Source organism: Helianthus annuus, chromosome 8, assembly GCF_002127325.2.
Source record: "Helianthus annuus cultivar XRQ/B chromosome 8, HanXRQr2.0-SUNRISE, whole genome shotgun sequence".
Taxonomy (NCBI): domain Eukaryota; kingdom Viridiplantae; phylum Streptophyta; class Magnoliopsida; order Asterales; family Asteraceae; genus Helianthus; species Helianthus annuus.
Window position 1 is genome coordinate 93,012,583 of NC_035440.2, and position 72,089 is coordinate 93,084,671.

The 72,089-nt window shown below is 40.9% G+C and overlaps 1 protein-coding gene and 1 long non-coding RNA gene across 4 annotated transcripts; both read right to left on the bottom strand.

The window, feature by feature from the left end:
• Positions 1–37,118: 37,118 nt before the first annotated feature.
• On the bottom strand, positions 37,119–49,429 carry LOC110873449 (ribonuclease 2). Of its 3 annotated transcripts, none has more exons than XM_022122384.2 (9): positions 48,870–49,429; positions 47,728–47,756; positions 47,561–47,634; positions 47,064–47,165; positions 46,921–46,924; positions 46,619–46,710; positions 37,807–37,968; positions 37,646–37,712; positions 37,119–37,348 (listed from the first exon to the last, which is right to left on the bottom strand). In XM_022122384.2, the coding sequence occupies exons 1-9, from the start codon at positions 49,079–49,081 to the stop codon at positions 37,299–37,301; spliced, it is 792 nt and encodes a 263-aa protein (XP_021978076.1). In that variant the 5' UTR covers positions 49,082–49,429; the 3' UTR covers positions 37,119–37,298. The 3 variants fall into 3 exon arrangements, with proteins under 3 accessions (XP_021978076.1, XP_021978075.1, XP_021978074.1); XM_022122383.2 differs by lacking the exon at positions 37,807–37,968 and adding an exon at positions 46,235–46,396; XM_022122382.2 differs by lacking the exons at positions 37,119–37,348; positions 37,646–37,712; positions 37,807–37,968 and adding exons at positions 45,551–45,798; positions 46,095–46,161; positions 46,235–46,396.
• A 20,304-nt stretch (positions 49,430–69,733) lies between these two features.
• Positions 69,734–71,151, bottom strand: LOC118480898. The gene is made up of 3 exons (XR_004864174.1): positions 71,035–71,151; positions 70,092–70,200; positions 69,734–69,970 (listed from the first exon to the last, which is right to left on the bottom strand). It is a non-coding gene; the product is annotated as an uncharacterized LOC118480898 (long non-coding RNA).
• Positions 71,152–72,089: the final 938 nt, after the last annotated feature.

Below are 72,089 nucleotides of genomic sequence, written 5' to 3' on the forward strand. Positions count from 1 at the left end.
CGTTCAGTCTCAAGCACAGCAGCAACGCAGGAATAATGATTACCAGAGCCCGGGTCAGCAAACTTCTGGTGGTCAGGGGCAGGGTGGATATCGGGGAATTCACCCACTGTGTAACAGGTGCAACAGACACCACAGTGGTCAGTGCCGCAAGGGCCGCTGTCAGAGATGTCTCAAGATAGGGCACGAAGCTAAAGATTGCAGGAGCTCACGACCTGCGAATCAGAACCAACAACAACCACCAGCTCCTCAAAACCAGCAGCAGCAGCAACAGCGAGGCAATAGGGGATGCCTTCAGTGTGGTGCTGAAGGTCACTTCAAGCGGGATTACCCCCAGTTGAATCAGAATCGCAACAACAATAACAATCAGGGCAATGGCAACAACAACAACGGTGGAAACAACAACGGCAATGAAGCTAGGTGCCACAACCCAGCCGATGGCGGAAACATCGGGGCGCGGCACTGAGCGAAACAGATTGTCCAGAAGTTTCCACAACAACTATTATTACAAATTCAGTTAAATGATACATCCCATACCGTATCCCAAATAAATAAACAAGTTATCATAGAAAGCAACTAGGCAAATAAATTCCGTTCCGACAACTCAGATTCAAATATTATTACAGCAATTGTTTATCTGCTTCTAGACCCCTATTCTGTGGACTTTCTGGCTGTAATGCCAGAGGACAAGATCTACAGACAACTATGCCTTAGACGCTTGTTCTTGGCAGACAACTATTTGTTGGGGGCTTCTAGAAACTTATTCAAGCCTCACTTTCCTAGCAGGTAAGCATCCTAATTACCTGTCACATACGTTAAAATAAAGTCAATACATAAAATGTAAAGGTGAGCACACAAGTTTGATAATAGCATATAGAGTTCGAATAGTTTAAGCATAACCAGGCACGTACACAGAGGAAAACGATGCATGTTAATTATCGACATGGGACCATCGATACCAACGACTGCGGGTTGACCGTCCGAGACGGTTCGCAATACATGATTACCACCGTACTCCATGCAAGTAATTGTCCTTAACAACCCCCGTGTGAACGGGTGCTGAGTCCAAACTATAGTACTATGTTGCTAAGGCAGGTAGATAGCACTCCACGTGTAAACATAATAAACAGCAATCATTTAGTAAAGTAGCACATGCAAATGGTCAGCGTTCAAATAGTTGTGTTTGATTGTGACTTGATAGGTAACGTATGTAACACCCAAAAGTGCTAAAAGCAAAAAGGGATCGAGTATACTCACAGTGATTGATTGTGGATTGAAGGGAGCGCTGAGAGTAAGATTAGCCTGAATAGGATGATAGCATAACGATAAGTAACGCAGAAAAGTAAACAAGTATGGATGGATCGAATGGGCTGGTCGATCAAACGGCAGGTTCGATCGAACGGGCTGTTCGGTCGGCTGGTTTGTCCGGTTGGACAGTCCTGTTCGATCGGCCGGCAGGCTCGATCGGCTGGGCCATTCGAGTGGATTGTTTCTTCCTCTGGTGTGTTTGTGTTTGAGGATTTGAACTTTCGAAGTTTTTGTTGCAGTATTTGAGAACACTGAAGTGTTCCTACCTTTCAAGTCGATCGATCGAACGGTTCGTTCGATCGGCTAGCTCACTCGATCGGCTAGCTCACTCGATCGGCTAGAAACTTCAGAATTGGTCCTCAACTGAATGTCACTCGATCGAACAGTCTGTTCGATCGGCTGGCATCCCCTACTACGAACGAGTTGTGAAAACGATTAAGTGTTGAAGCATAGTATCTCATGATCCAAACAGTAATGTTCACCAATCGAGTGCCATATTCGATCGAACACCACTTCGTCAATACTATACATCAAAAGTTTGGAAAAGTGAGATGCCATGTGCTAGCCGATCGGCTGGCCCGGTCGATCGGCTGGTGTGCCCGATCGGCTGGGCTGTTCGGTCAGCCTAGTCGTTCGGCCAGCAAGTCTGACCTGGTTGGCCTTTCGTCTAACACTTGGTCGTCTGATCACTTGTCGTTATATCGAGGTAGTTTGATAATGAGTTGAACTATGATACCTTTGTTCTTACTTGTCTCTCCGGTTCGGACAGGAATCACCCAAATCCGTCCGTTGAGCGGTTCGGAACGTCGGCTTAGAGTTTAACCCGAAATCGATGAACCTTGTTCATAGAACCCGATTCTTGAACCTTTTAACTGTTTGAATGATTAGTTAGCCGGTTCAAGCTCCGTTTCTATTGATTTGAAGGCATTGAGTGTAAAAGAGTTGAAAGAAAGTTGGAATTCCTTCTTTCAGTCCTTCACAACTTGTGGATGTTTAGATCTTTGATAGATCTTAACTTGTTTATGTGGAAATCGGTTAGATCTAAGCTAATCATAGTGGAATGAGGCCAAAACATGATGTTCTTCAAGAACACCATGATGACATCACCCAAGAACACTTAGATCTTGGTGATTTCACGGTTAGAATCCAAGTTTTGAAAGATAGAAAGGTGTAGAATCAAGTAATGATAAAAAACGTACAAGAATTAGAGTGAAAACTTACCGGGATTGAGAGAAACCTGAGAAAAGGTGAAGAAGATAGCTGGTTCGGTCAGAGCTTTCCAAAAATGGAAAGTATGACAATGACAGCCCTATTTATAGGCTCCAAAAGAGGAAAGTGGCAGCCGATTGGCCAGGAGCTCCGATCGAGTGGGCTGCTCGATCGGCTGGCAAGATGCTAGCCGATCGGCTTGCCTGTTCAATCCGGATGCTTCCTGTTCGATCCGCGACCCACTTCGAGTATTTTGCGACGATTTCGACGTTTCGATTTCGATGGACGCTGATACGAATACGATAGGGTTCCTAGTCAAATTACTTTTAATCCCAACTAATATATCTAACATACAATCTTCTATAAGTCATGTTTTGATGTCGGTTCGATTGAGTTCGACTGCCTTTCGAGTTTCGATTCGATTTTCGAGTGATTTGCTTGAATACCACACCAACATAAAGTAAACACGCACAAGTAACACATAAGGTACACACACACGTATAACAGTACCACAATTCGCATGATTCGAGTCTCGAGTTCGGTGATTGTTAGATCGGTTTGATTACTGATTAGTTAACTTTATCACATTGTTACTTCCTATCATTCACAGTCGTAGATCGGTTCGCTTTATAACACATTCGATTACTTCGATTCTTGCTGATTACAACACTTACTCCACATAATACAACTAAAACATAAATACGACTATCTACAGTCAAAGAAAGTCAAAGTTGACTTGGACTTTGACTTTGACATTCGAAAACACGGGGTGTTACAGCCTCCCCTTGTTTAGGGAATTTCGTCCCGAAATTAGGCTTGAAGGCTACACAACGCCGTGATTTACCAATTTGATGCTTCAGATCTATTTATTTAAACAATTGCGGGTACTTGGCCTTCATGTCGCTTTCGAGTTCCCAAGTGAACTCCGCGCCTCGTTTGCCTTCCCATCGGACCTTCACGATCGGGATGCGAGAGCGCCTGAGTTGCTTGGTTTGGCGATCCATGATTTCGACAGGCTTTTCCACGAAGTGTAGTGTTTCGTTGACCTGAAGATCGTCGAGCGGTACGATTAGATCATGATCAGCAAGGCATTTTCGGAGGTTAGAGACGTGGAAAGTCGGGTGGACGTTACTAAGTTCCTCCGGTAGTTCGAGTCTGTAGGCGACTTTTCCGATTCTTTCCAGAATCCTAAAAGGTCTAACATATCGAGGCGCTAGTTTCCCTTTCTTGCCGAATCGAACTACACCCTTCCAAGGTGATACCTTTAGGAGTATGTAGTCACCAACGGCGAATTCCAGGGGCTTGCGTCTTTTATCGGCGTAACTTTTCTGTCTGTTCCGAGCTTTTTCCAAGTTGTCTCTTATCTGGTGGATTTTGTCAGTCGTTTCTTGTAGAATCTCGGGACCGGTTAGTTGCGAGTGACCGATCTCGTGCCACACAATAGGCGATCGACATCTTCTACCATACAAAGCCTCGAAGGGTGCCATTTGGATGCTGGCATGTTAGCTGTTATTGTACGAGAATTCCACCAATGGCAGGTGTTTGTTCCAACTACCACCAAAATCTATAACACACGCTCGGAGCATGTCTTCAAGAGTACGGATCGTTCTTTCAGTTTGTCCGTCGGTCTGAGGATGGAATGCAGTACTCAGATTAAGCGATGTACCAAGGGCCGCTTGAAACGTTTCCCACAATCGCGAAGTGAACCGAGCGTCACGATCTGAAATGATATCACGAGGCGTACCATGATTACGAATGATCTCGTCGGTGTAGATTTGGGCTAGTCGTTCCACCTTGTAGTCTTCTCGTATCGGCAAAAAGTGGGCTGACTTCGTGAGACGATCAACTATGACCCAAATACTGTCGTGACCTGATGGCGTGGGCGGGAGTTTCGTTATGAAATCCATTGCTATACTCTCCCACTTCCATATAGGTATCGGCGGTTGTTCGAGTAAGCCAGAAGGTCTTTGATGTTCAGCCTTGACTCTTGCGCAAGTTAAACAGCTTCCAACGTACAGAGCGATATCCCTTTTCATACCCGGCCACCAGTACTTATAACGAAGATCCTGGTACATCTTGTCTGCGCCGGGATGAATAGAATATCGGGATTTGTGGGCTTCGTTCATGATAATCTTTCGTAAATCGGTCCGCTTAGGGATCCAAATTCGGTCCAGATAATAGAATATCCCATCTGCTTTGCTTACTAACTGAGCTCCATCGTGATAGATCCTCTCTCTCTTCAATGTACGCTCGTTAAAGCAAGCATGTTGAGCTTCGCGAATAAGGGTTTCAAGATTGTGCTGGGCTTGGATGTTTCGAGTACTGAGCACGTAACTCTTTCTGCTGAGCGCGTCAGCAACCACATTCGCCTTGCCTGGGTGATAACGAATCTCACAGTCGTAATCATTGAGAAGTTCTACCCATCGGCGTTGACGCATATTAAGCTCTTTCTGATTAAAGATGTGTTGTAAACTCCTGTGATCAGTGTAGATCTTACACTTCGTGCCATACAGGTAGTGTCGCCAAATCTTCAATGCAAAGACAACTGCGCCTAGCTCGAGGTCATGGGTTTGTATAGTTCTTCTCATGGATGTTGAGCTGACGAGATGCGTAGGCTATAACCTTGTCTCGCTGCATGAGAACACAGCCGAGACCAACGTTAGAAGCATCACAGTAGACAATGAAGTTGTCGCTTCCGTCGGGCAGTGTAAGAATCGGTGCGTTGCACAGCATATGCTTGAGGGTTTGGAAGGCAGTCTCTTGTGCGTTTCCCCACACAAAAGGCTTGTCCTTATGCGTAAGTGCAGTGAGCGGCACAGCGATCTTAGAGAATCCTTCGATGAATCGTCGATAATAGCCCACTAGTCCGAGAAAAGAACGAACTTCTGACGGGTTCTTAGGCGTAATCCAGCTGTTGACAGCTTCAATCTTCGCAGGATCGACATGGATACCTCGACTATTCACTATGTGACCCAGAAATTGAACCTCCTCCAACCAGAATTCGCACTTAGAGAACTTGGCATAGAATTGGTTCCCCTGAAGTAACTCGAGAACCAAACGTAGATGTTGCGCGTGTTCGGCTTTCGATTTGGAATAGATTAAGACATCGTTGATGAACACGATGACGAAACGGTCAAGATAAGGCTTACATACGCGATTCATTAGGTCCATAAAAACCGCAGGTGCGTTGGTTAGACCAAAGGGCATAATAACTAATTCGTAATGGCCATAACTTGTTCGAAAAGCAGTTTTAGGAATGTCTTCCTCTTGAATCCGTAGCTGATGATATCCTGAACGTAGATCGATCTTAGAGAAGCATGCTGCACCTTGTAGCTGATCAAACAAATCGTCAATTCGGGGTAAGGGGTATCGGTTTTTAATGGTTAGCTTATTCAACTCCCGATAGTCGATGCACATCCGGAACGATCCATCCTTCTTTTTGACAAAAAGGACTGGCGCGCCCCAAGGAGAGGTGCTTGGGCGAATAAAGCCTTTTTCAAGTAATTCCTGGAGTTGGTTCGAGAGTTCCCTCATTTCAGATGGAGCGAGTCGATAAGGGGCTTTGGCAACGGGGTTAGCTCCAGGTATGAGGTCGATACGAAAGTCGATATCACGACTAGGTGGTAGTCCAGGAAGATCATCAGGGAACACCTGAGGAAATTCACGAACCACTGGAACATCTTTAACTTCAACTTTCTTTTTCTTTCCCTTCTCCCTACTACAATGTTGGCCAAGAAGGCTCGGTATTCCTTGCGGAGATACTTGCTGGCTTGAATACACGACATAAGCTTGAGACCTTTCGACGTTGTTTCACCGTATACACATAGGAGGTCACCATTTGCGAGCGAGAATCGAATCATCTTTTCAAAGCACACAACTTCAGCATGGTTTTCACGAAGAAAGTCCATGCCTATTATGACATCAAAGCTTCCGAGTTGCATCGGAATAAGGTCAATTGGAAAGATGTGATTGTTGAGTTCGAGGGTACAATCACAGAGCACTGAATTAACGGCAATAGTTCTTCCTGTAGCGACTTCGACTTCGAATGATGAGGACAGATAAGAGCGCTTACGACTAAGGAGCTTCTCGAATTCAAATGACACAAAGCAGTTATCGGCTCCAGTATCAAACAAACATGATGCATAAATACCATTCACAAGGAACGTACCATTAACCATGTTGTTATCCGCCTGAGCCTGACGGGCATTGATGTTGAAGGTTCGGGCATGGGCTGCTTGCTGCTGTTGCTGAGGCTGCTGTTGTTGCTGCTGTTGTTGCTGCTGGGGCTCTTGCTTAACCACCCTGTTCGGGCACCTGTTTGCAAAGTGGTTAGGGTCACCACATGCAAAGCAGACTCGAGCATTGACTGCTGGTGCTTGAGCTGCTTGTTGGCCTTGAGGGGCAGGGAGTAGAGCTTGGTTGACAGTAGCTTGAACTGGGGCTTGACGAGGACCATAGCGACAGTTCGCAGTGAAATGACCGTAAAGATTGCAGTGGGCACAAAAACGACAAGCTAGACCCACTGGATGATGATACGAACATGTCGGGCAGAGTGGGTGAGGGCCTGTGTATGCACGCTTTGCTGGCGGTGCATTGATCACTGGGGCTGAGCGCTGGTGCTGCTGCTGTTGAGCTGGTACAGCTTGTAGAGGAGTAGCAGTGGTTGCGGCAGCACAGCTCTTGTTGCTGGAGCTGTTGTTGTTCTTCTTCTTCCTTCTCGAAGACTTGGAGGATTGAGCAGATAAGTCGGTGGGTGTTGCAATGGCTTGATGTAGAGACTTGGTTGGCTTATCCCAGAAACCAGCCTTTACTCGCTTATCATTGATCTCCGCGGCGAGTAGGTAGGTCTCTTCGATCGTTGCTGGCTTGGCGGCGTGAACAAAGTCGGCTACACAGTCGGGTAGGGCTCGGATGTACTTCTTGATGGCTTGATCTGAGGTCTTGACTTGGTCAGGACATATAATGCTAAGCTGCTTGAAGCGAGCAGTGAGAGCAACGTTGTCTCCATCCTTCTGCTTGATTCCCCAGAACTCGTCCTCCAGCTTTTGGCGTTGATGAGGAGGGCAGAATTCTTCGATCATAATCGCTTTCAACTCCTTCCATGATAGCCCGTAAGCTGCATCATTTCCGCGCTTGTTTCGTTCGGCCGTCCACCAGTCTAGAGCACGGGACTGGAAGACGCCTGTAGCATTGAGAGTGCGGAGATGTTTAGGACATCCGCTCTGGCGCAGAGTGACTTCGACTGAGTCGAACCAGTGAAACATGGCTGTTGGACCATCTTCGCCAGTGAACTCTTTTGGTCCGCATGCTTTGAACTACTTAAAGCTGAAAGCAGTCTTGTTCGATTCCTTAGGGATTTCAGCTCGGGATTCTTCAGACGCTTTGCTAGCGTTTTCATACACCTCACTCACAGCTTTCGCCACGGTTTTGGAGATGATCGCAGCGAGACGTCGGTCTCTCTTTTCTTGGCGAGTCAAACGGTGTCGGGATCCAGACGACGACATGGTCTGCATTAGACATCGTCACGAGACTCAACACAACGAAATTGAATCTCACCTCACACGTCTAGACTACTAAGGCTTAGAATCACGTCGAGTCAAACATTATGTAACACATAGGCACATAATCACCGATACACGTAATCATAGAATACAGAAGTACACAGAGCACAGAATCACAAAAGCAGAGAAGCACGTAAGCACATAGGACACAGAACACAGAACACGTAAATACCTAGGCACTTAATCACTGAGGTAGTCAGAAAATAGAAACCTATCCTTCAAAGTTTGCGTGTCGTTTGAATAGTATGTTGAATAGCATCGTATAGTACAGTTTAACTTAGTCGTATAGCATAACATAGCATGATACCGTCTAGATTTGGGATAGCTGGGTGTCGAATTGAGATAGAATCAGCAAATGCGAGTCGTGTGTGTTGATCGTAGTGGTAGTAAAATCGAATATTACCTCAAAATAAAACAGAGAAAGCAAATATAAACATAAAACAGAGAAAGCACACAAAAACACATAAAACCAACAAGTCATCAGAGTACGCGACTGCGGTTCTCAAAATCGGAACACATAGAAATCGAGAGGTAGATTGTCTGCGACTACTAGACATCGACTACCCAAGGCAACTCGACTATTCACAGTAAACTTGTCATCACTTTCGACTCTAGTGGTCATGTTTCTGCCTCGATTCTTGGGCATTCCACACGCGTTCCGTAGGTCATACTTGTGAGTTCAGGTCGTTGGAGTCCGTCGGAGCCTTGGTGAGATGAACAAAATACAGAACAAACTGCTAAGGTGAGGGTGAAGGGGTATGGTCCCAGATCTCGCGTCAACATCGACCGCGAGTGACCATTACCCTTATCAAAACCCCCACTAGCTAACAACCCACTTGTGCCCATGCGGGAACGCATCGACACAAGGGTTGAATCCAATCTATCTAGTAACAAAGGAAGACTTACATGGAACAGGAGAACGGTAGAGTGATGCGACATAGCATCACATCTGGTGTACGAAAACGGAAGTATTCACAGCGACGCGGCATCGCACCGCGTCCAGTGAACACTTCTATCAATACAGGAAAGCCTTACCTTAGGCATAGAAGGAGATGAACGTAGTGGTACGGCTGACACCGCACCATACGGACATTTTCGTCACGACAAGGGATGCAGGCAAGACGACGATGCGGCTAGCACCGCATCTCGCGTATTCCTTGATCACAAGTAGGAGACGCGGTAACTTCAGATGTTACCGCACGTAGCGATGCGGCTTGCACCGCATCCTATGTACTCAAGCAAGTGGTACTGACACCACAATGCAAGTGGCACCAATGACAGTTACTTGTCAGAGCTACGTAAGCAATGGACTGACGTGGCGTAACCTCCATAACCGACGAGCCTGACACACCTGAAAAGGGGCAGCACGTCGTCAGTCCATCCATCATCATCCTCCTCCACTCCTTGGCTATAAATACCAACCCCAAACCAGGTTTGAGGTATCTTCTCACAACTCTCTCACTACTACTACGATCTTACTTTGCTTCCCAAGCAAACTACTGATTCTCACGCCGGAGAGTGGTAACAAGGAGCACCCCCCACCCCATCCTCCTTGTTACGAGTCACGGCTTGTTTCCTTGTGCAGGAGATCAACCACCGGTGATCCAGCCAGCGATCCTCGAGAGGAAGGGATTAACCCTTCTTGACGAGACCAGTGAGTTAACCCTGCCAGGTTAACCATTGTTTCATCATTGGCGCCCACCGCTACTCTTAGCATCTTCTAATCCATCCCTTTTTTCCTCTCTCACGATCATGACTGATCACCAAAACAATACTGCGGATAACCAAAATCCTCCAATCCCAAACCCGGTAGGGGTCAATGCCTCGACCTCCCAACCCGGACACATTGGCACGTCCACACAAAGGAGCCCCTCCTTTATGTTCGGACATGACTTATCACAGTTCCCATCTGTGATCCCACCAGGCACGACCATTCATGCCTGGTACGAGCAGCAGGCAGCTACGCTGACTGCAGCATACAACCGCGCTTGTACCGAAGCGAATATACGAGCTGGGCTTCCCCCAGCACCGCACACCCCTGTTGAACGTATTTTACAATACGACGGCAGGATCCATTCACGCCCGGCTTCAAGAAGCCGGCGTGAAGAAAGGGGATCGTCTTACTGTTCGGTCCACACCCTCAACGAGGATGATTCCTCATACGGGTCCCACACCAGAGGACCGGTACATACCCGCCTTGGCCCCCATGGCGAGGACAGGAGGCGATCAACTTCCAGACGCGGCCCCGGCATCCAGAGCCGATTGGGCCCACAACCATACACCGAAGGGTACGGTCATACCGACCCTGACGACCATAGCTACCGCGGTGATTCGCATGACACCAGTAGCAGACCGGGAGGACGCAACTATGTTCCTCCCAGTCACCCCCGCAACACATACCTTAGGGCGGCAAAGCGCCCTGCGAACGAACCATACAGGCCAAAGGCAGCGGCCGAAAATTCCAAGTTCGGCACGCGGATTGCCAACGCCCAGGTCACCACGACAAAGTTCCCATTCAACGTTGGGAAATACAATGGTTCGACCGACCCGGACGACCACATGAACGTCTTCATAGGCGCGGGCATCAACGGCCAGTGGGACGAACCCACTTGGTGTAATTTTTTCCCCCAGACCCTTACGGGCCTGGCCAGGGCATGGTTCGATTCTTTGCCAGTGGGATCACTGGATTCATTCGAGGACTTGCGCAGCAAGTTCCTCGCACATTTTTGCCAGCAGCGACGCCACGAACGAGACTCGTGTGACGTCATGAACATCTGGCGAAGGAACGACGAATCGCTCGAAGCATTCTTCGTCCGTTATAACAAAGAGTGCCTGGAGATAGGTGACGTGGCAGACCAGATGGCACGAAACCACTTCATCCGGGCCGTCAAAGACAGAGAGATGATCATGACCATCTCTGGCAAGGAGGGCTTGCCCAAAAAATGGGAAGATGTCATGACTGCGGTCAAGAAATACGCCCAGACACAGCGGTCACTCGAACCGCATGTGGCAAAGGCAAAACCCCAAGCCGAAACATCCCAACAAGGGTCCAAGCGTAACAATAAACGCAACCGGGACGTTGGAAATCGCGATATTTCCAAACCATACTTCCCGCAAACCAACACTTCGACCCAAAGAACTACAACCCCGCCCGAGACAATCGGGCGTCCAAGAAAGAATCTCGGGACCGCAACTGGACCGAGATCACCATGTCGCCAAGTGAGGTCCTCCTTACGGACCCACAGTTCTTGCGACCGGCCCAACCAATGAAGTCCAAGAAAAATCAGGACCTCACACTCTACTGTGAGTACCACAAGGACTCGGGCCACACCACCAACAGCTGCATCAGTCTCCGACTGGAGATTGAACGCGCCTTAAAAGAGGGGAAACTGCAACATCTTTTGCCAGGTGGGCAAAAACCCACCAAGCGCATTACCCCTCACGGCGAAGGTACCTCCTCCGGGAAGCGAACCATGTACGTGGCTTCCACCCACATGATCCACGGAGGCAAGGGCAGGCCGCGGAAAGCGGCAAGAAGGCCGGAATGTGACTGGAAGGACGAACAAGTCGTCTTTCCAAAAGTCCGAGGCGGACCGCGCGATAGGCGCGCCGTCGTCATTTCAGGCCAACTGGCACACTACTGCACCGAGCGTCTATTCATCGACCCGGGCAGTACATCTGATATAATCTACGAACAATGCTTCAACCAGTTCGACCAGGAGGACAAAGATCGGTTGCAAGCAGTAGATTACCCGTTAACCGGGTTCGCAGGGGAAACTGTCTTTCCCCTGGGCCAGATTACTTTTCCTGTGCGTCTTTCCAGCGGAAACCGCACAAGGACAGAAGAGGTAAACTTCATGGTTTTACCTCACACCTCCAAATATGACGTACTCCTCGGGAGAGAATCCCAAGGGGATTTCAATATGATTACGTCGGTCCCCACTCTGCGGTTGGTTTCCCAACCGAATCGGGGGTCGCGATAATCTATGCCCGCAGGGACGTCATGATGTCGGACGAAGTACGTCCGACCAAGGTCGCAAGGCCCACCCCAAATGACCAGCCAGAAAAATGGGTTCTCAACGCGAGATACCCAGAACAAAAGGTCACATTGGGTCACGCCTTGTCCCCGACCACCAAAGCGCAACTGAAGCAGCTCCTCTTCAGGAACCAAGACATCTTCGCGTGGACACCCGCAGACATGACCGGGGTCCCACGTGATATTGCGCAGCATCACTTGAATACCATGCCAGGTATCAAGCCAGTGATCCAAGGCCAACGCCACCTTGGGTCAGCTAAAAATCAGGCGATGCAAGAGCAGATCGAAGAACTGCTCTCCGCAGGCATCCTGCGGGAAGTTAAATACCAGACTTGGTTGTCCAACCCAGTCATGGTAGAAAAACCGTCCGGGGGCTGGCGCATGTGCGTCGATTACAAAGACCTTAACAAAGCCTGCCCCAAGGATTGTTACGCGCTTCCAGAAATCGACGAAAAGGTCGATAATCTCGCGCCATTCAGATGGAAGTGTTTCCTCGATTGCTACAAAGGATACCATCAAGTGCAAATGGCAATCGAGGATGAAGACAAAACGGCATTCCGGACTCCCACCGGAAATTACTGCTATACAAAAATGCCGTTTGGGTTGCGCAACGCAGGCTCAACCTACCAAAAGTTGATGAACGACACTTTCCGCGGCCAAATAAGCAAAAGTGTCGAAATCTACATGGACGACCTGGTCGTCATGAGCATGGAAGAAGATACCATGCTCACAGATATCGAAAGAACATTCCAAACCCTGCGAAGCGTTAACATAAAGCTCAATCCAGGGAAATGCTCGTTTGGAATGGAAGAAGGCAAGTTCCTTGGGTTCATCGTGACTAAAGATGGATTCAAGGTAAACCCGGAGAAGGTCCAGGCGATCGAGCGCATGCCATCGCCTTCATCGATGAAGGATATGCAACGGCTAGCCGGCAGGCTAGCGGCACTCAACAGATTCTTAGCCAACCACGCGGCTAAGTCTTATCCGTTCATCAAGACACTGCGGAGCTGTTCAAAGAAAGAACAATTCCAGTGGACCGCAGAGGCTGAACAAGCCTTCCGGGAAATGAAGGAGTGTTTGATACAACTCCCAACTTTAACCGCACCACGCAAAGATGAGCCACTCATACTATACCTATCCGCCGCGGACAACGCGGTGGGTGCGGTACTGATTGTGGAGCGGAAGGGGGTTCAAACACCCATCTATTACATCAGCAAGATGCTTAACGACCCAGAGACAAGGTACTCAATAATGGAGAAATTGGTGCTAGCACTAGTGCACGCTTCAAGACGGTTGCGACGCTACTTCGTAAACCACGTCATCACAGTGCTAACCAATTACAGGATCGGCCCGATCCTCTCCAAACCCGACATCTCTGGGCGATTAGCGAAATGGGCCATCGAGCTGGGCGCGCACACGATACATTATAAACCGCGCCCCGCGATTAAAGGCCAGATCTTAGCTGATTTCGCCGCCGAAGTACCGGTGAATCGCATCCAAGAATGCGAAGAAGCACAAACTCCTGCACCAACGCCACCCTCCTCAGAGACATGGGCACTCTTCACAGATGGTGCCTCCAACGATGAAGGAGCGGGTGCAGGTTTGCGACTCGTCAGCCCCGACGGCCAAGAACTCACATATGCAATCCGCCTCGAATTCAAAAGCACAAACAACGAGGCAGAATATGAGGCTCTGTTAGCAGGGCTACGTTTAGCAGTCAAAATCGGCGTGCAACATCTGGAAGCCCACGTCGACTCTTTGTTAGTTGCAGGTCAGGTACGCGGCGACTATGCCGCAAAGGGGGATATCATGATCCTCTACCTCGAGCAAGTACTGCAACTAAAATCCAAATTCGCTTCATTCAATATTCGCCATATTAATCGAAGCGAAAACAAGTCCGCAGATGCATTATCAAAACTTGCATCTACCAGCTTCCAACACTTGGCAAAGGAGATACGCATCGAAATCCTGCAAAATCCTTCGGTACCCCTGCGCCAAGTCAACGTCATTCAATACGGTTCAACATCATGGATGACACCTATTATCGCATATCTACAATCCGGTGTGACTCCCGAAAGCAAATCAGAAGCACGCAAACTACAATACAAAGCGTGCCATTATCAGATGGGAGACGGTATCTTATACCGCAAGTCATACCTCGGACCACTACTACGATGCGTCAACCCCCAGGACGCCACATACCTCATTCGAGAGATACACGAGGGCATATGTGGCATACACGCGGGACCACGCATGGTAGTGGCCAAAATCATGAATGCCGGGTATTACTGGCCCGGCATGCACCTGGACGCCGTCAAAGAGTTGCGCAAGTGCATCGACTGTCAACGTCATGCTCCAAAAACCTTGCGGCCAAAAAACAACTTAGTCCCCGTCACAACCGCATGGCCCTTTCAGAAATGGGCAATTGACGTTGTGGGACCTTTCCCTGACGCTCCAGGTGCGGTCAAATTTATCATAGTGGCGGTTGATTACTTCACCAAATGGGTAGAAGCAAAACCACTCGCCTCAACCACTGCTATGATAACAAGAAAGTTCATTTGGGAACACATCATCTGCCGTTTCGGATTACCAATGTGCATTGTCACCGATAACGGCACCAATTTCGCTGCCGACGAATTTCAAAAATGGCTAGAGGAACTACACATTGAGCACATATTCTCCTCGGTCGCACACCCGCAAGGGAACGGCCAAGTCGAGAGTATCAATAAAAGCCTAGTCGAAGGGATCAAGGCACGGTTGGGAACGGCCAGGCGTGGCTGGGTCGATGAACTCCCAAATATCTTATGGGCTCACCGCACAAGCCCAAAAACAAGCAATGGGGAAACACCCTTCAGCCTAGTCTACGGTTCAGAAGCGGTGATCCCCGCAGAAGTAGGTCTCCCCTCTCCTAGAATGTTGGCTATTGAAAAACTAGACAACAACATGGAACGCAGGATCGATTTGGACCTCTTGGAAGAAAGGCGCGAAAACGCTGCCATCAACGAGGCCAAATATAAATCCAAACTTGAAAAATACTACAACGCGCGCGTCCGCGTTTGTACTTTCAACCCGGGAGACTACGTCCTACGCGACAATGAGGCATCTAATGCCGAGCGCCCAGGCAAACTCGCCCCCAAGTGGGAAGGACCCTACCTCATCAAAGAGGTCTTAGGGAAAGGCGCGTACAGATTGCAAACACTAGAAGGCGAACCTATCGCACGCACATGGAATGCACAACAGCTTCGACGCTGTTATATGTAAGCCATGTTCTTACATTTCTCTATGTAACCTATTGGGCCATAGGCCATTTGCAAATAAATAAATAAGCAATTTTCTACATTATTATTTGTTATTACTATTACAAATGCGTGTTCCACTTTGCGGTATCCCAAAAACAGATTGGCAAAATCTTCATTCGTGATACCCATACAAAGTGGTAACCACACACAAATATTGTAATAGGCCAGCACAAGGCAAACAGACTTGCATGTTTTATCCGGCCGGATACACAAGTTTTTGTTAAACACAACACAATTCCTGAGCCCAAAAAGGCAAGCAATGGAATTGACGCGGACTCATACGACAAAGGTATGGAGTACACTCGACCCCATTCACAAATGGGTAGAGTTCCGGTAATATAAGCTTTTACAAAGTTTAAGCAATTCTAAAAACCCTCACACGGTAAATAACAGAATTGATGCATACCCATACAACAAAAGTATGGAGTATACTTGACCCCGTTCATAAATGGGTAAAGATTACGCATACACACGTTCAGACATGCAAGAATTAAAAACACTTGTACAAACTGAACAAAGAAACTTTATATTCAAAAAATTCAAGTATCCACATGATGCTTACGGAATTTACATAAAGTTCCTGTTCTATACAAGAGGAATACAAAAAAGGAGGCACACTCGCCAACCTAAACCCTATTTTGTACCGCTGGTCCCCGCGTCTCCTCCGGCACCACCAGCGGGTTCTTCCTCTTCCACATCAGGGTAAAGCATCCGCAAGCGGTCAACGTAATCCGCAACCTCCAAACACTCGTCCAGCTCCCCTACACAGGCCAGGGGCGTGTCATAGAAGGAGGCTACGGCCGCTTTCAGACGACCCTCGGTATCCACATCACGGAACCCGGATGCCTGATCGGTATAACCGCCTGCGGATAATACATTGATGTGCCCAATGCAGCGGTTAAAACCAGCCTTGAAGCCAGCCTCGCGCGCACGTTCCTTGACCAGGTCCAATCCAGATAAGGTCTCAGGGGCATTCATTATAGCCTCGACAATCTGCAGTAAAAAGATCATAAGTCTTGAGTGCTAATCCAAGCAAGTGTAAAGGCAAAGGATACTTACACGCGCGATGCCGTGAGTCCGCAACCACTCACGGTCAGCTTCCAGTTGGTTAAAAGAGGACACCAAGGCATCCTTGGCCTCAGCAGCAGCGTCAGCCCGCTTCTCCGCAGCGGACACGCGGGTAGTAAGGTCCGTAACTGCGACCTCTCGCGCCTGCACCTCAGCCTGTTACAAGAACAGCAAACAGTTTACTCGGTAAATATTTTCAAAACAATAAAGGAAATATACAACAGAGGTAAAGAAACGTACCTGCAGGCTTTCAACAACTTTGCCTAAACGAATGCGCTCCGCATTCGCCTCTTCAAGAGCTTTAGAAGCACGGCTCTCCTTCTCCGCGGCCTCTTCAAGGGCCTTTGAGGCACGAGCCCCGGCTTCTTTGGCCTCTGCAAGCGCCTTCAGGGCGTCGGCCTTCGCCTGCAGCGCTTTCACAGAAACGGCCTCAGCCGCAGCCTTCTCCTGGCTCAAGGTAGCATTCGCTGCCTTAGCATTGGTCAGCTCCTGCCGAGCATGAAACAGAATGTCATTCTGCTTAGCCCACGATGCATTCCACTTCTTGCGCTCATTGGACATTTTTTCATTCCAACTTTTGCGCTCATCAGCAAGAAGTTTAGCAAGGGTACGCACCTGTTTTAGCTGGGCAGCGGCAGCCCATTCCGAAGTCTGTTTCTGCTTCTCAAAAGCAGCTTTATCCTTCTCGAGCTGCTCCGCACCCGCACGAGCAGCCTCGACCAACTTCTCGGCTTCCGCCCGCATACGAGCAGCCTCCTCCTCGCGGCGGCCCAGCACCTTATAATCTTCCAAAATGGCATTAGCCACGATGGAAGTACCTACCAGCATTGACGAGAGCTGGTTTACACGCAGCTCTCGGGGTGCGGCACGGGCACGCTCAACTTCAAAAGGGGTGCCCAGACCACCCAGAATCTCCTTACAGGCCGCAGGGTCATTTGAGATATCATCCCCCTGTATAACAGTCCAAGGAGGTCGGTGATACACCATACTACGACCCAGGGAGTATGTGCGGTAGTAATACTCCAATTCAGACTCCCCAGGCTGAATTGGAGGCCCGTCGTGACCCGCATCACCAGCAGACGAGCCGCTACCTTTCTCCCCAGCAGGAGACTTCTGCGGCTCAGCATCCTGCTGCCGCACCTCAGCATCAGACTTCTGCTTACCGGCATCTGAAAACCTCAAGTTCAATCCATCACCCTCATCAGGAGAGATTAGATTGTCAGAGGAGTCCACAGTATCAAAAATCCGGTCAACAGTCGTCTCCACCGTCTTCTCCAAAGGGGGATCACGAACTGGCCCAACAAAAGGGGCCACAGGCTCCTTGGGCGCGACCGTCTCTTTCGTTACACCCGCACCCGCGGCAGCGGTGTGCAGAGGAGACGCAGGAATATCGAAAAAAGAATACCCCGCATCTTGGGATTCTGCAATACAAAGAGTATTCAATGAGTATTTCCCACCCATGGTACATACAAAACAAAGAAAGGGATATACTTACCAGCAGCAACTGCAGGTTTCTTCTGCACCGGAGCAACTCTCCTGGTCTGCAGTCTCCGCCTCTTCGGTTCACCACCACCAGCAGCTTTCTGCTCTGGCCCCCTTTTCTCTCCAACAACGGGGGGAACCACAGCAGTTCCACCCGCGGCCGCACCACTACCTATAACACCCAAACCCTCAAGGGTGTCAGATACTACGACGTAATCGGTATATCCCCGAGAACAAGATTGATAGGTACCTGCGGCTTCGAAAACGGAAGCAGGGGCAGCTGAGCCTTCAACACTCCCCTTGCCACGACCCCGCACGGTCTTTTTTACCGTTTTCTTCTCCACAGTCTTTTTGGGGACGCGTTTCTCAAACTTCTCCAAATCCGCAAGGACACCTGGATTCACACAATCAACAGAACCAGTCAAAAAGATGAACTGAAAAAAGTAATGCCACGTAAGACGTACCTCTTGCGTCTCCCGGAACCGGGGCTTCCAGCACCGCTTTTGATGGTACGCGGAAGTTCTTCAGAATTTCAAGGTTGAAACCTTTCTTCAGCTCAACCGCGATCAGTTCAACCTGGCCCTTAAAATCAGGCTCAAACATCCTCCACAAGCCAACCGCATCCGCTGATACATGCATGCAGGTTATTACAAAGGCTTAGGAAATAAGGAAAATAACAAAGGGTAACGAGCTTACCACCACCCTGTTCCCGCAACACGGGCCTTTCCTTCCTATCCGGTCTAGAGAGCATCATCCGCAATATCCACAGTTGGTCATTATCCAACTTCTTGAGTTCAATAGGCCGCAGCCTAGAGAACCAGTCCGCGGTCTTCGCGGAAGCAACAGGAATATCTTCATCGGAAACTCCAACATCGACATTCCTGAAAGACATGTTAGCATAGACCGCACAGGCTTTCACGTAGAAGAACCTCTTCTTCCAGCCTGTCACACCCTTAGGGGGTGTCATCAACTTCAGACTCCCATGCCTTTGAGTGAACGAGAAAAAACCGGTGTTCACCGTCAACTGGTAGAAACGCCGGAAATTCTCCACTGAAATGGGCAGGCCATGGGCACGGAATGTGTACTCAAAATTCCGAATTCGGAACATTCCGAAAGGACTAAGCTGGGAGATATGGAGGTGATAATACTCCAATACCTCCGCCACAAACACCGTCACCGGCAACCTAAGGTTGCCGTGGGTGAAAAAATCCGCCCACAAGGTTATATAACCGGCCGGAGCATCGGCACCGGTGTCCCCCATTCGTGGGTAAGTAGCATTCCAGTCTTTGGCCATCTGAACAGTGGCCATCAGAGTTTTAAAACTACCTCTTGTCCACTTCAACACCGGTAACCCACCACCGGCAACATCAACATCATCATCCTCGTCTTCTTCCTCAGCCACTATCGGCTGTTCAGGGTTTTCACCCTCCACATTGTGTGGATTCGATGGTTCACCCATCAAAAATATCAAAGAAAGAGAAGATGGTGAACAGAAAAACTAAAAAACCTCACCGGAATTTCAGAAGAAATAGTCGGAGAAGACAGATAGCAGTTTCTCTCTCAAACGGCAAATTTTTTGAAATTTTCGAACAAGTGAGGGGAAACCACGAACGGTTTCCCCTTATATACCCATCGCAATTAATGCGGAGGGAGAAAACAAATGATCACGTTCAAAAAGAGCGAATTATAGGACACCACGTGTCGAGCGCCGTTTCCGCTGACGGTTATCACGCGCGCGTGGCCGCCCACGCGCCTGACACAAGAGACGTTTACACCCTTCGCTACAGTGCATTTAATGCCTCGGGCAGTGCAAACGTCCTTTCATTTCAGCACATGCCAGGAAGATCTCACCAACTTCCACCAACTCACACGTGCGTCCAGCCACGTATGCAACAAAAAGCGACTACATTATCCAATTATAAGCGGCATGCGGTTTCTCTGGTATACCGCACCATAACCCATACCGCATGTCGTTTTTTAACATACCCCTAAAAATAGGTAAAAACATATATCTCTACACTATAAGGGGGTATAATACCTATCCGCACGACCCACGAGCACACGTGGAATATGCGGACATGACACACACGAGCCCGTTCAGGTGTGTCAGACGCTCAGAACCAGCGTTGGCCGTTGGACTGAACCGCATCTCAGACACAGGGGAACTGCATTGCCTTCATTCTCTTCAAGCTTCAAATCCCTCCTGCCCGGTTCACAACCGCAGAGGGTATATGAACACCTTCTTTAACAAAAGGAAGGAAGGGTATGCACGCGAACGCACATCAGCAACCCTGTCTCCTGAACCTTCAAGAGCTACATCCGACCCACACCCACTTCGAGCAAATGTGGTAATACAAAACCGCAGACACTCACGAGGAGCTACGGACATAACCATAGCTTCCGCAGAGTGGTTGCTACGGAAGAGCCAAGCTCACTCCACATCACCGAACAAATGCTACTGCATGGCAAACTCGGTATTGGAGCGGGAAGGTAAGTGGCTCCAAAACGAACGCAGAACAACGCTCTAAATAAACTCTCGTCGAACAACAAGCGTCCGAACAGCGGTAACAAGTCTGCTTATGACTTTGTTAACCCGATTATGGGCCGCATAGAATAAACAATGGTGGGCATATCCTTGCCTATGACCATGTTTATTTACCCATAGTATGAATATACATTGTTCGACCAAACATGACCAACAATGACGCAACAAGGTAACCGCAAAGAACATGCGGTTACTAGAGAGCTATGACGATAAACACGAAAACCCCACAAAAAGGGATTGTCGTCTCATAACTCGATGCTGAACATAGAGCTCGAGCAAAGCACTTGCAAGCATCAACAACTTTTGATCCCAGTCTCAAAGATTGGTCCAAAAGTTTCTTTTCTTCTTCATGCACCAATTCAACAATTGGTATAAAGACAAGCCCACCTTTAAAGGATGGGAAACCTCCACATACCTTCGAACCACCACCTCAGAGGTTGGTTCGAAGTTTGTGCAGCATTACTAACAAGGTCTCAAAGAGACCTTCGGCACAACAACAGGTGGCAGACCACCTGGTGACATAAATCGGCGGAGAATCTCGCATCCGACGAGATTCCTTCACCGATACGGAAGAGGCGTCAGATGACCCTTCCGGACCTCCAGCTTCATTTACATACCGAAAAGACCACACATGGTCTAGGATCTTCTCCAGACTCCAAACTACCTTCCAAACACCATAGTCCAGTACTCCTCCCACATACACCTTGTATGTGGCAGCAACACTAGACTGGGGGGACTTGAAGGGGTATGGTCCCAGATCTCGCGTCAGCATCGACCGCGAGTGACCATTACCCTTATCAAAACCCCCACTAGCTAACAACCCACTTGTGCCCATGCGGGAACGCATCGACACAAGGGTTGAATCCAATCTATCTAGTAACAAAGGAAGACTTACATGGAACAGGAGAACGGTAGAGTGATGCGACATAGCATCACATCTGGTGTACGAAAACGGAAGTATTCACAGCGACGCGGCATCGCACCGCGTCCAGTGAACACTTCTATCAATACAGGAAAGCCTTACCTTAGGCATAGAAGGAGATGAACGTAGTGGTACGGCTGACACCGCACCATACGGACATTTTCGTCACGACAAGGGATGCAGGCAAGACGACGATGCGGCTAGCACCGCATCTCGCGTATTCCTTGATCACAAGTAGGAGACGCGGTAACTTCAGATGTTACCGCACGTAGCGATGCGGCTTGCACCGCATCCTATGTACTCAAGCAAGTGGTACTGACACCACAGTGCAAGTGGCACCAATGACAGTTACTTGTCAGAGCTACGTAAGCAATGGACTGACGTGGCGTAACCTCCATAACCGACGAGCCTGACACACCTGAAAAGGGGCAGCACGTCGTCAGTCCATCCATCATCATCCTCCTCCACTCCTCGGCTATAAATACCAACCCCAAACCAGGTTTGAGGTATCTTCTCACAACTCTCTCACTACTACTACGATCTTACTTTGCTTCCCAAGCAAACTACTGATTCTCACGCCGGAGAGTGGTAACAAGGAGCACCCCCCACCCCATCCTCCTTGTTACGAGTCACGGCTTGTTTCCTTGTGCAGGAGATCAACCACCGGTGATCCAGCCAGCGATCCTCGAGAGGAAGGGATTAACCCTTCTTGACGAGACCAGTGAGTTAACCCTGCCAGGTTAACCATTGTTTCATCAGAGGGTTTCACCCCTTGGCTTAGCAATTTCTTCCTTGCTTTTAGTAAAATCGAGAAGAATTTTCATCAAAATGGGGGTTTCACACCTGACTTGGTATAATTCTCCTCGTTTGTTGGCGAAAATATTGAGATGAAGGAGTAAAATCCCCATAAGGTCAGGAAATTTAGTCGGGAGTTTGCGGTTTTCACACCTATTCCCAACTGAATCGCCTGACGTTAGTTGAAAATTTAAGTGTAGTGATAGTGAAGAATTGCAGAATAAAGCACATAAACTGGGTCTGATGGTTCCTAACTATAGTCTAGGTCTCTAAGACAGCGACCCGGACTAGGTCGTGTTTGCCTAATTCCCTATAGTTATGGCTCTGATACCAATCTGTCACACCCCAACCGATGGCGGAATCATCGGGGCACGACACTGAGCGAAACAGATTGTCCAGAAGTTTCCACAACAACTATTATTACAAATTCAGTTAAATGATACGTCCCATACCGTATCCCAAATAAATAAACAAGTTATCATAGAAAGTAACTAGGCAAATAAATTCCGTTCCGACAACTCAGATTCAAATATTATTACAACAATTGTTTATCTGCTTCTAGACCCCTATTCTGTGGACTTTCTGGCTGTAATGCCAGAGGACAAGATCTACAGACAACTATGCCTTAGACGCTTGTTCTTGGCAGACAACTATTTGTTGGGGGCTTCTAGAAACTTATTCAAGCCTCGCTTTCCTAGCAGGTAAGCATCCTAATTACCTGTCACATACGTTAAAATAAAGTCAATACATAAAATGTAAAGGTGAGCACACAAGTTTGATAATAGCATATAGAGTTCGAATAGTTTACGCATAACCAGGAACGTACATAGAGGAAAACGATGCATGTTAATTATCGACATGGGACCATCGATACCAACGACTGCGGGTTGACCGTCCGAGACGGTTCGCAATACATGATTACCACCGTAATCCATGCAAGTAATTGTCCTTAACAACCCTCGTGTGAACGGGTGCTGAGTCCAAACTATAGTACTATGTTGCTAAGGCAGGTAGATAGCACTCCACGTGTAAACATAATAAACAGCAATCATATAGTCAAGTAGCACATGCAAATGGTCAGCGTTCAAATAGTTGTGTTTGATTGTGACTTGATAGGTAACGTATGTAACACCCAAAAGTGCTAAAAGCAAAAAGGGATCGAGTATACTCACAGTGATTGATTATGGATTGAAGGGAGCACTAAGAGTAAGATTAGCCTGAATAGTTTGATAGCATAAAGATAAGTAACGCAGAAAAGTAAACAAGTATGGATGGATCGAATGGGCTGGTCGATCGAACGGTAGGTTCGATCGAACGGGCTGTTCGGTCGGCTGGTATGTCTGGTTGGACAGTCCTGTTCGATCGGCCGGCAGGCTCGATCGGCTGGGCCATTCGAGTGGATTGTTTCTTCCTCTGGTGTGTTTGTGTTTGAGGATTTGAACTTTTGAAGTTTTTGTTGCAGTATTTGAGAACACTGAAGTGTTCCTACCTTTCAAGTCGATCGATCGAACGGTTCGTTCGATCGGCTAGCTCACTCGATCGGCTAGCTCACTCGATCGGCTAGAAACTTCAGAATTGGTCCTCAACTGAATGTCACTCGATCGAACAGTCTGTTCGATCGGCTGGCATCCCCTACTACGAACGAGTTATGAAAACGATTAAGTGTTGAAGCATAGTATCTCATGATCCGAACAGTAATGTTCACCAATCGAGTGTCATATTCGATCGAACACCACTTCGTCAATACTATACCACAAAAGTTTGGAAAAGTGAGACGCCATGTGCTAGCCGATCGGCTGGCCCGGTCGATCGGCTGGTGTGCCCGATAGGCTGGGCTGTTCGGTCAGCCTAGCCGTTCGGCCAGCAAGTCTGACCTGGTCAGCCTTTCATCTAACACTTGGTCGTCTGATCACTTGTCGTTATATCGAGGTAGTTTGATAATGAGTTGAACTATGATACCTTTTTTCTTACTTGTCTCTCCGGTTCGGACAGGAATCACCCAAATCCGTCCGTTGAGCGGTTCGGAACGTCGGCTTAGAGTTTAACCCGAAATCGATGAACCTTGTTCATAGAACCCGATTCTTGAACCTTTTAACAGTTTGAATGATTAGTTAGCCGGTTCAAGCTCCGTTTCTATTGATTTGAAGGCATTGAGTGTAAAAGAGTTGAAAGAAAGTTGGAATTCCTTCTTTCAATCCTTCACAACTTGTGGATGTTTAGATCTTTGATAGATCTTAACTTGTTTATGTGGAAATCGGTTAGATCTAAGCTAATCATAGTGGAATGAGGCCAAAACATGATGTTCTTCAAGAACACCATGATGACATCACCCAAGAACACTTAGATCTTGGTAATTTCACGGTTAGAATCCAAGTTTTGAAAGATAGAAAGGTGTAGAATCAAGTAATGATCAAAAACGTACAAGAATTAGAGTGAAAACTTACCGGGATTGAGAGAAATCTGAGAAAAGGTGAAGAAGATAGTTGGTTCGGTCAGAGCTTTCCAAAAATGGAAAGTATGACAATGACAGCCCTATTTATAGGCCCCAAAAGAGGAAACTGGCAGCCGATCGGCCAGGAGCTCCGATCGAGTGGGCTGCTCGATCGGCTGGCAAGATGCTAGCCGATCGGCTGGCCTGTTCGATCCGGATGCTTCCTGTTCGATCCGCGACCCACTTCGAGTATTTTGCGACGATTTTCGACGTTTCGATTTCGATGGACGCTGATACGAATACGATAGGGTTCCTAGTCAAATTACTTTTAATCCCAACTACTATATCTAACATACAATCTTCTATAAGTCATGTTTCGATGTCGGTTCGATTGAGTTCGACTGCCTTTCGAGTTTCGATTCGATTTTCGATTGATTTGCTTGAATACCACACCAACATAAAGTAAACACGCACAAGTAACACATAAGGCACACACACACGTATAACAGTACCACAATTCGCATGATTGGAGTCTCGAGTTTGGTGATTGTTAGATCGGTTTGATTACTGATTAGTTAACTTTATCGCATTGTTACTTCCTATCATTCACAGTCGTAGATCGGTTCGCTTTATAACACATTCGATTACTTCGATTCTTGCTGATTACAACACTTACTCCACATAATACAACTAAAACATAAATACGACTATCTACAGTCAAAGTAAGTCAAAGTTGACTTGGACTTTGACTTTGACATTCGAAAACACGGGGTGTTACAGCCTCCCCTTGTTTAGGGAATTTCGTCCCGAAATTAGGCTCGAAGGCTACACAACGCCGTGATTTACTAATTTGATGCTTCGGATCTATTTATTTAAACAACTGCGGGTACTTGGCCTTCATGTCGCTTTCGAGTTCCCAAGTGAACTCCGCGCCTCGTTTGCCTTCCCATCGGACCTTCACGATCGGGATGCGAGAGCGCCTGAGTTGCTTGGTTTGGCGATCCATGATTTCGACAGGCTTTTCCACGAAGTGTAGTGTTTCGTTGACCTGAAGATCGTCGAGCGGTACGATTAGATCATGATCAGCAAGGCATTTTCGGAGGTTAGAGACGTGGAAAGTCGGGTGGACGTTACTAAGTTCCTCCGGTAGTTCGAGTCTGTAGGCGACTTTTCCGATTCTTTCCAGAATCCTAAAAGGTCTAACATATCGAGGCGCTAGTTTCCCTTTCTTGCCGAATCGAACTACACCCTTCCAAGGTGATACCTTTAGGAGTACGTAGTCACCAACGGCGAATTCCAGGGGCTTGCGTCTTTTATCGGCGTAACTTTTCTGTCTGTTCCGAGCTTTTTCCAAGTTGTCTCTTATCTAGTGGATTTTGTCAGTCGTTTCTTGTAGAATCTCGGGACCGGTTAGTTGCGAGTGACCGATCTCGTGCCACACAATAGGCGATCGACATCTTCTACCATACAAAGCCTTGAAGGGTGCCATTTGGATGCTGGCATGATAGTTGTTATTGTACGAGAATTCCACCAATGGCAGGTGTTTGTTCCAACTACCACCAAAATCTATAACACACGCTCGGAGCATGTCTTCAAGAGTACGGATCGTTCTTTCACTTTGTCCGTCGGTCTGAGGATGGAATGCAGTACTCAGATTAAGCGACGTACCAAGGGCCGCTTGAAACATTTCCCACAATCGCGAAGTGAACCGAGCATTACGATCTGAAATGATATCACGAGGCGTACCATGATTACGAATGATCTCGTCGGTGTAGATTTGGGCTAGTCGTTCCACCTTGTAGTCTTCTCGTATCGGCAAAAAGTGGCTGACTTCGTGAGACGATCAACTATGACCCAAATATCGTCGTGACCTGATGGCGTGGGCGGGAGTTTCGTTATGAAATCCATAGCTATACTCTGCCACTTTCATGATAATCTTTCGTAAATCGGTCCGCTTAGGGATCCAATTTCGGTCCAGATAATAGAATATCCCATCTGCTTTGCTTACTAACTGAGCTCCATCGTGATAGATCCTCTCTCTCTTCAATGTACGCTCGTTAAAGCAAGCATGTTGAGCTTCGCGAATAAGGGTTTCGAGATTGTGCTGGGCTTGGATGTTTCGAGTACTGAGCACGTAACTCTTTCTGCTGAGCGCGTCAGCAACCACATTCGCCTTGCCTGGGTGATAATGAATCTCACAATCGTAATCATTGAGAAGTTCTAACCATCGGCGTTGACGCATATTAAGCTCTTTCTGATTAAAGATATGTTGTAAACTCCTGTGATCAGTGTAGATCGTACACTTCGTGCCATACAGGTAGTGCCGCCAAATCTTCAATGTAAAGACAACGCGCCTAGCTCGAGGTCATGGGTTGTATAGTTCTTCTCATGGATCTTGAGCTGACGAGATGCGTAGGATATAACCTTGTCTCGTTGCATGAGAACACAGCCGAGACCAAGGCTAGAAGCATCACAGTAGACAATGAAGTTGTCGCTTCCGTCGGGCAGTGTAAGAATCGGTGCGTTGCACAGCATATGCTTGAGGGTTTGGAAGGCAGTCTCTTGTGCGTTTCCCCACACAAAAGGCTTGTTCTTATGCGTAAGTGCAGTGAGCGGCACAGCAATCTTAGAGAATCCTTCGATGAATCGTCGATAATAGCCCGCTAGTCCGAGAAAAGAACGAACTTCTGATGGGTTCTTAGGCGTAATCCAGCTTTTGACAGCTTCAATCTTCGCAGGATCGACATGGATACCTCGACTATTCACTATGTGACCCAGAAATTAAACCTCCTCCAACCAGAATTCGCACTTGGGGAACTTGGCATAGAGTTGGTTCCCCTGAAGTAACTCGAGAACCAAACGTAGATGTTGCATGTGTTCGGCTTTCGATTTGGAATAGATCAAAACACGAGCAGCATTTGTGACTTATTTTGAAGCTCCTTCGAACAGAACAGTTGTACGTCAAGTTTTCGAAATGCGACTTCTGGCTTCGTGAAGTCCACTTTCTAGGCCATGTGGTAAACAAGGATGGGATCCATGTTGATCCATCCAAGGTAGATTCGATCAGGAACTGGCCTGCACCACGTACACCAACAAAAATATGCCAATTCTTGGGTTTGGCGGGTTATTACAGACGATTCATTAAAGATTTCTCAAAGATTGCACAGCTGCTTACGCTACTGACACAGAAGGGTGTCACCTACCATTGGGGTAATACTCAGGAAACCGCTTTTCAGCACTTAAAGGATAGACTTTGCAGTGCACCTATCCTCTCATTGCCGGAGGGCACGAACGACTTTGTGGTCTATTGTGACGCATCGATACAGGGGCTTGGTTGTGTATTGATGCAACGGGATAAAGTTATTGCTTACACTTCGCGCCAACTCAAGGTTCACGAACGGAACTACACGACGCACGATTTAGAGCTGAGAGCTGTTGTTTTCGCGCTTAAGATATGGCGACACTACCTGTACGGTACCAAGTGCACTATCTACACCGATCACACGAGTCTCGAGCATATCTTTAAGCAGAAGGAATTGAACATGCGTCAACGTCGATGGGTTGAACTACTTAACGATTACGAATGCGCCATCAAGTACCATCCAGGCAAAGCCAACGTTGTGGCTGATGCTCTCAGTCGAAAAGACACTCTACCTAGACGCGTGCGAGCACTACAGCTTACTATTCAGTCTAGTCTTCCTGCACAGATACGAGATGCTCAGGTGGAAGCATTGAAACCAGAAAACGTCAGGGCAGAAGCCTTACGCGGCTCAAGGCAATGATTATAACAGAAGGAAGACGGTGCCTATTACGTAACGGGGCGTATTTGGGTCCCACATTATGGAAACTTACGCGAGCTGGTAATGGACGAAGCTCATAAGTCTTGATACTCGGTACATCCAGGTTCGGATAAGATGTACCACGATATCAGAACAACGTATTGGTGGCTAGCATGAAGGCCCACATAGCAACTTACGTCGGCAAGTGTTTTACCTGTGCGAGGGTCAAAACGGAATACCAGAAACCATCAGGCCTACTTCAGTAACCCAAGATACCACAGTGGAAATGGGAGGAAATTTTCATGGATTTTGTTACTGGCTTACCTAGATCTCAGCGGGGTAACGATACTATTTGGGTGATCGTGGATCGACTCACAAAGTCTGCACACTTCCTGGCTATTAAGGAAACAGACAAGTTCTCCACTCTAGCAGACGTATATCTCAAGGAAGTTGTCTCAAGGCACGGGGTGCCAACCTCTATTATTTCGGATCGTGATGCATGATTTACTTTAGAACTGTGGCAAGCAATGCACAAATCTTTTGGCTCTCGATTAGACATGAGCACAGCATACCACCCTCAGACGGATGGGCAGTCTGAGCGCACTATCCAGACTCTAGAAGACATGCTTCGGGCATGTGTTATTGATTTTGGCAACAGCTGGGAAAAGCATCTCCCTTTAGTGGAGTTTTCGTACAATAACAGTTACCACACCAGCATCCAAGCCGCTCCATTCGAGGCATTGTACGGACGTAAATGCCGGTCACCTCTCTGTTGGGCAGAGGTGGGGGATAGTCAAATCACAGGTCCAGAAATGGTAGTTGATGCTACTGAACGGATTGCTCAGATACAACAACGCATGGCGGCGGCTCGCGACCGTCAGAAAAGTTACGCTGATAAGCGCAGGAAACCACTCGAGTTCCAAGTTGGGGATCGAGTGCTACTCAAAGTCTCACCCTGGAAGGGTGTGGTTCGCTTTGGCAAACGGGGTAAACTTAATCCACGGTATGTCGGACCGTTCGAAATCATAGAAAGAATAGGCAAAGTGGCCTACAAACTGAACCTACCAGCAGAACTCGGTGCAGTTCACAACGTTTTCCACGTGTCGAATCTGAAGAAGTGTCTGTCAGATGAGACCCTCATAGTTCCTTTGAAGGAGCTCACTATCGACGAGCAGTTGCGATTCGTCGAGGAACCAGTCGAAATCACGGACCGGGATGTCAAGGTCCTCAAGAACACGAGAATCCTTCTTGTTCGAGTTCGTTGGAACTCCCGTCGTGGCCCAGAGTTCACCTGGGAACGAGAAGATCAGATGAAACAAAAGTACCCCCAATTATTCGCAAACAGTACAACCACTACTGAGGCTGAAGCTACCACGGAATTTCGGGACGAAATTCCAGATCAACGGGGGGAGGATGTGACACCCCAGGAAACCCATGCAACTTAACTAGATTCCTCAGTGAGTACATACCAAATTTCGGGACGAAATTTCTTTCAAGTTGGGGATACTGTGACAACTCGTATTTTAGAACCGTCTCTTGTATTTCGTGTTAACCTATATGGACTCTATGTGATTACATGATACATGGTTTAGTGGAATGTTACGTGTTACATGAATGTGTTTATGTGAACTTGATTGATTAATTGAATGCGTTGTGATTATGCATGTATAATAAACCTAGTCGCACATTATGGCCCGATCACACAAGCCTTTTGGGCCGTGCACTTCTCTCTCTCGGCTCACTCTTTTTGGACTCGAGACCAAGGGGGCAGCCCACGGAAGGGTTCGGCCCATTCCCCTTGTGTGCGTAAAACATACCCATTATGAGGCTTTGATCCTCATAACTTGCAAACCACAAACACACACAAACCCTAGGAGCTCTCTTCCTTCTCTCTAGAACTTGACGGCAAACAAATCCTTTCCATCGAAGATCCTTGTGTTCGGATCATCCTCATTACACACTCTCAACCAGTTAGTGTTTGTTATTAGTTGATGTTATGTTATGTGGTTATACATGTCTTATGTGATGAGTTGTAAATGGTACATGATTGTTGATCAATGTTTGTGTATTGTCATATGTTGATCGAATCCAGTTAGGGTTTCATGCTAGTATTAACGTTGATGGGTTGTGATAATAAGTTCGATTCGGATGTGCATCTCATAGGATAGTTTTGTTGTGCAAATTCGACTAGGGATTCGTGATTATTGGTGTTCACAATCTAGGATTTGCATGTTAGTATTAGAACTTGTTAATCTAGATGATCCAACTGGTATTGTTCTTGAATTGATGATGATAATGGTAATATGAATGTGCATGAATTCTGAATTGAATGTTGATTGATCTGAATTGTGAAACTGCCAAAACTGTTAGCAATTGTTACGGAATTATGGAGCCGAAAATAAGGAAATCTGTTACACATGCATAGTCTCGACACGGGTTGCGAGTCGAGAACTCATAGTCTCGACTCGAGACCACAACACCGACACAAACAACACAACTCGAGACCATGGTTGCGGGTCCGGTTGTGACTCGAGACCGCCTAGTCTCGAGTGATGAAAGTTTGACTCGAGACCTCCTTTGTTGCAACTCGAGAACTCCGGGACTACAACTCGAGACCGCACTGTCTCGACTCGAGATCTCTAGTCTCGACTCGAGACCACGAGCACATGCACACTTGTAACACCTCATAAAATCACGTCCAATGATGTATTGACACGTGTAATAAACCCTAATAAAGTCCAATATTGAATTTAAGGGACTAAGTTTTTTCGAAAAATCAAAAACTTTGATTATGAAAGGACTGGAAGTGTTAGAAAACCTAAAATAAGTTTTTAAATAACCTCTCACGATGATTATACTCACAAATGAGCCACTTGTTGATCAAGTGTAGCCGTCTGAGTAATTAATTGAAAGTTTGCGCAATAAAGGGTTAAAATCGTCAACATGTTAATTCTTACCTCTGAGTGACCTTTTAACCAACCAGGAGCTTCATAATATTTTATTATACTCTCGGGAATGCCAAATAATGGCCGTCTAAGGTTTTTATACCTATAAGTAAAGTTACGCGCAACTTTGCAAGTTAGAGGGGCTAAAAGTGTCAATATGTTTAATTATACCTCTGAATGACCTTTTAGCAAACCCGAAGCATCGTGATGTTTAATAATACTTTAAAGAATGCCTAATATGGATTAGATGAGGCTTCAATGCTATTAAATGATGAGATGCGCAAGTTTGCGCAATAGAGGGGCCTAAAGCGTCAACTTTTGAATATACGCCATTCGGGGACCATTTAAGCGAACAAGAGCGTAGTAATATTTAATTATATGCTTAGGAATGATTATTATGGGCCATGGAAGGCTTAGATATCATTAAACGGCATTTCGCGCTACTTTGCGCAATTAAGGGACTAATTACGTCAAACTGCAAAAGGAGGTCGAATCGTTTGATAACGGACCTTCCGGAATATGAACATGAGTTAAACATACCCCATTTATTATTTATATAGCTTAGATATAGGCTTAGAGGTGTTTGGTGCGCAAAAATAAACTTTTATGTCATGCAGGGCCTAAAAGTGTCAAAAAGTGCACAAGTTTGCACTTTTGCGCATATCTCGCATTCTGAATATCCCCGGACACCCAAAAATTTATGTAAGCACTAAAATATTTTATTTTAGTGTGTGGCATGATAAAATTCCACTCGTCGCGTAATTTGGACCGTTTTTCGCGTCCGTCCGTGTTCCGTCGTAATTAGCCGAACAACGTGACCGTACGACCAAACGAACCGACATCCGGCATATTTTTGAGCATGTTTCATATTCCCTATGCTTAGGCATCATTTTATAGCCTTAAAAATGGTTTAACGGGCCTCAAACGCATCAGAGAGGGGCTAGAAGCATGCAGGGACCAAAACTGCCATTTTAGAAACTTAATTTCCAGCTGTTACCAGCTGTTATAGCTGTTTTAATCAATTGCAAATGGTTTTCTTTAGTCTTTGGGCAGGCCATAGATTGCTAAAACAAGGGGTAAAGGTGGACGGTCCAGATTTGATCACATTTATCAAGGAACGATCCTAACGGTCCTCTAAATCCTATAAATACCCATTGAATGTTTGGCTCTCATTGGCACCTCTCCTTCAATCTGATAAACTCTCTGAATTGTGAGGATCTTGAACTCTTTTGAGAACCTCCCTCAGTCCTTTGGACCCTTTGTAAGTCCCCTTTCGTGCTTAGTTTAATTATTTAGCGTTTATAGCCGAAAAGTCAAGCGTTTTCGATAAACGCTTTGACTTTCAAATGGCTGAGCCATTGTTTGCAACGAACATGGCTACGTGACCGTAATTAGGTGGGTGTTAAACCCTCAAAAGGGCACCTCCTAATTACCACGTTTACTTAGTTTAATTGTCGTGTCAAATTAAAGTCAAATGGGTTAGTTTTAAATGAAACTCATAACTATTAATATAAAAGTCATAAAATCAGTTTTGCCACTTTGATAACTTGGTAAATATTAGTTGAACATGTTTAAACATGGTTCAACCCGACAATTCTAAGTATAGGCCCGGTTCGGAACCGAAAGTTGCAAAAGTTGACTTTTGCTTTGACTTTCAGTTCTGACCCGATTTAGCTTAGTTTAGATATGCCTTAGGATTCCATTAGGACCGTATTATAAGTTAGTATAACTCTCTAAAGTTATACAACTTGGTTCCATAAAAATCCTAGTTCATGCTTGTTTCCGTTAAAAGCCTAAACGTTGACCGTTATGCCCTTTTGGCCTTAAAACGACGTTTTTGAAAATGTGAAAGGATAGAAACCTTCACTACTGAATTATAAACTTGTCCCTAAAATTTGACATCAGTTTGAGGTCTAGATTAGAAGTTATGCTCAATAGCGTAATTAGAAAGCCTTTTATTAATTAAACGGTGTAATTAGCATATATCCTATCTAAACCCAATTTTTGATACCAAACTTCTTACCTACTGATATAAAATAATATTTTGGGATTTTTAAAGATTTTTATTTATTTTTAGGCTAAGCATAACATAGGGGTATAGGCTTGATTCGGTAATTGCCGGTTTTGCCCTTTTGGGCTATAAAATGAGTTTTACAAATCCTTTTGACCCCAAACCTTTTTCTACTGATCTAAAATGATAAATAAAATATTTTGAGCCTTCTGGAATAATAAAAATATAAGCTCTTCTTAGAAAACCCGAAAATGGCTCTAAATCGCCTTTTTAAGCATTTTAAGCGCATAAGTATGTACTAGAACCTTTTTAAGCATAAAGGGTTGATACCTACTGATGTGTTCAGTAAGTTTTTATATTTTTAACAGTAGGCAAATATTTAAACTCAGAATTCCAGAAGTGACCTTTTAGGCACATGTGAAATTACCAAAATGCCCCTACGGTGCATAGTAAGGTTAAAGGTAATAAAATTCACCTAGGTTTGATACCCTACTGTTATAACTTAGTAAATTAAGTATATTTACTGAATCAGACCTGTACTTCAGGTTATGATTTAAACCCTTGTACACCCTTTAAAATGACCAAAATGCCCTCATAAGGCATAGTTTGGGTTTAAAACTATTTGGGGCATAACGGAAGGTATCCTGCTGATATCACAACATATTTAGGGCATACTAACTTAGGAAACCTGTTCATGATTCATTGGTTACTCGTTACGCACTTTTCGCGTTCGGATCGGCGTATGTAACTAGTTTGCATATATTAGCCGAAACGGGTCAAACCATATCGTTTTTATCTCAAATTCCAGAATGTGTTTAAGTTACCCATATTAAACAAGCATGCAAGCTTGTCGAGTCAAAACCACATCCTAAATCGGTCTTCGCTTTGTCATGCGTTTGAACCGTATTCTTCTGATTAAAACTAACCGGTCTGGGCTTAGGCTTAATTAAAGACCCGTTAGAAATCTAATAGGTTATTAAAAACCTTCGTTCCAGATTTAGGAGCCCAGTAAAAGCTATCTGTACTTGCTTGGTGGTATACGGCTGGGATAAATTGTATAAATTTGCTCAGGTAAATACGTTTAACTTATTTTCCCTATACGGGCTTGGGGTACGGTATATAAAATACCGCTTGGTCGGGGAATTGACCTTAACCGGTTGATGGCTAAGTGTTGTCAAATTAACCTGTTTAAAAATGCTGTTTTGTTTATTTAACGCCTTTGGGGGTTTAATGACCATGTCCCGGATATCCTTGGCATCATTCAAAGAATGGCCACGACCTTAGCACACGGGTGTAGGCGTACACCCGTAGTGCATTTCATTAAAGTATAATCGTCGGTCGAGAGAAGTCTTGCGGCGGAATTATATTAAGTGGTGTGTCTATTAATCTTTAACCCGGCACGACCCGGGCCACTGAACGCATAACGAACATGTAATTCTTTTACAAGATTATTAAGCAAATAATTATCCCAAGTTATAAAAAGTTTTATGCCACAGGCATTTAAATCAATTTTAAACATTTTCAAAATGAGTCAGTTAAATTGTATTTACCATTGTAAACTGACGTATTTTCCAAAAAGGCTAAGTGCAGGTACTACGCGTAATAGGCTGGTCACTCCTTAAGCATCCATAGAAGTCTCGCAAGCTTAGGATGCATGAAGTCTGTTGAAATGAAGTTTCCTTTTTGTTTGGATCTGCCTGTGGATCTATTTCGACTATTTTGTGATACTTGAATATTACAATATTTTAAGTTGAAATAAATCTTTCTTTGCTTCCGCTGTGCATTTATACTTTTGTATGTTTGTCTATGACGATATCAACTACGTCACGGAATCCCCCACCGGGGACACGTGGAAAATAGGGGTGTGACAACACTGTTGGACTTGCACACTGTTACGAGCCCAACCATTTGGGCCGCATACTTGGACTTTGTTTACGTGACTGTACTGTTGAACTAGCACTGTTGTTGAACTGCCATGATTATACGTGTATATGATCGTTACTTGTGTATAATACGTGTAGAACATACGTGCACTACTTGAATACGAACCTAACTTGTATGGTAACCATGGTAGGACGTGGTTGACCACCATATAGCTTAATTGAACTTTTCTGTGTATCTGCCGAGCAAAACCAAGGTGAGTTCACACCCTTACTAAGGCATGGGTTCCCAGGGTCGGGAATGGGTTTGGAAGATTTCTTGTACTTAAGTTATTATCGGGATTACGTACTATGGGCCTCGGGAGAGGGAGGATTATTGATAGATACTGCTAGACTAGTGATACAAATACTTCTCTTCGCACACACGCCGGGAATGGTTGCGATAATAGAACTAATCTTCTCACACATGCCTGGAATGGCTGCGAACCATACACTAAACTTCGCATACATGCCGGGTGGGCTGCGATACAAATATACCTAGTCTAGAATACTTGGGAAACTCCCACTAATCTTCGCACACATGCCTAGAGGGCTGCGATACAAATGCATACGATACATGGATTACTAAACGAACATACGTTTTACAATACGATTACTATAACTGAACGAACCAACTGTGAACTCGCTCAACTAGTTGTTGACTCTCTGTTACATGCCTTGCAGGACCTTAGGTACATGGAGCTTGCACGGGAGGCACAGTCGTTGTGGACATGGATCGTGGATGTTTTGCTAAACATTTATGACATTTGAAAACTTAATAATTCCGTTGGATTTTTATACTATGCTTCCGCTACTTAAACTATGTTATTTGAACACCTTTCGTATTGTGGGTTGATACATTTACGTTACTATTTACTTATATGTTCGATATGATTGGTGGCTTGATCCTGGTCATGTCACGCCTCCAAGCGGTGGTACTCCGCGCGTGGATTTTAGGGCTGTGACAGTCTCCCCCTTGTCGGGCTCAAGGACAAGGGCTTTGTCGTAGGGCAAGCGGTGCTAAAGGCAGAGGCGAGCAAAGTGGCAAAACATGAGAAAGCCTGCCTGGAGAATCAACATGTGTTTGTCCAGTTTGCGTTTGATACCTTTGGTGGTCTCGCTCCTGACGCTGTGCGACTTTTGAACCGGGTTCAAAAAGTCGTTAATAGTAATTCTTCGTCGCTAAAGGTTTTAAACTTTGTATTTAGTAGAATTGGTTTTTCTATTCAAAAGGGGGTGGCGGCGCAACTTGTTGCCCGACTACCTGCCATTGCTTTGTAAAAAAAAATCGGATTTAGTTAAATCATTACATATGATATGCAAATTCATAAGATTTGTTGGGCTTAATAAAAACAGATTAAAAAAAACATGGGCTTCACATATATAATTGTTTTATACACATTCATATTTTTTTTCTTTTTTAACTTTCAAGTGCTAATATTCTGAAAAAAAATTAATAAAAGGAAAATTTTTTATTAAACGGGTCGTATTCATGTCATGCATTACTCATATTCACATGTGTCATGATTTTTTTGTTCATGTTGTTTTGACCGCCTACCTACGATGTGACCCATTTAACGCCCCACAGCCAAGATTGTTTGCATTTGCGCAAATTGACACAGATTACGGCCACTTTTGCGCCTATAGCACAAATTTCTCTAAGTTTTGTGCTGGTAGCTGTACACCAAAAGATAAAGGCACCTTGCGCCAACGGACACAAATACGCCAATACGGTCCATGTGTTCCTGATGGTTTCCATGCCTTTGGTAAAAAGAAGAAAAAACAATATGATATGAAACATTTGAACCATGTAATATATAAAATTATTAATTCAGGAACCTTGACTTCAGTACTCAAATGTACATCAATGGAGGTACTGTCACCATCTCCTTTGACTTCTTAATCAATGAAAGTGGTATTCTACAACTATAAAATAGAACACCAACAGATAAATACGGAAGGTTATGAAATACATCCATTACGCAAATGATTTAAGAGGACTCAGCGCCAGATATCAATCGACCCGCAGGCTTGGTGGCATCTACAAACGGAAAAGCAAAGGGTGGAATTAGCTAAAAAAATTACAAAAAATAAAATGCATTTCAAACTATGTTTAACTAACCATATTATCGGTATACAACTTCCTAAACATATTTAATACAAATTATACATAAAAAGTGTTTCTAGTCAGCCCGATCTCACGTGCCCCAAGCCCAACCCGTACCAAAACGTTATCCATTTTGACATATTACTCATTATGTCACCAAAGATTTTAGATTTTTGTTCACATATGTGTTGTATAAGAAAAGCTGTTATGACTAAATACGAGTAAGCTTACCTAAGGATGCAAATGCTGGTAAGCTCACATACTCAGGACAATCGCTAGCTGCAACGCAGTCTCGAAACTGCAAGTACATTAACACACAAAAATCAGAAGTAATTAATCTAGAGAACTATGGGTTTATGATAAAGATCTATTGTAACAAAACGATGACAAACCTTGAAATCCTTTGTTAAACACAAACGGACTTCTTCTAAAGCGCCCTTTAAGCAGACCAATTGAGGGGTTGTATGGAAAGCATTTTCAATAGCAGCAATAATGCCACCTGATGGGTACATCTCAGAATTTGAAGGTACATATCCAGCGTCAAAAAGAACTTCCTGAAAACATAAGAAACTTCATATTTATTAGGAAAATTGGTTTTTAATAAACCAACCTTTGTCCCGTTGGTAAATAATAATCTTACCTACGTAATTGGTATACAATAATCCTACCTATCAACATCAACATGTTGGTACTCAATGAACTTCCGTTAATTTTTTTTAACTGAAGAGTATAAGGAATGACCGATCTAAGGCAGAGAACCTCTTTCAATAACAACTCTCTGAAAGACAAGAATACAACGTTCATGTATCACAAGGAATGACCGATCTAAGGCAGAGAACCTGATTTAGATACACAAATTCATCACCGGTTTCTACAGCACAAGCACATACGTAATGAAGTGAGATTCTTCAAGTTTGCACATTTTGAGAAAATACCAATGTGTTTGTCAGCTTCGTCAACACACAAGGGTTTTTTCTTGTCACACCCCAACCAATGGCGGAAACATCGGGATGAGACGAAGTGTGAAGATTGCTCGAGACATCATAACGCTATTTGTGACAATAATTTTATAATCCAAATTTCATTTCCAAACTTCAAGTAGTCATCAATACAAGATCCCAAATAACAACAAGTTTAATCAAAATAACAAACTAACATAACCAAAATTCGATACAACATATTAAACCTAACGTCTAAAGTGTGTATCTAGGCATCGTGCTACCTCTTTCATTTCATCAACCTGTAACATGTTTAAAATACAATTCAATGCAAAAGCAAAGGCGAGTATACAAGTTTGGTACATACATAGCATAAGATAAAAGTGTGAACCATCCCTCATAGCAAGCATGCGATTCAAGATAAACATTAATAATGGCATGTGTCTAACATATCAAACCAAGAAAACGCAACTTGCTCATGACATAACCAAAGTTTCAGTAGAGGCGGGTCGTTAATCCTATAGCGCTACATATGTCACGGTTTGGCTCGTACGAAGTTAATGATAAATTCGACACATAAGATAAATCCAAGTTTAAAGCATCAAGCCATCACGTATACAAGCATGTTATAGGAATGTTCATGTGTTTAAGCAAAATGTTCATGTGTAAGTTTGTTGATAGATAAACATGTTACACCCCAAAAGTGTTAAAAGTAAAAAGAGGGGAATACGAGTATACTCACGGTTTGCAAGTCTTTAAACTTGAGAATCCGAGAGCAAGTTGGTGGTTGAGTTAGCTAGTTGGAGCACCTTGTTCTTCTACACAAAGAAACAAAGCGTATGAGTTTGGGGAGTTCGGAAGATTCGGAATTAAGGTGACACGAAAATGTAATAGAATACAATATCAAAATACTCATCTTCCCTTTAACACTTGCATGACACTTGTAACCACAAGGATTATAATGATTTCATGAGTTGGACACTCATAAGAATCATGGCAAGGTTTAGGTCCTTAGATGATTATCAAAGAGGTGTATGTACATATATATTATTTAACTTGTAGAATATATATATTTTAGATATTCAAGTAAGAGGTAGAAGGTTTATTCTTCATTTAGGTACCTCAAGTTATGTCATAGATGTCATGTATGGGGTAGGAAGACAAGCTTCCATTTAGATACCCCTTAGATGTTCACTACTACACTTGATGTAAAAACAACCAAGGAGGGTCACGAACTAAGGTTTATACAAGTATGTAAATGAACTAAGCTAAGAGAAATCATCAAATCATGTGAGGATTGTATGTTTGGACAACCCAAGTTGTTCCATAATCACTCATGCATCAAAGTCTAAGTTTGACATGACTTGTGGGTTAAAACCCTAATCAAAACACCAAGTTTATGAGGTTTAATCCTCTGATTTTAAGTGTCTCAACCATGTTTTTAAGCTTACCCAACCATAGGAGAGGTTGTAAGCATTAGGACATTGGTGTGAGATGTGTTAGACACAAGTTGGATAAGAAATAACAAGTTGTTGATTAATAATAAACAAAATAGAAAGTTTTAGTCCATTTTAGGGCAAATCCAAGCATGATTCTTCCAAGGAAAAACCAAGGATTCAAACCCAAGGACATAACAAAGCAATAGGAAGAAGAACCAAGTGATTTGGTTAAGAAATGAGCAAGTTACACTCACTTTAGTGAAGTTACAAGAATCTGTCCAAAACTCAGATTTACTGCAGAATGAGAGTGAATTTGTGAAGATTAGAGAGTTGTGAAAGTGTCAAATGGGTTGGAGAAGGTGGGTATTTATAATGGATGAGTTAGAAGATGATTGGAGGTGATTAGAGGTGGATTAAAGGTGATTGGGTGGGTTAGATTAATGGGATTTCGTGCATGCAGCTCAAAGAAACACAAGTCTGCCGAAACAGGGGCGTCGCGTGACGCCTAGCCCCCTCGCGTCGCGCGGCGGGTAGGTTTGTCTGACTTTCGTTTTATTACACTTAGGCCCCTGAAGTTTATATTTGGTTCCTTTAGGTGCAAAGTTGAGAGTTTAGGGACTTGTTCTGATATAAAAGCATAGTATAAGGTGTAGTTAAGGATGATGATCATAACCAAAGTATGTTTAAGCGTATAAATGTCATAACCAAGTATCGTTCTCGTTCAAAAGACGTTCAATGCATAAGTTTAGATTAATTACAAGTTTCGCACATAGTTTCCAAGAATAACGATTAGACCTTGATTGATTCACGAAGTCGAACATACGAGCATACATAGAGTGTGTATAACATAAATGTAACAAAATACAAGCTTCATTAATGACCCATGTCTCGGTTTGATAATGATTACAATGAAAGGAGCGATTACAAGAATACAAGGTTTCCGAAAATAGAAATACGAACAAAACTTTCTATAAATGGGAAGTACAAAAGAGCCGGGCGTTACATTTCTCTTCCGGTTACCAGGCCTATCATTTCCGTCTACATTTGGTTTCCTCAACGAAGAACCATCAGCCATTATCTGCACTTTTTCCTTTGCTTTCTGGTTGATTTTGAGGGTGAGGGTTTTGCATTGGTTTCTGAAAGTTAACTAGACCCCTCAAGTTGTCATTCGTAACAACTAAGCGTCTGGAGAAGCGTCTGGAGAAGAGTATGTTGATATAGGAGAGTTGAACCCGACACGTCTTCTGTGACGATTCGAAACATTCCGAATAACTAGCAGAACCCAATCCACTTACATTCGAATAACGCTGAGAATCCACAACACTTATGGCCAGATTCTTTCCTTCAATCTTGGCAAAATCAATGTCTGCTTGTTTTATTATCACGAAAGTACTGAACAACCGAGATAGGCACAATAACAACAACAGCTTTCCATTATTTGGAGACTGACCGGAATCGAATCAGTGATTTTACTGGAAGCCGTTTGATTATTTCTTGTTTTATTATCACGAAAGTACTGAACAACCGAGATAGACACAATAACAACAACAACTTTCCATGATTTGGAGACTGATCGGAATCGAATCAGTAAAATTAATCATATCGATTGCTATAACAGGATGGATATGACACACACAGATAGCTAAGCTGTCACAGTTGTCAAGACTGTTTGTCGGGTTTCCAATGCTCACACAGGGTGATAAACAACGCTGATACGAACACATGTGTTTCGAAATAGGCTTTGTTCTTGGTTTAATGAAGTTACACGTAACATCTACTTATATTGAGATTTAAACAATGCCCGCCTCAACTGAGACAACGGACATCCATCAAGCTCAAAAAGAAAACTTGTGTTTCCCATAGTCATAAAAGATTGCGGATTGTATTTCACAAAAGACAGCTTATTAAAAGTAGCAAATCACCTCTTGGTCAAATCACACACTATAAAGTTTAAAGTTATCGTGTCTTGTAGTTTGGAAAGATGACCGAATAGAGATCTGAATAACAAACTGTGGAGAACTTGTTTGTGTCGGGTTCTTCTGCTAGTTACTTGATCAACGGACTGATCGGTAACGTTACTCTACTTGTGCTCCGATTTAAGCGGCGTGTTCCGATCAACGTTGTTTAAAGGTGATGAAGAGTTTAGAAACCCTAGAATGATGGTGTTTTTACGGGAAAAAACGTGATAATTGAAAAACATCAATCTATACGGCCCGTATACAGTTATACGGCCCGTATACATTTGGTAAACATCAAAAACCTTAGAAATAAATCCATTGAGCCGTATACTTTTTATAGATCGTATACACTTGTATACGGCTCGTATAACTATATACGGGCCGTATATAATAAAATCAAAAAAAACATTCTCTGCGCATTTTCCTATTCAAAAACATTCTATACGGGCCGTATATTTTGTATACGGCCCGTATACACTAGGGATGTGAAAATAAGATCTAGGGGGTGTGGGAATAAGGGGGGCCTTAAATAAAGAGTAAACTGCAATTTTACACCCTGAGGTTAGGGGTCATTGGCATGTCTATCCCCTAAGGAAATAATTGCAATTTTACCCCCCACTGTTTGACCTTATGTCGCACTTTTACCCCCCGGCGTCAAAATGGGTAACCAGTCAACATAATAACCTGACGGTCAAAGGGTATAAATGTCATTTTGCTCTTATGTCAAGCTTATTTGATACACCACCCCCTATAAGAATCATACCACCGCAGAATTACCCCCCAACCTTCCCACCATCGACCTTACCTTCTTCTCCGGCGATCCGTGTCTCTCCGGCGACGGCGACGGTGACGACGACATCTCCTCTTCCGATCATTCTGCTCCTCGTCCGATCATTCTTCTCCTCGTCGGATCACAACAACCACAGCCGCTAGCTTCATTCTCAGTGGAAATGCCGGTCTTTTGGATAATCCGCTATATCATCCGCCACACCAAAGGTATAATCGGCCAATGTTAGTTAATCAGTGTCAGATTTAGTCATTATCATGTTATAAAACAGGGTTTAGGGTCTGATTTGGTTCACTGTTGGTTTTCCTACAGTTGTCCTGACGATGAGCTTATCAAGCTCATCTTTGGTGCTCCACCTGGTGGTCTCCGTGTTTGGGAGGCCTGTCCTCAACTTCCATCTACCACCGGAGAGTTGAGCGGATGGATGTTATTTAGCTTATGTGTAATATGTAGGTTAACTTAACTTAATCGAACCTTTTGTGTAATATGTAGGTTAACCTAACTTAACTTATTTAGCTTTTGTTGACATTATGTTTGATAAAAATTAGGAGCACACTCATGTGCATTTGCAGGTTGTAGGCATAAGTTGAACAGAGTTTGGGCATAAGACACACTGGTTGTAGGTTGGTCACAGTTTGGGCATAATCATGTGCTTAACCAGTGTGCTTAATCATGTGCATTTGCAGGGTGTGCTTAATCAGCGTGAATGCTTAATCAGTGTGCTTAATCATGTGCATTTGCAGGGTGTGCTTAATCAGTGTGAATGAAATAGCAGCACACTCATTATGTTTTGCAGCTTGTTTGATTGTATGCATTTGCAGCTTGTTTGATTGTATGCATTTGCAGCTTGTTTACACTCATTATGTTGACATTAGCAGCATACTCAACAGTGCCATAAGTTCACATTAGCAGCACACTTATGTGCTGCAAATTGTACTGGCCATAGAACACACCCTGGTTGATCATGTATACACTCATTATGTTGACCTGGTTGATGATGTATACACTTATGTGCTGCAAATTGTGCAGCACACTCAACAGTGGCTTAATCAGATTCTGGATGTATACACTTATGTACTGCAATTATGATTCTGGATGTATACACTCATTATGTTGACATTGCAGGTATGATTGTTTTGTTCCCACTGGTTGAACAAGTATTTGCTTGTTGGTTTGAACACCTTATAGAAATAAATGATTGCATATAAATGTAAAATTGTTAGAACAGGTTCAGAATTAGTAATTTACTAGTTTTGGAGTCATTGCTTGTTAGGTTTCAGATATTGTTACGTTTCAGATTACGTATTCAAAGAACAGGTATTTGCTTGTTAGGTTTTAGATCAAAGAACAGGTATTTGATTTTGGCGGGAAGGGTTTTGTAAATTTCAGGGGGTAATGTTGTGTGTTAACACAAAGTACAGGGGGTAATAGAAAAGGACAAATTAGTAATTTACCAGTGGGGGGTAATTGTGCGACTTAACAGGAATGTTGGGGGGGTAAAATGTAAGGGTAATATAGTCATTTCAACTTAGACTTAACAGTTCTGTTACCCATTTTGACGCCCGGGGGTAAAAGTGCGACATAAGGTCAAACAGTGGGGGGTAAAATTGCAATTATTTCCTTAGGGGGGTAGACATGCCAATGACCCCTAACCTCAGGGTGTAAAACTGCAGTTTACTCTTAAATAAATTTACTAGGGGTGTGAATTTTTGGACACGACTTGAAAACATGACACGAACCTAAGACGAAATTCGCGGGTTTGGGTTTAGTCTAAACGGGGCCGGGTCAGTTTCAGGTTGAACCCGCGAACCCGTTTAGCTAAACAGGTCAGGTTCGGGTCAAACCCACCCGACCGGGTTGACCCGTTCAACCTATTTCTATTATATTATTCTTTTTTACAATATGTTTTATGTTATAAATTAAATTTGTTGTGTATTTTATGCTATAATTGTAACTAAAAAAGGAAATTTACATAAGATTTTATGATTTTAATGTAATTTTATTATATAAATTTGTGTTTTTTTTTTGTAGTAGATGTTAATTTTAATATATTAATCTGCTGAAAAAATATATAAAATAAAAAATTTGGGTTGAACGGGTCGGGTTTGGGTCAATGTGTGAATATTCGGGTCAGGTTCGGGTTGGGTTGAACCCGCTAACCCGCAAACACGACTGGTTTAGCACCCCTAAAATTTACCAGTTCTAAAAAGAACTAAATGATTGGGAATGAAAATTGATTTGTACACGAATTAGAGAAATTTAATGAACCAAATTCAAAATTATGATGCAGAATAATGAATTACAGTAGGTCATGCGTTGTTGCGGGGATGTGACGGTTCGATCGGTATTGGTTTGTTATGGTATTTACCGTTTTAAAACGTCACAAAATTTAGTTATTCTAATCTAATACTAAAAGATTTCAACACAAATTATCGTTTGTAATTTTAACGTGTACAAATATATGACGTATTACTAAAACAAAAATTTTAAACTAATTAATCTAACTAAACACAATCAATTTAGTTAAATCATTACATATGATATGTAAATTCATAAGATTTGTTGGGCTTAATAAAAACAGATTTAAAAAACATGGGCTTCACATATATAATTGTTTTTTACACATTCATATTTTTTTTCTTTTGTAACTTTCAAGTGCTAATATTCTGAAAAAAATTTAATAAAAGGAAAATTTTTTATTAAACGGGTCGTATTCATGTAATGCATTGCTCATGTTCACATGTGCCATGATTTTTTGGTTCATGAGGTTTTGACCGCCTACCTACGATGTGACCCATTTAACGCCCCACTGCCAAGATTGTTCGCATTTGCGCAAATTGACACAGATTACGGCCACTTTTGCGCCTATAGCACAAATTTCTCTAAATTTGTGCCGGTGGCTGTACACCAAAAGATAAAGGCACCTTGCACCAACGGACGCAAATACGCCAATACGGTCCATGTGTTCCTGATGGTTTCCATGCCATTGGTAAAAAGAAAAAAACAAAATGATATGAAACAATTGAACCATGTGATATATAAAATTATTAATTCAGGAACCTTGACTTCAGTACTCAAATGTACATCAATGGAGGTGCTGTCACCATCTCCTTTGACTTCTTAATCAATGAAACTGGTATTCTACAACTATAAAATAGAACACCAACAGATAAATAGGGAAGGTTATGAAATACATCCATTACGCAAATGATTCAAGAGGACTCAGCGCCAGATATCAATCGACCCGCAGGCTTGGTGGCATCTACAATTGGAAAAGCAAAGGGTGGAATTAGCTAAAAATATTACAAAAACAATAAAATGCATTTCAAACTATGTTTAACTAACCATATTATCGGTATACAACTTCCTAATCATATTTAATACAAATTATACATAAAAAGTGTTTCTAGTCAGCCCGATCTCACGTGCCCCAACCCGTACCAAAACGTTACCCATTTTGACATATTACTCATTATGTCACATTCAAAGATTTTAGATTTTTGTTGACATATGTGTTGTATAAGAAAAGCTTTTATGACTAAATATGAGTAAGCTTACCCAAGGATGCAAATGTCGGTAAGCTCACATACTCAGGACAATCGCTAGCTGCGACACAGTCTCGAAACTGCACGTATATATTAACACACAAAAAATCAGAAGTAATTAATCTAGTGAAATATGTGTTTATGATAACAAACCTTGAAATCCTTTGTTAAACACAAACGGACTTCTTCTAAAGCACCCTTTAAGCAGACCAATTGAGGGGTTGTATGGAAAGCGTTTTCAATAGCAGCAGTAATGCCACCTGACGGGTACATCTCAGAATTCGAAGGTACATATCCAGCGTCAAAAAGAACTTCCTAAAAACATAAGAAACTTCATATTTATTAATAAATGGTACGAAAAATAATCTCCTCTAATAATAATAAGCATGTAAAAAGATATGATGAGCTTATTATTTATATTTCTCCATTTATTTATAAGTATATATATCTTTAACTGGCTGATTTTTTATGAATTATTATATTAACACACCCCCCCCCCCCCCAAAAAAAAAAAAAAAAAAAAAAAAAAAAACTTACCGTGACATTATATTTGAAATACAAATTGAGGGCTGTCACGAAATAGCTATATTCATCGCCTGTTACTGCGGAGGAACATGTACCATGTTTCTCTGCAAATAAAGTGACATCAGTAAAGCATTAAAAAAAAGGAAAAGAGTAAAAAGAATGCCATTTCGTTGGCAAAGCAAAAATCTACTAACAGCACATGAAATTAAATTCATAGAATCAAATAACTTATGTGATTTCGACTGAACAAAAATATGTTTTTTGTGTTTGTAGATTCAAGGAAGAAGTACTGCAGCTGGAGGGAAGATGCTTACCCCACTGAGAATCAGCGTGACCCAATCGCGCATGAGAAAACAAAAGGAAGTCTAGTTAGTTTTTTTTTTTTTTATTTTTTATTTTAGTTATGATCAGTTAGTAAAATCAAACAAAATCATATAGCTAAAATCATTAAAGCAACCTCATGAGCCCAAAACAGTCCCTTTTTGTTATGGCATGTTGAAGCTTTACTGCAACTTAGTGTTGGCCAATACTTGTCCAAAACATTAAGCAATGAAGAAATCTACAGATTGGAACAACAATAATGCATCGTCAGATAACTGTATACATACTTTTAAGGTTAATTCTTAATGCAACTGTTAAAGAGTAAATTACGTTTTTGGCCCCTGTGGTTATATCACTTTTACTATATTAGCCCAAAGTAAGTATTTTTAACATATCTGCCCCCATGGTTTCTATAACTAACCATTTTGGCCCCTAAGTCTAGACATCATGGGGGCCAAAATGGTTAGTTATAGAGACCATGGGGGCTAAAATGGTTAGACTTAGGGGCCAAAATAGTTAGTTATAGAGACCATAGGGGCAGATATGTTAAAAATTCTTATTTTGGGCTAATATAGTAAAAGTAATACAACCACAGGGGCCAAAAACGTAATTTACTCTAATATAAATGTATACCTCTGTTTCATCAAAAGCGGGACCTGAACAACACGATGGCCATGATCCATCGTTGTAATCTGGCCATAGTCCGTCTGCAGTCCAAGATATAAATCAGCATAGAGGTTAGGGTTACTCACGCGTTCAGTATATAAAGAAAAAATGGAAATTTTGTATAGAAATCTTACGGATTGTGAACCACGTTGGAGAATCTTCTCTGAAAAAAACACAAGAAAGTAGTATGAAATAAGTTCATCGTCAACATAGTCCTCGTATTCGAATGCAACTTTGTAAAAATAAATTAAAATAAGTTTATTTATTAGCTTGAGATAATTTAGCTAAAATCATGTAACAAGCATCGCCTCTACTCAATTCTACACCAACAAGAATTGTAACTAGCCCTATACCCCTATTGTCTAGCGGATCGTTTTCAAGCAATGATAACATCAATGCTTCAGTTGATTCTCTAATGTGTTCTCATCACATTAAAGATCCAGCACATCAAAAACATTTTAACTATAACCGTTGGGGTTCAAGCTTAAATACACAAAGAAGACAACTCAACACACGGATTAACTTTATGCTCGAACTCCCACTTTTCATTTGTTACAAAATTACATTAATAGACCCAAGATACACTAAGGGGCTGTTTGTTTACCTCTTAATGGGGCTCTTAATGGTTCAGACCTCTTACTGGTTCAGCACTTACTTAATGGTTCAGACTGTTTGTTTCGCGAGCAAATGTCTGAATGGTTCAGACATTTACCTCTGAATTGGTCAGACATTTGCCTCTGAATGATTAAGCATTATACTGGCTCTTAATGGTTCAGACCTCTTACTCGTTCAGCACTTAACCATTCAGAAGTTGCCAAACAACCCCTAACTCGCTAACACTATATCACACTATCTCCTAAAATACCTGCAGCCATCCCACATTCGTTTGACCCGCAACTTGCATAAACAAAACTACCTCATAAAACGCGTGAAGAAATCAAGAAGCTTCCTAGTGACCCATTTATTGACCCGTATTGTAATCAGTCCGACCCGTATCCAATGATCCGACTTCACTCATACCCATCAAGATTAACCTAAAATTACTCTATAATAACCGAAAAACACCTTTCAAAAATCGGATAAAATATCCCAATCTATACAACATCAAACAAATCCCATAATAACATCTTATATGCACCAACCAAATCAAATAGTCAACTACTTCAACAACATTAAATCCAAAACTCAAATCATGTTCAGTACTAGATTCATTAACCTAATATCCACAAAAAGAAAGTCAAACAACAACAACAACAATGAATAATGAATCAATTACCCTCGGCAACAGCCGCTTTGATCACAACATTTAGTCGATTTCGTGCAGTAAGTTGGGGGCCATTGAACAGCCAAAGCAAAGTAATCAAACTCCCGTTGTTCAGCAACAGTCGCCACCAATTCAACTGCGCTGTCGCCGTTGACTTGTACAGCGGTCAACAATCCCGCGAACAGAACTGATGCAAGAATCATGGAGATTGAGAGTGACGTCATTGTTGATATTTTGACCTGATTTTGTGTGTGTTAATGGAGATGAAGATAGTCGTTGGTTGTTATGTAAACAGGAAAGTAAAGTGGAAAAATAATTGTTGTTGTTTAAATAATGGATAAACTTAAAAGGGTTTATTCTAGTGAAAGCACATGGAGATTCTGTTTTGATACGTAACGTAAGTGACTAAGTTCAACAGGGTTTTGGATTTTTTTAAGTTCGGTACATGTGATGATGGATGTGTTTTGTTGTGTACAAGTTGTATGGTTTGTGTGTATTACTACTAGAATAAATTTGTCTAATGTTTATATAAAATGTAAAAAATATTTGGGAGGTATGGTAGTTCATGTCACAACAAGAAATTAAGTTCTGGGTAGGTTAATATAGTCTAGGTGACCTAAACACAACATGTTTAGCCAATTTGTTATCACAAATATGATTGGTTTATTGAACGGATTGATTCATCAACCGGTTTAAAGTTTAATACTTTTTTCTCTTTGAATACGCATTTTCTAGAAGTGAAGTTTTTTTCTTCTTCGTTTTTTACCTCTCACCAACTCGGGAACAACCGATAACCGAAAATCGAACCTGAATCGAGATGACCCGACCTGATGAACTAGCTTAACCAATTAACCCTAACCCGGGGAACTCGACCCGAATAACCCGATAACCGAAGAACTAACCCGACTAACACCCCTACCAACTCTTTATTTTCGTTAACTATGTTCATCACCCATAATTAGTCATATGGAATTGGTCCTTCGAAACTTTAATTACCATAATTGGAATTTAAAAAATTTCAAATCAAACTTGAAGTTTCAAAACTATGCATTGTAAAATGCATCGTGCGCTATTAGCGTATATTGAGGAACTGACCCAGTCCAACGCGGGCCGCCCAAGCCACAAGACCGGAGACCAGCCCACCCTCTCGCGCTCCAGCCCTTGGGTCACGCTTTTCGGAATTTACAATTTTGGTCCCTGGCCGGTTCGGTCTCGGCTGATCTGGTTTCAACCCAATGCTCACCCCTCATTCTAAGGTGAATGATTAATATGATGTGGATAGGGTCGGTTGCCATGATGATAATCTTGGATATGAGATACCATTATTAGATTTATTATTTTCAAATAACAAAAAAAGTATATTATGCCTGAAAAATATATCTGAACTAAATTAAAAACATAAGCTCAAGAAAATCACTTGGAACTATTGAACTAAACACGTGCATAAAAGAACCAACTATGATTGTATTGTAGCATATATCTAAGATATTGGAGTAATACATGGAAACGGACCTAGTGGCATCTTAGGGGTGGGATAAGGCTTTGGGACCAATAGGTTCTGGGTTCGATTCCCACAAAGAGGGTTTTCCCATATTTATTAGGTTTCCTCCTAAATTGGTGTATAGGTTTTATACCTAGTGGAGATGGATATGATCGGGTAGTTCCCCTGGTGGCACGATGATACTTCAGTGATCCAAATTTGCTGTTAAAAAAAAAAAAAAATACATGGAAACGGACCACATCCCATGTGCCATCCATAAATAGGTGGAGGTAGGTACCAAATACTTCGTTTGTAGGGTGTATATATCAATGCGGAGGTAGGTAGGTACCCAAACACATCGATTGAAGTAGGGGTGTAAACATCAACGTGTGTAGTAGCCTCAATTAGGGTCTTACTATTCCTACATCGGTAAATCTTATTTTCACATCATTTTTCACTATATCTCTCTCTATATATATCTACTAGGTTACTTACTCGTGAAGAAATCAAATTTATATAAACTAATTGGGATCACATATTAATGTAAATAACATCTTTAATATTTTGTATAAACTTGTAAATATTTCTCTGTATATAAATGTTTTATTTGTAATTTTTCCATCACTATTAAGATAAAAAGTTTAAACCTATCATGCTTTTAACTCTTGAAAGTGCTACATATACATATAGTTACCGATGAGTGACAACCAATTGTCTCAAGAACAATCCAACTCTTGGTAATTGATTGACCGTTGCTCTTGTTGTTTATCATTACGAAACAAACACAAAATGAAAACACGTTGAGATTACATATTAAGGTAAATAACGAAGAAATTATTTTTTTTAACGGCAAAGCTTGCTCCTACATCATTTATCTAATAATACATCTTGCTCCCTGGGACATGTGCCTTTACCAAGTGGGTTACCCCACATTGACACGAAGAAATTAAATATATATTAAATTCACGAAATACACCTAGGCTTCTACTTCTTATAAGGCTATGTGTTATGGGGGCTTGGGTGAGAATAAAGTGTTGCCACGTAGGCGTTTCTTTTCTCACTTAAAAATGTTCATAAGGCTAAAGGGTATGAAGGTCATGGGTTTGGTCATCAATCGCCATGTAGGACCATTAACGGATTGCTACACCACCCTCTTGCCTCATCCACCATGGTTGGCATGGATTAAACCATGGCAACCATCAGTGGCGGACATATAGTGTTAATAGGGGTAGCACGGGCTACCCCTCAACACCGTCTTTGTAGTGTAAAAATACCCTTAACTCTATTTCCGTAGTGTATAAATATCCCTCAACTTCGTTTCTGATATATAAAGGATACCCCTGATCCTAAAAAAAATTAGGATACCCCTAACTTTTTGGGCTAGTTCCGCCACTAGCAACCATGAGCCTCCTTTCCTTTTTTTTAATATTCCTTTTTCCTTTTAACAAAAATAAATTAAAATAAGAGAACAGTGGTTTGGACCATGACCACACCCTTAGGGTAGTGGTTTTGGATGATGGATTAGAAATGGATGACAAGGCGCTGATGTGAAGTGTCATGGTGATCATGAGGGTTATGACCACACCCTATAGCTTAAGAGGTGTAATGGGAGAGGCTTGGTTGTTGCCTAGGTAATCATTATTATTATTATTATTATTATTATTATTATTATTATTATTATTATTATTATTATTATTATTATTATTATTATTATTTATGTTTGTTTTATATATTATCATCATCATCATACTCACTATATCCCCGCAAAAAATGTTTTATATATTATAATGTAATTAAATATTATTGTAATTGTGCACATTTAATTAAACCACTAAAAATACTTAGAGTAATTTAAAGTTTTTTCCTTTATGCTTGTCCAAAATTTCAGGCACCCTGTCCTTTACCTTTAAATTTTTTGACTTTTGTACTTGATGTTTGAAAATGTTGCACGTTATTTCCTTTATGGCAAACCCAATTATAATTTTCAGTTAAATTATGTCATGTACACTGCACATATCCCACTTGTCTTTCCACCTTTTTTACCTTCTCTCTTTGTATATACACGTTAGCCATTGTCACCACCTGTCTCATTACCACGACGGCCTCACCACCACTACCATGATTGCCACCACCACCGCAACACACCATCGCACCTTCAAACCTTTTTGGTTAGCACAACAACATTCTCGTGAACTTGTATATTAACCCCCACATCAGCCTAATAAACTTCTAAACAACAATACACACCAAAATCAACCTAATAAACTGCTAAACAACAATTCGTTGCACACCCTGTAAACGCCCACTCACCTCTTCCATTTAATGTTGTATGAAATGAAATGATATTGACCAAAGAGATACAACGAACGACGACAAGTCTCAAACTGATCTCTTCTATGTTCGGCAACCTGATTCTGATGCAACTATTTCCGTTTTAGATCTGTCATCATGGTCTTCTTCCCATCATCATTGTGGTGTAAATCTACAGATCCGATGACGGTTGTGGGTTCCCGAGGTAGATTTTTTGTTTTATGTTTAGATTAGGTGACCTAAGGCTTGATTTCTAGCAATAATAGGGATATTGATGGTGGTAATTTCAGGCGGTGGTGGTAATGGTCACAGAGAGATACGATGGTGGTGTTTGGGAGTTTTTAGTGAGAGAGAGAGAGAGAGAGAGAGTGTGTGTGTTCAGAAAGAGAGATGGGGGTGGATTTTTGAATTAATTAGCTTTTCAGAATTAACTTGGATATTATAAATGTCGGAAATGAAAATCACAGGGAAAAGACTAAATTGCCCTCATGTGCTTTACACATAACCTAAGTTAACTTAAAAAAATAAACCGAGTTAGGGCTAAAGGACAAATCGTGAAACATTTGAAAACATTAAGTACAAAAGTCATCAATTTTAAAAGTAAGGGACAACGCCTAAAATTTGAGACAAATATAAAGGAAAAAACTTTTAATTTACTCAAATACTTATTCTATACAGGCCAAAATATAAAGATTATAAGTACTAGAAGGAATTATCTAAATGGTAAGACTATGTGCACGTACCATTTGTAAGCCCATATGCAACCAATATTACTGTGCAGCCCACTATTTAATTAAAAAACATATGCCTCGTAAGCCCATTACAAACCCTAAAATACTAAATTGACTTTGCAAACTGCAAAAACCATCAAAATAGTTATATAACTGTTTTGTGTACCTTTTAATTTGTTTGAAAAGTTATTTTGACTGAAGAGTCATTAGTTACTACTTACTGTTGAACCTGTAAATCTTCTAGCTTTAACTAATTTTTTAATTTATTAATTTGTAGGATGTCTTCTCATAAGGCATCAAATGTAATGGAGAATAGTGTTGAGTTAAGTGATGGGGAGAGTGTTGAGTTGGAAGATGAAATGAAAGACGTGAGAGACCAATCTTCTAAAGATGTTGGAGCAAAGGGGAAACGAAAGAATGCTTCTGATGCTAAAGAACATTTTAAAGACATTGAAGGTATGTAAAAAAGGCAAAATGGTGAAAAAGAAACAATGCATCTATTGCAAGCATAGCTATGTAGCAAATAGCTCGGGCACCACGACAAGTCTCACGCGACACCTCAAGGATTGTACTTATTTCCAAAAGGCACAAGGTAACAGTAAAGGTTTTATAAATTTTGGTTCAAACAGAAGTGACAAAACAGTTTTTATTGATGAAGAGTCAAGTGGGGGTTTTAACCCAATGAAGGTTAGGGAATTAATTGCAAAGCTGATTATAGGACATGAATTACCTTTTTCAATTGTAGATTACCATTGGTTTAATTAGTTATGCAAGTATTTAAACCCTCTTTTCCAAAAAGTAAGTAGGTCAACAATCACTAGAGATTGCATAAAAGTGGTGAATGTAGAAAGAGAAAGGATAAAAAAGATTTTGAAAAAGGTTGATATGATCTCTCTTACTAGTGATTGTTGGACCTCAAATCAAACCATAGGGTATATGTGTTTGACAGCTCACTTTGTTGATTCCGATTGGAAATTGCAAAAATTGATAATTGGTTTTAATGAGCTTGCACCACCACATAATGGTGAGGTTATATCGGATGGTATCTTAGAGTGCCTTATTAAATGGGGTATTCAAGATAAAATAGGGACTATAACTTTGGATAACGCAACAAACAATGATAGGGCAGCCATGTTTTTGAAGAATAATTTTCAAGGTAAAGGTAAATTACATTTTGAGGGATTGTTTTTCCATGTGAGATGTTGTGCTCACATTTTAAACTTGATGGTACAAGATGGTTTAGGGACTATTGAAGCATGCCTTTTAAAAATAAGAGAAGGTGTCAAGTATCTAAGGAAGTCTCCTAGTCGTTTGTTGAGGTTTGGTGAAATAGCAATTAGTCTAGGTATATCCACTCATAGGTCCTTATGTACCGATGTCAAAACTAGGTGGAACTCAACGCATCGTATGCTTGAATCTGCTATTCACTATAAACGAGCTTTTCAAGGTTATGCATTGAGAGATTCTAACTTTATATGGTCTCCCGCATCTGATGAATGGGATCGAGCTGAAAAAGTTTGTAAGCTACTAGAGGTTTTTTTAAAGGCTACTAACTTGTTTTCTGGTACATCATATCCGACATCAAACTTGTTTCTTACTGAAATTTTTAAAGTGAAAAAGGAGATATATAATGCTTTTATATCAGATGATGAATTCTTGTCAGGCATGAGTGTGCCAATGTATGAAAAGTTTGAGAAGTATTGGGGGGAAGTTAGTGTGCTTATGTCTATAGCATCTATCTTAGATCCTCGTTTTAAGTTGAAGTCGGTCACGTGGACTTTTGAGAGGTTGTATCCAATGGAGGAGTGTAGTAGTCGGGTTGAAGAAGTGAAAAGTCAATTAAAATCTATTTTTGAAAAGTATTTTAATTTGTTTAAGGATGTCACGAGTAGCTCAACACCACCACAATCTTTAGACGAACCAAATCCACAAGGGGATGATTTTATGGCTTACCTCAACTCTATACCCCTTGAGACCGGACAAAAAACTGAACTTGAAGTGTATTTGGAAGAGCCTATTCATAGATCAAAGGAGCTAAAATTTGATGTGTTGATGTGGTGGCGTCAACATTCGAGCAAGTTTCCTGTTCTAAGCAAGTTGGCAAAAGACATCTTTGGCATTCCAATCACTACCGTAGCTTCTGAATCCGCATTTAGTGCGGGAGGGCGTATTTTAGATGACTACCGAAGCTCTCTATCGAAGGACATGGTAGAACTTCTCGTTTGCGGAAGTGATTGGTTAAAATCCATCTCAAAGACAACGATAAAAACATTGGCTGTAAGATTAAATTTATTTTTTTTTCGTTCATTTCTATATTATATACATTATATACTAACCTTTATACTTTTTAATGTGTAGCAATCTGCAAAAGACGAAGAAAACTTGGATATTGATGTCTTGATTCCCGATAAGTCTTCTCACTAATTAATAATGGAAGGTATTATTTTTTGTGTTTTGAATTAACATGATTATTTGTTTATAATGCTGAACTGGACAAATAGATTTTAACCCCCTATTTCTTTCACGTGTAGTCAGTAGTCACACATCTGATGTGTTTGTTATGATGTAGGAACAAGTGAAGAAGTTTCATGATGCTTCTTTTTAAATTATTAATAATTAAGATGCCAAATGTGCTGTTGTGATGTGTTTTGTTGATGATATATATATTTGTTAAATTGACAAACTTCATATGGACTATTATTTATTGTTTATCTATCATGTTCAACTTTAAAGTTTGATTTATTTATACATAATAGTATACAGCATATTTGGAAATTATTTTTCTAATTTCTCAATTTCTTTGACTCTTGGTTACAGGCAGATCAAAATTACATGATAGATCAAGATATGTGGACAGATTTTTGCACCTAAAAGAGCCGAATGACTTGAACGCGCGTTTTTTGGGTTTGAATTGACCTTACTGTATTCAAATTTTATGTTTTGAAATCAGTTTTTGATTGAAGATGTCTAGAATGACTTGAACGTGTGTTTTGGAAGTTATTTTGCATTTTAGATGTTCTTAAACATTAAACATTTGGATGACATTTTGTCTTTATTTTTAGGAAAATTGGTTTTTAATAAACCAACCTTTGTCCTGTTGGTAAATAATAATATTACCTACGTAATTGGTATACAATAATCCTGCCTATCAACATGTTGGTACTCAATGAACTTCCGTTAATTTTTTTTAACCGAAGTTAGTTTTTAAGTTTTATTTATTACACAAACAATCTCTGTAGTTGTAATTTACTAGTTTTAACTATTTTAAAACTAGTAAATTACAGTCCCTTGAGGTTTTTTTTTTTGTTTTATAAAATAGTTAAAACAAGTAAATTACAAATACAGGGACTTTTGTGTAATAAATAAAACTTAAAAATTAACTTCAGTTAAAAAAAATTAACGGAAGTTCATTGTGTACCAACATGTTGATAGGTAGGATTATTGTATACCAATTACGTAGGTAAGATTATTATTTACCAATGGGATAAAGGTTGGTTTATTAAAAACCAAATTTTCCTTATTTTTATGGGACTTTTTATGTTTGTATTTTGGTTAAATAAAACTGAGCAAAAACGAACCGAACCGAGCGGCTCGGTTCTAAACCGAACCGAGCACGAGCATAGGATTTCTGCTCGATTACCTAAATCCGAACCGAACCGAGCGGCTCGGTTTCAACCGAACCGAGCACGAGCAGACCTCCGTTCGGTTCGGTTCGGCTCATGAACACCCCTACTGCAAACCATCAAAATATAAAAATATTCCGTTGTTGTCTTCTTTATCTCACCATCCTCTATTTCATCTTATTCTATTTTTTCGAACCATACATACCTTGTTGACAAAATATCACAAACCCACATGCCAATGCATCCAAACATTCAAAACGTCCCCCCCCCCCCCCACACACACCGTGGTTCGCCCTCAGGTGCATGCCTCGCGCTGTCGATTGCGCTACTACGTGGTGGTGTGCTGGGCGTTGATAACCCATAGTCTAATTGTTACATAACATTTAATAATGAGAAATGAAAGTTACGGTAATAATTCATAAATATAATAAACAATGTTAAATGGAAAAGTGTGCACTAATTCATAAAATACAGTAAACAATGTTAAATAAAAATATACGTGATTCATAAATGATAAATCTCTAAATTAGCCGCTTTACACCATTCATCCTCTCCTGATTAAAAAAACATTATGTATACTTATGCAATTCATCTCCTATGCGAAAAATAATCAATCTCAACCACAACTTTCAGTCTCCCACACACACCGTGGTTCGCCCTCAGGTGCATGCCTCGCGCTGTCGATTGCGCTACTACGTGGTGGTGTGCTGGGCGTTGATAACCCATAGTCTAATTGTTACATAACATTTAATAATGAGAAATGAAAGTTACGGTAATAATTCATAAATATAATAAACAATGTTAAATGGAAAAGTGTGCACTAATTCATAAAATACAGTAAACAATGTTAAATAAAAATATACGTGATTCATAAATGATAAATCTCTAAATTAGCCGCTTTACACCATTCATCCTCTCCTGATTAAAAAAACATTATGTATACTTATGCAATTCATCTCCTATGCGAAAAATAATCAATCTCAACCACAACTTTCAGTCTTACTCTTAGATATGGCATGTAATAACTTGATAGTGTTCTGTTTTACTCGGTCCAAACATAAGAACCAAACTAAAACAAATTAGTAATTTAGTATCTAGATCACAAACCGAAGAGAAACTGACCTGCAAGCATATCGTTCCAAGCTCGGGTTTTCCACGTCGGTTATTCGGTCTTATTCAAGCAAAACCAAGAACTTGAAACCAAAAAATAACATATTTGCTACTGAAACATGTAGGTTTTTATTTTATTTTATAAAAACCTAAATCAACGAATCATGAACATTCATATTGATGCAAATATATCAAGTTTACCCCACTTTGGTGTCGGAAAATCCACATAAATATTTTCTTAAGTCGCCATAGGTTGTATATCCAAATATTAGCCGTTGTGTCAATCGGCTACCTCTCAAATAAATGTACACCTGAATTAAAACAAAGACATATGCCGTTAAGGTTGTAAACTTTTAGTTGGAACCTACCTTGACACCAGAAGCATGTTATCTTTTAAAAGCTTGAACAACATCATCAAAATAACACCTTTTATTTCATTTTTCTCAAACCCGCTGCGCCAAATGTGACCCGCATTATTAGGTTTTAGCAGGGTGGTCCTGACTCTCGATTGTAGATTTGTTTAATGAATGTTGTTCTTGATTACCTGCAACTGTTTTAGTGAAGTAATTTTCCTATCGGCTTTTATCATTTCTTCAACGTTTGCAACCAACGTAACAATCACCTCCTCTTTGTCAGCATCATCTGACAGAACACGAACAGGAACCGCACCCACAACTCCCTTTTGTAAATCATCTTCTATCTTCATGAAAAATCACAATGGAACTGTCAAGTAGATTGTATGACCGGCCATTTTTGTACGGGTCAGGTTGACCCAACATTTTTTCTCAGAGCCTAAGTTTTTTCTATACCAAAGTTGCATTATTTCAATGATAATTTACTCAACTTTTTAAATAAAAGGAGTTAGAAAAAATTAACAACCCAAATCGACCCATTCATAACTAAATGGGTCGAAATTGACAACTCCAATGGAATCTATTGGATGTGTTGAATCTTACTTGAGAGCGTAACAACTTTATATCATCTTTAGTATCAGCAGTATCATCTTTTTATTCCAAATGCATGCGCACATTGTCACACGCATATGGGAAAAGAACATCAGTGACAAAATAAATAGGGGTAGTTGTCCTTTCAATTTCCAAAACAATACAACGCTACAAAAAAAAAACTCATTATATGTTCAGCAAACCATAGTCAGGGGTTACTGACTATTTATGAAACATGAAGTGTTACATTTCTTCAATAATAGAAAAACTTACTGGAGTAGTTCCGGCCTCATTATTTATTGTAAGAGCCCTTTCTTTGAGAGATGAGTTTGTTGTCCGATGGTTCAAAATTCTTTTGAGTTTTTGGATAGGACCATAATTCCTGGTCGGCGGGCCCAGGTTCAAGTGGTTATAAAAGGAATGTACAAACACTACAAGAAATTTGGTTCTTTACCAACACTAAGGTGTTGTTTGTTTTTTCTTCGGCAAAAGGTCTGCAGTCTGCGGACCATATCTGCAGGCATCTGCAGGAGAAGAGGTGGACCAAATGTCTACAGTCTGCAAGGAGAAGAGGGTTTGTTTTTTTTCTACAAAACCTCTTCACAGTTCACACACAACACACACACTACTCTGCCTTTCTCTCTCTCTACAAACACACTCTCTCTCTCTAGAATCTGTCACCACCACCGCCCAAAGCACCACCACCACCGCACCACCACCGCCATCAAACCTGCTAATCCGTCCCACCCCCACCCCTTTCTCCTTCAGATCTGTGAATCGAAGGCGGCTAGAGAGAGAAACAGCGAGAGAGAGAGAGAGAGAAACAACAGCTAGAGAGAGGAGTTCGACGGCGGTGGTGACGCTCGAAGGCGGTGGTGATGCTCGACGGCTGTGAATCGAAGTTCAGATCGAAGTTGCAGGTCTGTTTTGTTTGCGATCGATGTTGATGATGATGAGGGTTTTCAATTTGGGGGTTTTGTTTGCGATGTTGATGATGATGAGGGTTTTGTTTTCGATTTGGAGGTGGTGGCGGAGCAAGGGTGGGCGGCGGAGCAGGGCTGGAGCGGCGGAGGTGGAGGTCTCCGATGATGATGATGGTGGTGGCTGAGATGATGGTGGTGGAGGTGGAGGTGGAGGTTGTGTCGGAGGTGGTGGCTGAAGAGGGAGAAGAGGTTGCAGAGGTTAGAAGACTTGTGGACAAGTCTGCTTGGGGAAGAGCTTCTGCAGACGTTTTTGGTCTGCAGATCTTCAAGAAAACAAACAAGCTGCAGGAACCTTATGTCTGCGCGCCTCTGCGCGACGCAGACATAAGTGCTCAGAAGAGCTTCTAGAGAAAAAACAAACAGCACCTAAGTATATGTGGGAAAAAGCATATAATGTGTTGATAGTTGTCTTTACCTACACATAAAATAAGTGTAATGATGTGTAGGCTCATGACTGTGGATATAGGTACCCACACATAAATTATATGTAGGCATATAACAAGCTATACCTACACATATATGTGTCGCTAAAAGCCATTTATATGTGTGGTTAAAAGTACAACAATTTGTTTAGAAGACATCTGACGTGGCAACTGACGTGACAGATGGTGTGGCATCCGACGAGGCAGTTGACGTGGCATCCGACATGGCAGTTGATGTGGCATGAATATATGTGTAGGTAAAAGTAATCTTATGTGTAGGTAAAAGTAATATTATGTGTAGGTAAATGTTGAAGATGTGTAGGTATTGATCTTAATTTGTATTGAATAAAAACGTTGATGTGTTGGTAAATATATTTTAAAGTGTAGACATTAACCACACTATATGTAGATAAAAATATTCAATATGTACAAACAAATACCAAAGCAATATGGAAACATACGTAAACAAATTAAGATTCTTAGTTAAACTAATAAACATCAATCTTACAAAAAACCAAATAAAAGTACTAGTTATAGAAATTTAAATACTAAAACAAACAAAACTAAAAGTGTTTATATGTTACTAACGAGTTATAGAATCTACTAAATCGCCTTCACTGATCAATGTTTTCAACACCCTCTAATGTATCACATTGAGATTGTTCTAGTGTGCTTGATGGACGAGGCATGATATTATTCTCAATTAATGCTTGTTCCATAGTTGCACATTTACCTTTCACGGCTTATCATAAGCATCCACCGGATCACGTCCCCACCCGTGCAAACGAACATAGCTTATTCCAAGTGTAGTCTCAATAATCGACTTATCGCTCATTTGCAGCCCATTTTCATTTTGTACAATCAAAATCAACAAAAGAAAAAATAATAAAGAGGTCATTTGCAGCCACTAAGATATATAAACAAGAAAAAATGAAATACAAAGCAATCAAGTTTAAAGCCCATCTCTTTCATAATCTCATTTATTGGTTTCTAGGATCAAAACAAAATACTTTCAAAATCAGCATAAATTAACTAATAAATTATGGCATACAAAATCAACTTAGATCAGTTTTCTACTAAATCAACACAATAACTCTAAACATAATCCGTTTCTTAAAATCTGAGTCATTTCTTTATCACATCCCATTAATAAAAAAAGATAAAGGTTATAAATAATGCATGCAACGGAGCATTAGCAGCGACTTTTGTCGTCGCTAAAAGTCCCACATGTCGCCACTAAAGGCTTTAGCGGCGACTCTAAAAGATCGCCGCTAATGGTCCGTCGCTAAAAGACATTGGTCGCCGATAAAGATGTCGCCGCTAAAGGTTGACCTTAGCGGAGCCATTTGTCGCCACTAAAAGTAAAAAAAAAAACAGTAAAAAAAATTCCATTTTACTGCTATAATCAATTTTCCCGAATACATACCACACCATTGATGTATACATATATACATATAAAAGTACATAAACGTTAACTAGTTCGAATTTTTGTTTAAGTCAGACATAAAACAACCAATTAAATGAAACCTTGGATGAAAGGAAGTCACTGTATTCCCCGATGTCATATTTATTTGCAACTTCTATGTGATTTGCTATATTTTCAGCAACCAAATGATCTTCCTGATCGCTGCCAACATCTGTCATCATATCCGTTTCATGATCGCTGCCATTCTGGATAAAGAACAAGCTCACAATCAGAAGTGGTGATTTTAACCCATTTAATTATGAGCATGTCGATTTGAGTTATTTATTTGTCAAACGGGTAGAAATTTACCCGTTTGATCCATTATACTAAATATTATGAATCATAAAAACATTTAACAAAAATATAGATTTCTTGATTTTACCATACCTGATAGATAGATAGATGTGCCCCTATGAACTGTCAACATGTTATGAAATCAACAATATTCCAGCAAGCCTACACTAAAAAAATCGTCAGATACTTTATACAATCAATCTTGTATTTAATAAAAATGCAAATGCTTCAAAACGATAAAGTGGCATATGACGTAGTAGTTTGAGACCTAATAGTAGAATCATAGGAAACATGCCCAACAATATTAAGTGGTTTAGGACTAAAAAATCAACAACATTTCAGTAGATCTGCACGAAGAAAAAATGTAGCAACAAAATGAAGAAACTTGTAATTCTATGATTTTATACATCACTACAACACTGAATTACATTGGTCTTAAACTAAGAATAAAAGAAAAGTTGGCTTTGTAGCTCGAGCATTTATATGGCCAAAAACACACGTTGATTTCCTAATATAAGTATGCTAGACTACGCATATTCGGTATTAAATTATAACGGGTGCATTCAAGGTATTACATTCTTCTATAAACATTAAAAAAATTGGCCTTCATTACAGATATAAATGGATGTACATTTGGTGATACTTACCACCAATTCATTAGGTCCTAATTCCCATTCTTTCTTGAACCTTTTTTAACAGCAACAACACTTCCAACACCTTCTTTTGAAGGGGCTAATGTGTTATGCTCAACCCAACCTAAGAGCACCTCTCCGATACATCCCCAACCCAATAACAAATCTGGACTAAACTCTCTTGTAGCTTTTCTCAAATCGCCAAACCCAAATTCTTTAAAAGTTGGGCTCGAGACTTTCAAGATCTGTACTACATGAGTACAATAAAATGCTAAGGGGTCACATGTATTTACTTTATCACTAAGAGGTCAAATGAGTAAAATGCTAAGGGGTAACATGAGTGAAATAAAAAAAAGAACTGGCTTAAAAGAAAAAAAGCAGTTTGAAAGCCACCAAAGTGTAACTTTTTTAAAAATAAAACCTCCTAGATTAATATTACTAAAAGAAAATATTATTATTGAAATAATATCATGAGGCGCTATTATTAAGTATTACATTAAAAACTCCATGAAGGTCCCTACTATTATGAAGACCCCTACTATTATGAATTAATTACCAAAAGCTTACCAATTATCCTCTTTTCTATTGTTAACATTTCTCTTTTTGTATTTTATGCATGTTAACATATATATTATAACTATTACCTACTTATACATTTTCAAGTTAAAAGGAATAGTGTCAGGCAATAGTGCCAGGCAAGCTGCCTGACACTTTCTTATTGGACCAATACATTTTTAATTTAATTTTATTCCCAGTTTAAAATTACGCTTTCGTCCTTCGTTTAAAATTACGGTTTTGCCCCCAGCTAAAAAATAAAATTACAATTTTGCCCTAGCTAAAATTACGTTTGTAATAGTGTCAGGCAATAGTGCCAGGCAAGCTGCCTGACACTTTCTTATTGGACCAATACATTTTTAATTTAATTTTATTCCCAGTTTAAAATTACGCTTTCGTCCTTCGTTTAAAATTACGGTTTTGCCCCCAGCTAAAAAATAAAATTACAATTTTGCCCTAGCTAAAATTACGTTTGTGCCCCCAGCTAAAAATAAAATTATAATTTTGCCCTTAGCTCAAAATTACGCTTCTGCCCTCAATTCAAAAACTCATTTTTAATTTTGTTCCCAGTTTAAAATTATGGTTTCGCCCTCCGTTTAAAATTACGTTTTTGCCCCCCCGTTCAAAATAAAATGTTGCTTTCCCTCTAGCTCAAAATTACGATTCTGCTCTCAGCTCAAAATTACGTTTTTGCCTCCGGTTCAAAATAAAATTATGTTTTCCCCCTACCTCAAAATTATTAGCTGCGTGTCACTTTCCTATTGGACCAACTCATTTTTTTTAATTTTATTCCCAGTTTAAAAACACGCTTTCGTCCTTCATTTAAAATTATGTTTTTGCCCCCAACTCAAAATAAAATTATCATTTTGCCCTACCTCAAAATACGCTTTTGCCCTCGGTTTTTAAAAACTCTTTTTTAATTTTGTTCACAGTTTAAAATTACGTTTTTGCCCTCCGTTTAAAATTACGTTTTTACCCCCAGTTAAAAATAAAATGTTGTTTTTTTCCTCTAGCTCAAAATTACGATTCTGCCCTCAGCTCAAGATTACATTTTTCCCACAGTTCAAAGTAAAATTATGTTTTCCCCCTAGCTTAAATTATGATTTTACTCTCAGTTTAAAATCATGATTTCGCCTCCTGTTCAAAATATAATTCCGATTTTGCCCTCTCGTACAGACATACATGTTACGAGAGAGAAATATTTGTCTTATTGCCCCGCAACGCGGGAGGGGCAAAAGCTAGTCTATAACAAAAAAGAAAATGTTTCATTGAAAAAATTAAATCATCAGCGAGTTCTCTTCAATACCTTTTAAAGGAACCCATTATTAACATACTAGGTTATAACCCCGTGTATTACACGGGGTTGAATAAATAAATTGTATATACTAAATAATAAAATAATATATCTTTAAAACCCCATTTATTGTACGGGTTGAATAAATATAATTTTATATATTAAAATATAAAAAGTTATATCTACAAGAACCGTATTGTACGGGTTGAATAAATATAATTTTATGTAACAAATAAAATAGTTATATCTTTAAAATCACATGTATTACACAGGTTGAATAAATGTAATATTGTTTACCAAATAATAAAATAATACGTCTTTAAAAAACTTCATTTATTACACGGGTTGAATAAGTGTAATTTTATATAACAAACAATAAAAGAATTACATCTTTAAAAATATGCTCATTACATGAATTGAATAAATGTAATTTTCTGTACTAAATAATAAAAAATATATATCCTTAAAAAACCTCGTGTATTGTACGAAATTGAATAAATCTAATTTTATATATCAAATAATAAAAAAGTTATATCTTATAAAACCTCATGTGTTACATGGGTCGAGTAAATGTAATTTTGTATAGTGAAAATAAAAATATTTAATATATTAATACAAAGTTTGGTTTTCGTGATAAGTATAGATTATTCTGCTGTTGCAAAATTTGTTAACGAATTCTCAATAAATTTAACCCTTTATTTAAAACTCCGTAAATGTATAAATGATAAATAATATTAGTTAATTTTATTTTAAGTTTTGTAAAATTTATTTGATACCAAACTAAACAAAACATTCAAAAACAATTAATTCAAATAAGTAATATTATAAATGAGAAGGAGATTAAACTAAATAATAATTATTCATAAAAAATTAAACTAATAATATTTAGTAGGAGGGTTATCTATAATATAAGATATTAAATTAAATAATATTTAGTAGGAGGGTTATCTATAATTAAGAGTTAATTACACAGTTAGTCCCTGTGGTTTACACTAAATAACAATCTAAGGTTCTAAGAGTTTAAAATCATGTTTTAGGGTACTAACTTTTAATTTTTTTACAAAGTAAGGTATTAACGTTAGGTTGCTGTTAAATGCTAACCCTGACACCCTCACGTGCCATAAACGTGAGGGTAAATATGTCATTTAAATGAAGGCCTCTAGCTTTTAATTAAACTCTGTTTCATTCTTCAACCATCAGTCTATTCATCTTCACCCCTATACTCTGTAAACACAATCGAAGAAACCCTAATTTCTAGGGTTTGAGCAATGGATTTTCTGAGACAAGAAGATGAACCATTTGACTACGTTGCCAAATACGGTAAGTCGCCTACTCAATAATGCTTTATTGGATGCTATTGGCAATGGATTTGCATAATTTTCATGTTCTAAAAGACGATCAATGTTGATTTCAGGTACACAAACATGATTATTTTCTTTGAAGATACACTATAATGGGCAATTTGGAATCAAAAATCAAAATCTTTGCTACATAACTGGTAAGGTAATCTATGTTAATTTCATGGATACGGACATGTTTTGTATCCATGATGTCAACGACGCTATGAGGTTGTTAGGGTTTTCAGAAGATAAAGTTCATCATTTTTATTATGTGGTTCCTCGGAGTGAGATACATAGTGGTCTTATGTCTTTAAGCACTGATGATGATGTACGAGGCATGAGTCAATATGTGCTACAAGGTTCCAAAGTTATAAGTCTATATGTAAAGCATGTTTTAGGCATTGCAACTGAAGATGTGACAGTCAATGCTGGTAATGTAGATGACCATAAGAATGCACAAGTAGATGAAGATGTGACAGTCAATGCTGGTAATGTAGATGACCCTAAGAATGCACAAGTAGATGAAGATGTGACAGTCAATGCTGGTAATGTAGATGACCCTAAGAATGCACAAGTAGATGAAGATGTAACAGTGAATGTAGACTTTGATATGAATGATGTTGAAAATAGGACTGAGAAGTTTAGTAATGAAGATGTTGAGAATATCCTAGGACAGACTGTTGATGCTTCTTTTCACGAGTTGTTTAGTGATCACAACACACTTGCTAATGTTTTAAAACCTTATGTAAGGCCAGCTGAACAGAATGAAAAGGCTAATGAGACTGAAAAGGCTAATGAGACTGAAAAGGCTAAACAGAGTAAAAAGGTTGAACATGATAATGAGGATAGTGGTGATGAGGACATTGTCGATGAGGAAAATGAGGTGTTTGAGGTAGAAGTTGATATGAGTCAGTTTAATGACAACTTCCAGGCTAAGCATCAGATGAACAATGAAAAAGAAAATGATAATGCTACTGAAACAAGTGTGGATGATACTGAACATGATCCCTTAGAAGAAGAATATCTTAGCAATGATTCCCTTGGCACATCTGAATCTGAAGGAGAAGTTACCATTGAAAAGCATAGGAAAAAAGCATTTAGGAGGATTAGGAAACAACAAGAAGCTAGTAAGGAAAAATGTGCATTTTATGTAGGTCAAACATTTGGTGATAATTCACAGGTGAAGACCCTCATCAGAAGACATGCAATAGAAACAAGAAGAGAGATTATTTTCTATAGGAATGATCAGGAAAGGATAAGGGCCCAATGCAAAGGCAGAATTCCTGATTTTGAAAGGGCCCAAGAGAAAGACGGCCCAAGTGAAAGTCAAAAAGATGGCCCAACTGAAAGTAAAAAAGATGGGGGTAGGTTAACAAAAGAAAACCCTAATAAATGTCCTTGGGTTGTGTATGTGGCTAAGCTTAAAGATGAACCTACCTGGGTGGTTAAAACCTATAACCCACACCATAAGTGTTTTCAAACAAGAACTTCAAGGCACTTCACATCTGAATGGATATCCAAGGAGATAATGTTTGATATTGAATCAAACCCCCAGATCCCAATAAAAGCTATCAAGGATCAGTTGCAGAGGAAATTCATGATGGAAGTTTCAACAATGAAGGCATTTAGGGCCAAAAATATGGCTGCAAAGCATGTGATTGGTGATTACACAAAGCAATACAGGCTGCTAAGAGATTATGGCCTTGAACTACAGAGAACAAACCCTAACACAACTTTTAAAATTGACCTTGAACCATCCAGTATTGATGCTTCTTCAAATAACAGGGTTTTCAGAAGGGTGTACATCTGTCTTGGTCCATTGAAGGAGGGATTTAAGGCTTGCAAAAGAGAAATTCTTGGTTTAGATGGAGCTTTTATGAAGGGGCCATTCCCTGGTCAACTGTTGACTGCTGTGGCTATGGATCCCAGTAATGGGATCTACCCACTGGCATATGCTATAGCTGAGGCAGAGTCAAAAGATTCCTGTACATGGTTCTTGGATCTTTTAAGGGATGCTCTTGAATTACCTGTGAATGCCAATTTCACTTTGATCTTAGATAGGCAGAAAGGAATCATCCCAGCCATTGCTGCTGTCTTCCCTAGTGCAGAACACAGATATTGTGTTAGACACATTCATCAGAATTTCAGGTTACAATGGAGGGGAAAGGCATACAAGGACATGTTGTGGGCCATAGCTACAACCACTACAGTTCAGCAGTTCCAAGACAAAATGGAGGAAATGAGATTGATGAACCCCGATGCTCATCACTATCTAAGCCAGATTCCAGCAGTTCATTGGACAAGAAGTCACTTTTCAGGTATAATATTTATTGTAATTCAATTGTTTAATCACTATTGGTGGTTTGTTTAATCGAATATAAAGTTAAGTGGTATTGAACATGTTAACAGGTAGGGCTAAGACTGAGGTGTTGTTAAATAATTTGTGTGAGGTGTTTAATGCAAGATTGGTGGATGGTATGTATGATTACTGAATTTATGTTATTATATTTATGTTATTATATATGTGTTTAATGAATTTATGTGATTATATTTGATTATGTTAACAGGCAGGGATAAGCCCATTATCAGTGCTCTTGAATATGTTAGAGAGTATTGCATGAAAAGGATTGTCAATGTGTTCAAGGTTATTGCTAAGACTGATGCTGTGTTGACTCCAAAAGCTGCTGAGCATTTTGAGCTTGTCAAAAAACATCCAACCAATTTACTTGTGCAGTGGAATGGTGGTCCTAAGTATCAAGTTAGTTGTTATTTGGGTGAAAGATATGGATAACAGTTTGTTGTGGATGTCATTGAGAGGACCTGCATATGCAGGAAATGGGAAATAAGGGGCATGCCTTGTACACATGCTGTTGCCACCAACTGGGATATGGCTGCAAATGGTTTGAAGGTATTGTCATTACTGCAACTGAGGTGGCTGCAAATGGTTTAAAGTTAATGGCTTTTTTTTTGTTTGAATAGGTTGACATACCAGAGAGATGGGTGGATGAGTGCTATTGGTTGTCTACATGGAAGAAGGTATACTCTTACAAAATAGGCCCAATCAATGGAAGAAGCATGTGGCCTAGGGCACGTTGTAGTACAAAACTCCTTGAACCAATGTACCACAAACCTGTTGGCAGACCAAGGAAGATGAGAAGAAAGGATGAAATGGAGAAGGAAGATAGCATGGTTAAAGATGGAAAGTTGAGTAGGAAATGGAAGACAGTGACATGTGGAAGCTCTGGAGGAAAAGGTCACAATAAAAGAAGGTGCACCGGACAAGGCTCAACTGCTGTTCAATCTAGTTTAATAGGATGATTGGTTATGCTTTTTGATGTTATTAGGCTGCTAAAACTTGTGGTTATGCTTTTTGATGTTATTAGGATGTTTGGGATATGGTTTTTGTAAAACTGCTGTCTTTTGATGTTATTAGGATGTTTGGGATATGTTATCAGTTTTATCTTATGGTCTGTTTGGGATATGTTATCAGTTTTATCTTATGGTCAGGTTTGTCTTATGGTCAGGTTTGTCTTGTCAGTATTACTTGTCAGGTTTTGAAGGCATATTATGATCAATTTGCCTTGTCAGTATTACTTGTCAGGTTTTAAAGGTATATTATGGTCAAATTAGACTTGTAATTTCATAACAAACAAAACACAGCTTCATTATAAACAAAAAACACCTCATTACAAACAAAACACACCTCATTACAAACAAAACACAGCCCTCACATTTCATTAATAGATTAACATTATGAAGGCTTCAAAAGAAGACTGATCAAAACAACTACAAGGATTAACACTAAAAGGCCAACAAGTATACACCAACTCATCACTAATGCAGCATCCTTTCTTCTAATTTCATGCTTCAATTCTTCAAATCTGACTTCAATGACTGAACTGTGATTTGGGGGTTTATGAAACCCTAACTCTGGAGATGGAGGAGAGTTCACAGGAGGATCAACCCACACAAAGAACTTACATTTTGATCTTTGAAAATAAAAAAAATTCAGTGAATACACGAATTAGGTGATAAGGATTCAAATACTTACCATTTGTGGACATGTATAAAATCTCCGTTCAGGGTTTTTGGAGGTCTTCAATGTCTTCATCAATGCTGCTCTACCACACTTGCACATCACCATGATGGCTGCTTGTCTTCTAATTAGGGTTCACAGATGAGGAAAGGGGGGAAGAACATGTTACGGTTATAAATTGGGAGGGAAAGCAGACATTAGGAATGAATGACAACTTTACCCTCACGTTTATGGCACGTGAGGGTGTCAGGGTTAGCATTTAACAGCCAACTAACCTTAGTACCTTACTTTGTTAAAAAATTAAAAGTTAGTACCCTAAAACGTGATTTTAAACTCTTAGTACCTTAGATTGTTATTTAGTGTAAACCACAGGGACTAATTACGTAATTAACTCTATAATTAATTAGAAGAGATTAAATTAAAATAATAATTATTTTATAAGAGATGGCCCAATATGATGACAAGTGTCCATAAAATGGTTTCTTTTATTATATAGTAAGATTACTAGTGTTCTATTTTTTACTTTAAATCTATTACAACAAAGAAAACAATTATTCTTTAAACAAAATTTAGACGCATCTGACTTTTTAATGTATAATTCTTAATTTTTGTATTGCAGTATCAGTTCAGTTTAGTAAGCACTAGCCAGCCTGCCCTCTTATGAACCATACTAAAAATTACTCGTTTTGACCTCATACTCAACCCACACCATAATTATATCTAATTGCTATTTACATAAAAAAACTAATTGTCGCTATTCACGCTATTGGTCGCTATGACCCAAATAGCGACACTTGGTCGCTTCGCTACATAGCGCGCTATAGCGGTCGCTATAGCCGCTATTGACAACTATGACCCACACATAATGGAATTTCTACATAAAAGACAGTGAATGGAATCGCAAAATTCGTTAATTGACCTTAGCGAAAAAGAGATAACTGAAGGTTGCAAAGAGTACCTGAAGAACTGTCAACGTCGTGGCTTCTTTCTCCTTAAGCCAGCCACTAGGAAGTTCGGATGCAAGAGCAAAACTAGTTCTCTGATAACAAAAAGAAACTTCAATGCATCAGAAACACGGGACACACAGATAATGAACAAAAATGAAAAAAAAAGAAACAAAAATATTAATATAAGACCTAAAGACAGTAAATTTTAAGAAAAATTAGAACCACACAACTAGATTTTAAATATAATAAGTATATGCTAAAATGAAGAAAAAAAATAACAGTAGGAGGACCATAACCAGGAAGGCAAACTTTCTCCAAAGGAGGTTGGGATTAGAGGTGTAAACGAGCCAAACTGCTCGTGAGCTACTTTAGTCCGAGCTCTCTTAAAATTAAAGAGCCAGGATAAAGCTGAATTGAGCCCGGGCTCGACTCAGCTTGTTTACACCCTTATTTGGGATCAATTTTGGCAAAACTTACATCATGTACAACAGTGTATGTGTATTGACTAAACGTAGAGGTCCCTGTAATAGTGCATACCTCTGCAAGCGCATATGACACCGATACGAATCACGCACACGACCATTAAATTAGACATGCCGTTAACCTAAACATGAACATGAACATGTTTAATTAATAGGTTACACGACATGGGCAAGACCCAGACCCGTTTAACACATATTTTAAAAGTGTGATTTAGATCAAACCATATTAAAACGCTACAGTGAAATGTTCACAAATAGATATAGTAAAGTGGCACATCAAAACACTAAATTTATTTTAAATTCATACAAAAAATTCACGTGAACAACAAATTAGTAGCTAAACTAAATCTAAAAATGAATAACTCACTAGCAAATCAAAGAGGATGAACCAATGAAAGAGAAAAGTGAGTAGGGATGAGAATTGTTGGATCTGAGTTTGATTCTGATTGTATTTGTGTTTGTAATTAAAATGAAAATGGATGAGTGTGCAGCGGAAATATGGTGAAAACAAACTTTGCATACAATCAAACGAGAGTAATACTTTGATCAAACATCTTTACACAATGAATCGGAAGATTGAATTT

Coding starts and splice junctions, on each gene's coding strand:
- LOC110873449 (XM_022122384.2), bottom strand. CDS start 49,081: ATGACGTCACTCTCAATCTCCATGATTCTTGCATCAGTTCTGTTCGCG. Junction 37,713..37,806: donor GTTTAACAAAGGATTTCAAG/GTTTGTCATCGT, acceptor ATGTACTTGCAG/TTTCGAGACTGCGTTGCAGC. Junction 37,349..37,645: donor ACCAGCATTTGCATCCTTAG/GTAAGCTTACTC, acceptor TTCCGTTTGTAG/ATGCCACCAAGCCTGCGGGT.